The 72,089-nt window shown below is 34.4% G+C and overlaps 1 protein-coding gene across 1 annotated transcript; it reads left to right on the top strand.

Annotated features, from left to right (window-relative positions):
- The first annotated feature begins 19,729 nt into the window (after positions 1 to 19,729).
- On the top strand, positions 19,730 to 60,474 carry ADGRF1 (adhesion G protein-coupled receptor F1). The gene is made up of 13 exons (XM_051996692.1): positions 19,730 to 19,739; positions 20,768 to 20,917; positions 21,995 to 22,168; positions 32,005 to 32,105; positions 36,846 to 36,904; positions 40,204 to 40,355; positions 43,380 to 43,543; positions 45,762 to 45,950; positions 47,495 to 48,868; positions 50,510 to 50,551; positions 51,887 to 51,949; positions 57,728 to 57,791; positions 59,485 to 60,474. Exons 1-13 carry the CDS (start codon positions 19,730 to 19,732, stop codon positions 59,556 to 59,558), a joined length of 2,616 nt encoding a protein of 871 aa, XP_051852652.1. The 3' UTR covers positions 59,559 to 60,474.
- The last annotated feature ends 11,615 nt before the right edge of the window (positions 60,475 to 72,089 follow it).

Below are 72,089 nucleotides of genomic sequence, written 5' to 3'. Positions count from 1 at the left end.
TGTATTTTTGGCACATAGCATGATGCCTTGTACACAGTGGTCACTTAATAAATGCTTGCCAAACTGCTAAACTAATCATATAAGAGGATGATATCATTGACCCTTCACTAACAAGACACATACTTTTACTTCACCACTTGTAATGATGAGTTTGTGCTGATTCATCTACACAATTCTGCCTGGTCCTCTTAATGGTATTGGCAGATGTCCTCAAGACAGTTTGTTGGCTGAGGAGGAGATGGTTCATGCTTGTGATCCTGGTCACCAGGGAGGCTGAGATTGGTGAGTCTCAAGCCAAGGAGTTCTGACCAGCAGTAGGTGACTATATAGATTGAGTGGCCAAACTGTTTGGTATTAATTAAAATCTGGGGTTCTTGGGGGCTATTAGGTTGCCTAAGGAAAAATGAATCTGTCCAGATCAAAAAAGACATAGGCCAAATCTCTAATGACAATAAATAGTGAAAATGGCCTCATGAGTTAGCTTTGCACTCCATCTTGGTTGAGATGAGGAAAATCTGATCTTTAAAAAGGAAAAAAAAAATGGAGTGTCCTGCATGTAGTACCACTCCATAACTGATTACTGAATGAGTCAGGGAGTTTAAGTGACTAAAACAGAGATAGAATTCATTTAAGTCTGATGATAAAACATCTGTTAATATACCTGGTAGCTTAAGAGGAGCCCTGAAAATGGTTTTTTCATTCTCTTTCCAGTTTTAATTTGGTAGGAGTTATGGCAGCATTCTAAGGATTAATTGGTGACAGGGATAGAGTGGAGAAAGGAGGCATATACTGGTTGATTGAAACAAAGAGCTTGAGATAATTGGAAAAAATAAAACAACCCCTTCTTATTATGAAATAGTTGGGAATACTCAATATTGGAACCTTTGTAGATATACAATAATTTAGGGCTACATAGTCTGAAAAGTACATACATCAAAGGGAAATGTGATATGAGAAATTCTGTGTTGTCCCTGGAGAGAGGAACTGGATGGTAGATGTATACTTGTCCCTGTTCTTATGCTTAAAATAAGTCATCTAGGTCAATAAAGTTCTGTTCATCTTTGAAAGATTCCATTCCTATAATATGTCATCTTAACTTTCTATCAGATCTAGTAAAGAAAGGCCATGAGTGGAATATATGATGGAGAGGGTTACAAAGTCAATAGACTCAGGAGTGTATAATCTCTGATTTGAAAGCATGATTTTTCTTTGAGAGGAAGTGCTAATTGGCTTCTGAGGGCTTGGATGGGTGTCAAATCTATGATTGTGCTTATATTAACACTATCTTCTAATCAACTGAAATGATTGTAGGACCTCAAAAGAGACATCAGAAGCCATCTAATTAACTTACTCATTTTACAGATGAGGATAGACCCATGCAGTTCAGTCTAGATACACACACACACACACACACACACACACACACACACTTATTCACTCACTCTTACATTTATAAATTTATATAATTACTATATTTATCTACAATGAGCCATCCCATCTATCTGCCCATCACCTTTTCTAAAGTGCCTTTCACCATTATAACTTGAATACTTTTGTTAGAGAAACAATTCAAAAGGAAGATGAAGTTCTCTGGACTTTGCTCTGACTAAACAAAATCAAATGGGGAAAATGAGAAATAAGCGTGACTTAAAGTTTCTAGGAGTGTCATGTCCTTGTTGCTAAGCTGAAGGCTTGGCTGGGAACAAAAGGCTTGGCATCTTTGCTGAAATGCTATTAATTCTCATTTAAGGGAATCTGCTGTTACTCCAGGCCATACCAAACCACAAGTGAGAAGACAAAAATCTCTGGTAACAGAGGTTTGGAATGAAGCCAGTCTTTAAGTACTAAAGCCAGATTTTTTTTTTTTTTCAAAACTAAATTGGGCTGGGCTTGTCATATGCAGAGGATGAACACCAAGAGGATGCTAGAGCAATTGCTGGGTTGAGAAGGAAAAGGAAATTTTTCTTAAAAGTAGGCAAAAGAAGCCCCTCAAAGGGACCTATAAACAATCAATCAGTAATCATTTATTAAGTACCTACCATAGGTGAAGCATTGTGCTAGATGTTAAGGAAAGGAATTTTAAAATAAAATAAAAACTGTCTCTACCCTGGAAGATTTCTATCCTATTAGGGAAACAACAGGTACCAACATATAGTATAAATATGTTGATTGTGTATATATATACCATAAAATATATAGTATAAAAATATAAGATCATTTTGTGGGGAGGGAACCCAAAGCTGAGAGAATCTGGAAAGACTTCATGTAGACTCTGAATGAGCATCTTATGGCTTGCCTTCCCAATGATTAGGGAAAGGGCTAGAGAGAGAGAGAGAATTTGCAATTCAAAATTAAAAAGTGAATGTTAATAAATAAAAAATATACATAATTTAGACTATGTGACTTGAGCTGAACTTCGAAAGAAACATTGTATAAAGATCTGAAGTCAGTTAGCTAGGAGGTAATAAGACAACAGAGAGAAAGGTTAATGAGATCAGAGTCCTGCTCTTTGTTTTGAGAAACAAGACTAGAAGGCAGGTTCACAAATGGGCCCTTCAAGTCAATATCTTCATTTAAATCAATAGTGGAATAAACCAGAAAGAGAATCAAAACTAAAGGAATGCTTTGCAAATTATTGATTTTGTTTTTATTAATATTTTTTGTGTATCACTTATATTTCCCATTATTTTACTTTTCACACCATCTTTTAGAGTCATTCCTTTAAGAAAATTACTGAAAATGAAGAATTTGAGTATATGTACTTGAATACCTATACACATACACTTAGATATACACACATTGTATGTAAGTATATATACATTTCTCTCTCCAAATGTAACACACACACTCACACACACATATATTTAATATACACTTTTTGTTATTGAATTGTTTCAGTCATGTCTGACTCTTCATGACTCCATTTAGGTTTTTCTTGGCAAAGATACTTGAGTGATTTGACACTTCCTTCTCTGCCTCATTTTGCAGATAAAAAAATACTGAGGAAAACAAGATTAAAAGACTTGCTAAGGATCACACAGTAAATGTCTGAGACTAAATTTGAACTCAAAGAGATGAGTTTTTCTGACTCCAGGTCTGGCATTCTTATCTACTGCTCCACCTAGCTGCCCCCCCCTCACACACATGTATGTATGCATATTTATGTATATATATTATATATATATTTATATATACATATATTATGTATAGTCATATATTATATACATACAAATATGAGCATATATATGAATATGAGCATTTTGCTAATATCTACTAAAGCTTAGTGGAAGGGATTATTTCATTTTTTGTCTTTCAATAATTCATCTTGAGCATTATTAAATATATACTATGCCAAATGCTGTGCTAAATGCAAGGGATATAAAGAAAAATCAAAACTAATCATTTTGTCTTTTTAACATAGTGTCTGATACATAGGAGATACACAATAAATTTGTTTGATTAATTAGTTGATTTACAAATTAATAAATTTGTCCATATTTTAGAGAATATAGTGGATAAAGAGAAGGACTTAGATTCAGGAAGATTTGAATTCAAGATCTGCTTCTGATACATAAGTAATGATAGGCAAACTACTCAACCTCACAATGAAAGAAACTCTAAAACAATGTTAGAAACCTGTTGCTGATTAAATCAGTGGAGGGAGTTTTTATACCTGTAGTCTGCTATATCAAGGGTATCAAACTCAGATATAGAGGAGGCCACTAAACTTCACATAAGCCCTACAGGCTTCATCTTGGCTTAAAAAACCACACAAGTTGACAGATTTCTTTTTATTGTTATTATTAATACATCAGTATGTTAAAATCATATAGGAATTAGATCTTTAATCAGGTTCAAGTCACACTGAGAGGTGTTGTGGGTTGTATGCAGGCAATGGGCCACATGTTTGACAACCTCTGCCCTAATAAAATTATAATAAAATGATCTATTTATACTACTTCCTTACTATCTGCCATTTTTGATGCTTCTATTCAAAGAAGGAATGAAAAATTTATTGGGGTACCTTGGGCAAATTTTGAAAATCTTACCACATTAACAATTGCCTAGTGGAGCCTTCATCATAATAGATCTTTTTAACAAACTAAATGCCTTTGCAATGATGGGGAGAACAATTTTTCAAAATTAAGATATGGACTTTAAAAAGTAATATTAGAAAACAGCCCATCATTGTCCCCTCTGTCATGATGAGCACTTTGTCTAACCTTTACCCCAATTCTACATCTGTTCCTGAACTAGGAGTCTTCTTATTTTTATTTTTCTCAAGTTATAAAGAATTGGGCAACTGACTTGGGTCTGCTTTCTGAGGAAGGCCAGCTTAAATACAAAGAGGTTCATCTCCAGTAGACTGCTTACTTGATGATGAAATCTTTGGCCATAGCAACCCATGAAACAAACAATCAAACCAATACCAAATGGCCCTTGATCCAGTGTAACCCCCATCCACTTCTCTAGTAATGGTTCCAGAGTAACAAAGAGAGAATCAGAGAGTGCTAGGAATCATATATTTTTTAGATTATCTATAAATCATTTAACTTTTGGTATTCTGATGGTACCCAGATCCTTGTCCAGTGACTAATATGTAGAGATATTTACAGAGGAACTGTCTCATGTCAGAATTGACATTCTGGCTACATATGCAACTAGGAGACCAAAGAAAGTTACAATTAAATGTAAGGATGCCTTGTACATTTTCTCTGGAGAAACTAAAATAGTTGGTACTTTCATCATATGTCTAAAACATCATTTCAGAAGACTGGGTTATTCTCTGTCACAATGCTCTTGGTAAACATTTACCAAAAGATCACCAAGTAGATGATTGTTGTTTATGTACCAATTTCTGTTCCAGGAAATAAGGAAATTATTTAAAACCACTTGTCAAAACCTTCCAAATTAAATTAAAATATACTATAATAGTTGCTGAATTCAACATAAAGGGGAACATGGAGGACGAGACAGGAAACTATATAGAAAATTATGTCTCAGGATTAAGAAAGAAAAAGTCCAGAAATATATAGTCTATAAAGAAGTTCCATGCCTCTATTTATCATGTATACTTTGTCCAAGAAGAGGATTAGGAGATTCTGAGGGGTGGAGATCCCTGAGTAATATCACAAAAATGAAACTGATATTATCTTAACAAGCAGGAGGAAGTAACTGGTTACTAATGTCAGAATCGTTTCTAAGTCAGCTGTGAAAGTACAATATAACTGGTTAATATTTTAGAATAAAAATTAAAACTAACCACTGTTTGAGGTAATATAGGATTGGCCACACAATAGAAAGAAAAAAAAATTAGAGAAACTAAGAAATTCATAGAAGACAGAACTCAAGAAAGAATCCAGAAATAAAACCCATGTCTTCGTGTACCAAATATAGTTAAGAAGTGAGGTAAATCAGAAATCCTAATTCAAAGAACAAAATTTAATTTCACAGGTAACACTACTAATTTATGGCATGAGACCTATTATTGTAATATGCTCCTGGAAGAGTCAAGGTTTGGAAGAGAGAGAATTCAGGTGTAGGTTACCATAATCCTAGAACAGTAACAAGACATGATAATAATGATAGTTGTCCAGTCATCTGTCTTCTAAATCTTCCTCTTTGCCAAGAACACAGCAACAATATTTTCTTAATTTGCCTTAGTAACAATTTTATTCCTCAAAAAATTGAATCAACAAGAGGAAATTTTCTTTTGCATCTTATTCTCGCCAAGGAGAAATTCTCAGTAAAAATGACACAAAAGTTATAGGGAAACTATCACTTAATCTAAATCTAAATTTGTGATAGAAATTTTTTTATTACAACTTTAAAAAATTTTTCAGTTCCAAGTTCTTTCTCTTGGAGAGAAGCAAAAAAAAAAAAAATAGCCATTATACATATGAAGTCATGCAAAACACATTTCTGCATTAGTCATGTTAAAAAAAAAAAAAACACACACACACACACAAACAAACCAGGGAAATAAAAGGGAGAAATATACTTTGTTCTACAGTCTCCATTCTGAGACTGTCGGTTTTCTATTTAGATGGGAAAGATTTTGTATCCTGAATCCTTTGGACTTGGGTAAATTACTGTGTTGACCAAAGTTATCAAATCTTTTGTAGTTGATTATCTTTACCATATTGCTTTTACTTGGTAAATTATTCTTTGGGTGCCGCTCACTTCACTTTGCATCGTTTTTTCCAGATTTTCTTAAACCACATCTTCATCTTTTCTTACAACACAATGGTATTCCATGTAAGAGCAATTCCATGACCTGCAGATGGATAGAATCAAAGCAATTCCATGACCTGAAGATGGGTAGAATCAAGAATAGAACCTAATATGCACAATGGATTTTGAAAATTTCTTCAAGTCCCAGTTATGTGGTCTTCGATAGGAAGCCTTTTCCATTACCTTTTAATTCTAGTTCCTACTTCTCTTGATTCCCTTTTTATGCTATATATAGTTTCTCTGTACCAGGAATGTTGTCTCCCACCATTAGATTATGAGCTCCTTGAGGGCAGGGACTATCTTTTGCCTATCTTTGTTATCTCTAGCACTTAGCGCAGTGCCTAGCATATATATAATAAGTACAAGATAGAAGTAGCACTATTTTGGAAAAAAAAATCTGGGAATTTTTTAGCCTGCAAGTACATTAGTACTTGATGATAGCTTCAAAACTCTATTCTATAAATATATTAGGGACAGCAAGGGAGCATATTGCTAGACATGGAGCAGGAAAACTTGAATGCAAAATCTGTCTCAGACATTTAGTTGTGGAACTCTGGTCAAGTCACTGAATTTTACTCAGTCTCTGTTTCTCATCAACAAAATGGAGATAATAATAGTTCCTGCCTGACAAGGTTATTATAAAGATAAAATGAGATAACATATATAAAGCACTGGGCAAAACTTAAATGTCTATATAAATGCTAGGTATATGTAAGTGTGTAAGTCTTCAAAAAATTAAATTTTTGCAATTTTGCAATTTTTTATTGCCTTTAGGCAAGAAAAAAATCTATTGGGGACAAATTTTTCTTATATACCCCCTTCACAATCCAGTTTTCTATCCTTTTAGCTTCCCATCTATTCTTTATTTCTTCTCTGATAAAGGGAGTAAAGCATAGTAAAAAGAACAAAAGAATGGCCCTAAAGGAACTAGGCTCCAATGCCAGCTTTGCTATTTACTACCTGTGTGACCTTGGATAAGTAATATCCTTATGGACCTCAAATTTTTCATCTGCAAAATGAGATAATTGGTCCAGATCATTTCCAAGATCCCTTCCTGCTCCAAGTCTATGATCATATATATATATATATATATATATATATATATATATATATATATATATATATAGAGAGAGAGAGAGAGAGAGAGAGAGAGAGAGAGAGAGAGAGAGAGAGAGAGAGAGAGAGAGAGAGAAGGGAGGAGGGGAAAGAGGGAGAGGGAGGGAGGGAGGGGGAGCAGCTGTCAAAAGCAAATATTTTTGGCACATTTGTTTAAGAAAAAACCCAATAAGTTGATAATTAAGAAATATTGTCTCATAGAAATATAATCATAAATACCCATGAATTTAATCTATAGGATTAAATTCCCATAATTAAATTATGAGAATAATCAAGAATGTAATTTAAATTAAATTATTATTCTTTTAAAAATATTCTGGATAGGGTAAGTGGGAAGTGTGAGCAATCTAAACTGAGGATCATTCTGTGATAAAATGACTGATGTTGACATAAATAAGCAACATTGGCCATAAATACTTTTAGGGAAGGTTATAGAGACAATAGAGAGTCCCTTTCCAAACCCTGAGAAGCAAATCTTAGTGATTGTTCACAGCTAACTGAAGGATAAGAATTATCAGAAAATTAATTTATCCATATGAATTCAAGGAAATGAGACAGTCTCTACTATGGTTAATCCTTTAGACCAAGGTTTCTGCCAGTACAGCTGGAGAACATTCCACAGAGAGCCCACAGCTGGTCCAGAGAATAATACTATGTAAATACTCAGCATCCTGATTACAGGAGCTAATGTAGCCTATCAAGGAGAGGGAAACAGTTGGTGGATTCCGAGAATATGTGATAAACAGGCCCAGGTGTTCTTAACCTTTTGTGTGAATGTGTCATGGATCCCTTTGGCAGATAGGAATCAATTAATAATAATAATAATAATAATCTTATTATTCTCAGAATAATAGCTTTAAATGCATAGAATAAACTATATAGGATTATGAAGGAAACAAATTGTATTGAAATATAGTAAGTTAACAAAGCATTTTTTAAAAACCAAGTTCAGATACCCAGGTTAAGAACTCCCTTGATTAGAATCAGAAAAGATGCCTAAGGGGATTGTGTTTGTTAAGAATATATATGTGTTACAGATAAAAATTTTCCCTACTTCTCCATTTTGCTCTTGAAATTTAGTTCAATGGATGAAATAGTAACTGCCTTCAAGGGTAACAGGAAAGGGGGGCAGCTCCTTTGTATAACTCTCTATTTTTTTTTTCATTCTCCATTCAGTGCTAGTCAAGAAAATCAAAGCCACAGTCAAAGCAATGGCAGAAATGATTTTTTTTATAAAGAAATTTTAGAGAAAAATCTCAATTAAGCAGAGGGGGAAAACTATATGAAGCTTTGATTTCTCACTTTGAACCAGTGAGCCATAGCAAGCAGATTTTTCATTTGGGGCAACAACTTTGGAATTTGATTCAAAAGACAGTGAATGATAAAGTGAATAGTGCAGACACTATGAAACCCTGATCAAGTCACGTCACTTTGTGCCTTAGCTTCCTCAATTACAAGAAATTATTAATAATGCCTTTCTCATAGGGTTGTTGTAGAGATCAAATGACAATAAGAAATTCTCATCTACATAAATTAAGCTCTATATAAATGTCAGCATTGGGAGAAAGAACCAAGATGGGGTAGTAAAGGCAAGAACTCCCAGCACTCTCCTCCAAATCCCTCCAAATACATTTAAATAATGACTCTAAACAAATTCTAGAGTGCAGAAACCACTTTTTCCACCCCAATTTTCCACCCTAAGACAATTTAGAAGGTCATCAGAAAAGGTCTGTTGTACCAAGGTGAGTGTAGAGTGTAAACCTTGAGCAGGTCTTGTAGCAACTGAATTAGTGGCCATAGTTGTGATTTCTAGACCTCTTGGCCCACAAATGGTAAGATAATTAGTAAATGGATTGGAAACATATTTTAGGAGTCTCTTGCTTGCATCAGGGACATGACTCTTGTATTGCCTATACTTGATTCTGGGTCATAATCCTGGGTCTTAATCCAAATGCGAGAAGGAGCACTAAAATATAAAAACTTGTAGCCACAGGATTCATCATAAAAAATGTTTGTGGTTTCTCATAAACAAGTGCACAGTACAGGAGAATAGTAAGCACATATCTTCCTAAATCATACTATCTTGGAAGAAGCAAAATTTTATAGGTCCCTAGAATTACCTTTGAAAACATTTACAGAAAAAAGCCTGAAGCTTGGGACAATGCTATCTTCCCTATAGAGGCAGAGTCACACTTTACCATAGCATTAAAAGTCAAGAAATTGGTTGTCAAATGAGCAAATAACAGAAAAAAAAACCTCTGACCAAAGAAAGTTACTATGGTGACAAGGAATATTGAAACACATTAAGAAGAAGACAACCAAGTCAAAGCTCCTGCATTCAAAGCCTTAAAGAAAAATGTGAATTGTTCTCAAGTCATGGAAGAACTCAAAAAGGATCTTTAAAAATCAAGTGACAGAGGTTGAAGAAAAATTGGGCAAAGAAATGAAAATGATACAAGAAAATCATGATAAGAGTCAACAGCTTGTTAAAAGAGGCATAAAAAACACTGAACAAAATAACAATTTAAGAACAGAATAGTCCAAATATTGAAAGTGGCCACATAAATACAATGAAGAGAAAAGGGCCTTGAAAAGCAGAATTGGTCAAATGAAAAAAGATATATAAAAATTCACTGAAGAGAAGAACTCTTTTTAAAATTTTTTCTTATTTATTTATTAATTATTTTCACCAGTTGCATTTAAAACAATTTTTACATTTTTTTTTTTTACTAAAGCAATTAGAGTTAAATGACTTGCTCAGAGTCATATAGCAAGGAAGTGTTAAGTGTCTAAGGCCAGATTTGAACTCAGATCTTCCTAACTTCAGGGTTGGTGTTTTATCCACTGTACCATTTAGCTGCTCCCAATTTTTACATTTTTCAAACTTCTGAGCTCCAGATTCTCTTCTTTATCCTCACCTCTAGCCCTCATTAAGAAACTACATGTGAAATTATGCAAAAACATTTCCATACAAGTCATTCTGTGACATAAAACAGATCTCTTATCCCAATTTAAAAAACCCTCAAGATAAATAAAATTTAAAAAAGAGAGATTATCGTTCCATCTGTATTCAGACACAACCAGTTTCTTCTCTGGGTATGGATAGGATTTTTCATCATAAGTCCTCAAGAGTAGTCGTGCATCATTGTACCGCTGAGAATAACAAAATAATTTACAACTAGTCATCCTAGAACATTGCTATTACTTTGTATACAACACATTTCATTTTGCTTGAGTTCATGGAGGACTTTCCGGGTTTTTTTCCAAGCCATTTTGCTCATCACTTCCCATAGAACAACAATATTCCATGACAATCATGTGCCACAAGTTATTCAGCCGTTCCTCAATTGATGGGCATCCCCTCAATTTCCAATTCTTTGCCCTGAGAAGAGAGCTGATACAAACATTTTGATACATTTAGATCTTTTTTCCCTATTATTCTCCCTTTTAAAACCACTTAGTAATAGTATTATTTGATAAAAGTATATGTATGAATTTATAGCCCTTGAGAATAGATTATATCTTTTGATCATTTATCAATCGGGACATGGCTCTTATTTTTATGAATCTGACTCAGTTCCCTCTATGTTTGAGAAATAAGACCTTATCAGAGAAACTTTCTTTAAAATTCTTTGAGAAGAACTCTTAAAAAGTAGAATTGACCAAATGGAAAAGATATAAAGGCTCACTTAAGAAAACAATTGCTTTAAAGTTAAAGTTAATGGTTAAAGGATATGAAGAGACAAATTTCATATGAAGAAATTGAAACCATTTCTAGTCATATGAAAAATGCTCTGAATCGCTATTGATCAGAGAAATGCAAATTAAGACAACTCTGAGATACCACTTCACACCCCTCAGATTGGATAAGATGACAGAAAAAGATGTTACATGTTGGAGGGGATATGGAAAACTGGGACACTAATACATTGTTGGTGGAGTTGTGAACTGATTCATTCATTCTGGAGAACTGTGCCCAAAGAGCAATCAAACTGTGCATACTCTTTGATCCAGCAGTGTCTCTACTAGGTCTGTATCCCAAAGAGATAATGAAAAAAGGGAAAAGGGCCTATATGTGCAGAAATGTTTGTAGTAGCCTTTTTGTAGTGGCCAGCAACTGGAAACTGAGTGGATGCTCATCAGTTGTAAAATGACTGAATAAGTTATGGTACATGGATGCTATAGAATATTACTGTTCTATAAGACACAATCAGCAGGATGATTTCAAAAAGGCCTAGAGGGACTTATACAAACTGATGCTAAGTGAAATGAGCAGAACTAGGAGATCATTGTACACAGAAACAATAAGATTATGTGATGATCAAGTCTGATGGAAGTTGCTCTGTTCAACAAACAAAAAGAGTTTAGACATCTTTCAAAAAATTATCAAAAAAATTACCCTGATATTCTAGAACCAGGGAATAAAATAGAAATTGAAATCACCTCCCTAAAGAGATCACAAAATGAACTTTCAAGAACAGTAGCCAAATCCCAGACCTCCCTAGGTTAAGGAGAAATTAATGTAAGTAGCCGACAATAAACAATTAAATGTTGCCAATTCTAATAAACTTGTGATAGAGAAATCCATCTGCATCTAGAAAGAGAGGGACTATGGGGACTGAATGCAGATCACAACATAGTATTTTTACCTTTTTATTGTTATTTGCTTCCTTTTTTTTCTTTTTCTTTTTTCCATTATTAATCTGATTTTTCTTGTGCAGCATGATAAATGTGGAAATACATATCGAAGAATTGCACATGTCTAACATATATTGGATTATTTGAAGTCTAGGTGAGGGAGAAAAATTTGGAATACAAAGTTTTGTAAGGGTAAATGTTGAAAACTATCTTTGCATATATTTTGAAAGTAAAAAGCTATTATTTAAAAAAAAATTTAAATTGAGCAAATGATAGCTAGTAACTTTTTAAGACATCAAGAAATAATCAAACAAAACCAAAAAAAATGAGAAAAAATAGAAGAAAATGTGAGATCTCATTGGAAAAAAAACTGACCTGGAAAATAAAGCCAAAAGAAATAATTTAAGAATTACTGGACTATTTGAAAGTTATGATTTTAAAAAGAGTTTAGACATCTTTCAAAAAATTATCAAAAAAATTACCCTGATATTCTAGAACCAGGGAATAAAATAGAAATTGCATCACCTCCCTAAAGAGATCACAAAATGAACTTTCAAGAACAGTAGCCAAATCCCAGACCTCCCTAGGTTAAGGAGAAATTAATGTAAGTAGCCAACAATAAACAATTAAATGTTGTAGATTGACAGTCAGAACAATATTAGATTTAGCAACTTCTACATTAAAAGATTTGAATGCTTGGGATATTATATTCCAGAGGGCAAAAGAACTACAATTACAATAAAGAATTGCTTACTCAGAAAAAAATGAGCATACTCCTTCAAGGGGAAAAGTGGACATTCAATGAAAATTCTGATGAAAAGACCAGAACTGAATGAAAAATTTAATTTTCATATACAAGATACAAAAGAAGTATAAAAAGATACATAGAAAAGAGAAATCATAATGGATTGGATAAGATTAAACCATTTATATTCCTACCTAGGATAATGATATTTATAATGCCTAAAAAACTTTCTCATTTTCAAGGCAGTTAGAAGTAATACTTATAGATAGAAAACTTGGATCTACAGTGAATGTGATGGTACAATTATGTTTAAAAATTAAGCAATGAGAGGAAAGAATACATTGAGAGAAGTGGAAAGGGAAAAATAGAATGGGATAAATTACCTGACCTAACAGAGACCTGAAAGAGATTTTCCAGGGGAGGGGAAAATGGGAATTTTCATCTCATCATAATTGGATCAAAGAGGGAATAATATACACCCTCATTTGGGGATAAAAATCTATCTTATCATACAGGAAAGTAGGAAGAGAAGAGGATAGGGGAAGAGGCAGAGAAGCTAATAGAAAGGAGGGAAGTTTGAGGAAGGTAAAGTTAGGAGCAAAACACTTTTGAGAATAGACTGGATAAAAAGAGAGAATGTGTAGGATAAATGAGGGGCACTAGATGGAAGGAAACCCTAATTGGTAGTCATTGTAAAAAAAAAAAAGTTTTTATGGTGAGTTTTCTCTAAATGACAATTTCTCAAACAAATAGCCACCAAGTCAAATTTATAGAAAAACCATTCCTCAGTTAACAAATAGTCAATTATCGATAAGAACATGCAGGTTTCAGACAGAATAATCAAAGCTATCTATAGATATATAACTATTGATTAGAGAAACTGAAGTTAAAATAATTCTGGGTTACCATCTCACATCTATCAGTTTGGCTAATATGACAGAAAAGGAAAAAGGCAAGTGTTGGTGGGAAAATTAAAATACTAATGTACTATTTTTGAAATTCAGTCATTTTAGAGAGGAATTTGGAATTATGTCCAAAGGGCTATAAAACCATGCAACTTCTTTGACCAAGCAGTAGCACTATTAGGTCTGTATTCCAAAAAAGGTAAAAAACCTAAAAACACAAAGAAAAAGAACCTATGTGTGCAAAAATATTTACAGTAGCTCGTTTAGTGGTTACAAAAAATTGGGGAATGGCTGAACAGGTTGTTGTATATGATTGTGGTGAATACTATTGTGCTTTAAGAAATAATAAGCATGTATATGAATGTTATTGTTCTGTAAGAAATGACCAGCAGGATGATACAGAGAGGCTTGGAGAGACTTACATGAACTGATGCTAAGTGAAATGAGTAGAACCAGGAGATCATTATATACTTCAACAATGACACTGTATGAGGATGTATTCTGATGGAAGTGGATTTCTTTGACAAAGAGAAGATCTAACTCAGTTTCAATTGATCAATGATGAACAGAAACAGCCACACCCAAAGAAAGAACACTGGGAAATGAATGTAAACTGTTTGCATTTTTGTTTTTCTTCCCAGGTTATTTCTATTTTCTGAATACAATTCTCCCTGTGCAACAAGAGAACTGTTTGGTTTTGCATACATATATTGTATCTATACTGTGACATATTTAACATGTATAAGACTGCTTGCCATCTGGGGGAGGGGGTGGAGGGAGGGAGAGGAAAAATCGGAACAGAAGTGAGTGCAAGGGATAATGCTGTAAAAAATTACCCAGGCATGGGTTCTGTCAATAAAAAGTTACAATTATTAAAAAAAAAAAAAAGAAAAAGAAAGAAAGAAAGAATGAGCAAGATGCTCTTAGAAAGACCTGGAAAGACTTAGCATGAATTGATCCAAAGTGAAATGAGTAGAATCAGGAGAACATTGCACACAGTAATAGTAATATTGTATAATGATCTACTATGAATAACTTAGCTATTCTCAGCAATACACTGATCCAAGACAGTTCTGTAGGATTTATGATAAAAAGTGTTGTCTATCTCCAGAGAAAGAACAAGTAGAACACACCTGTCAGATTGGCTAAGATGACAGGAAAAAATAATGATGAATGTTGGAGGGGATGCGGGAAAACTGGGACACTAATGCATTGTTGGTGGAGTTGTGAACGAATCCAACCATTCTGGAGAGCAATCTGGAATTATGCCCAAAAAATTATCAAAATGTGCATATCCTTTGATCCAGCAGTGTTTCTATTGGGCTTATATCCCAAAGAAATACTAAAGAAGGGAAAGGGACCTGTATGTGCCAAAATGTTTGTAGCAGCCCTGTTTGTAGTGGCTAGAAACTGGAAAATGAATGGATGCCCATCAATTGGAGAATGGCTGGGTAAATTGTGGTATATGAATGTTATGGAATATTATTGTTCTGTAAGAAATGACCAGCAGGATGAATACAGAGAGGCTTGGAGAGACCTACATGAACTGATGCTAAGTGAAATGAGCAGAACCAGGAGATCATTATACACTTCGACAACGATATTGTATGAGGACATATTTTGATGGAAGTGGATTTCTTTGACAAAGAGACCTGAGTTTCAATTGATAAATGACGGACAAAAGCAGCTACACCCAAAGAAAGAACACTGGGAAACGAATGTGAACTATCTGCATTTTTGTTTCTCTTCCCGGATTATTTATACCTTCTGAATCCAATTCTCCCTACGCAACAAGAGAACTGTTCGGTTCTGCAAACATATATTGTATCTAGGATATACTGCAACATATCCAACATATAAAGGACTGCTTGCCATCTAGGGGAGGGGGTGGAGGGAGGGAGGGGAAAAAAAAATCGGAACAGAAATGAGTGTAAATATAATGTAATTATTAAATAAAAAAAAAAAAAGAAAAATGAAGAAAAAAAAAAAAAAAAGAAAAAAAAGAAAGAACAAGTAGAGACAATTCAGAGCCAACATACTTTTTCCCCTTTTAAAAATTTTTTTTCTTGTTTTTTTTTTTTTTTTTGTTGTTGTTGTTGTTTATGTTTTCTTTCACAGAATAACTTACATGGAAATGTGTTTTGTATGACTACAAATGCATAACATATGTTGAGTTGCTTTCCTTTTTCAACAAGAGAGGAAGGGAACAGGGAGATAAATTGGAACTCAGAATTTGGGTGAAAAAAGAATGTTAAAATGGTTTCCACGTGTAATTAAGAAAATAAAATATTAAATAGGAAAATGTCAACTATCATCATTATTATTGCTATTGTTATTATTATTTCCTAGGAATAGTCATACTACATGTGTCACTGTCTAGCAAAGCATGGAGTTACTATGACAGGAAGGAACTTCTTCCTTCTAATTTCTAGGAATAATCTTGCCCTGATAAGAGGCATTATTTGCTTTAAACTAATTAATTTTATAGTTAGGTAGTCCTGGGTTAGAGGGGAGACCATTAATGATCATTGGTTTTTAGAATCTATAGGGATATAAAATATCATTTAATCTAACTTTTTAATTTATAATTTTTATCTTTTTCTTTTACTCTTACCTCCATCAAGATGAGGATGGGAGGAGATATCTATTCTTTCACACTTGACCTTATCCTTATAAAAGAAATTTTACATTTGACTTTGCTCTAGGTTTTCTTTTAAATTTAATTCCAAACAAATCTACTGTCCCTGTCTATAAGATTATATGATTCAAAAACTATGGAGATCTTTTATTTGATGAAGAAATTGATATCAAGAGAATTCTTCCCAAGATACACAGTTGTCAAAATTTGAACTCAGGTTATCCAGTAATATTTGCACTGTGTCAGACTTTTTTTGAGGAGGTTAGAGAAGCTAAGAATGGAATTTTGCTATTAATCTCATGAATTATGGATAATTTGTTGTAGTTAGTAAAGCCTCAAAGAAATAGATTTTTAAGGTTGGTTGACTCTTATTTCTTTGTATTATTTACATAATGAAATTCATGAAGCTAAATGATCCAGTGCTTTGGTATTTTAACTTTATCTTCCCTGGGATAATTAAAAAAAACCTTTCTGTATAATAAAAAGAGCAGGATGATCAATGTTCCTAATCATAAAGAAAAGAGAATCATTTTTTAAAGCCAAGAGCCGGTACATGTACAATTCTAAGAAGGGTGAAGAGTGGTCTTTTTTTAAGACCACAAAACCACTAAAATCCATTTCTTTCTGCAAAGAAGATTTTAAAGCAGTGCTCTTTTTGGTTAGTATAGAATATAAGTAGATAAGTAGATATGGGAAATTTGATCAGTGTAGGAATCTCACTTTACATTGGTCTCAGTAGTGCCCAAGTTTTTTACATAACCCAATAAAAATTATCTTTTGGGCTCAAGCCACATAGAGAGTTGCCTTATCCCTGTAATCTAACTCCAAGCTGCATGCCTTGCTATAATTTAATTCTAATTTACATGCTCTGCTATTTATATTCAGTCTAGGGTACAAAAGAAAAAAGTGAAGATGAAATTTGGGGAGCTCTGTTTGGTTTCCCTTCTGACTTTGGCTATGGGATCTGAGGACCTGCTGGAGGTGAGTCTATTTACTCAGTCTACTTTCCTTGATCATTTCTAATATCTCTCATCTTGACTCTTCCTGGGATTCTTTTAAAGTCAAGAAACTTAAGTTTGGAGCAAAGAACATTGAACTGGAAGCCACAATACCTCGGTAATAGTCCTGGTTCTGATACCAATTAACAGTGTGACTTTAAAAAAAGTGACTGGATTTCTTGGACTTCAATTTCTTGGTGGTTGAACAGTGGTAATAGTGAGTCAAAGCTCTTACATCTGTGGGGAAGGGAAGAGGATCTCCATGAAACAACAAAAAGAACTAAAAAAGCTCAGGATCAGCTCCGGATCCTGGAAGAGGTCTTTTACTTTCTTTGAGATGACATAGTTTCAGTTGTATTGCCAGGGAACCACCATTTTCATCTGGACCTGAGCTTGTTGCTTTAAAGCTGGAAAGGACCTTGGAAATCATTTCCCCATTTCATAAATTTAAAAATGTGGTCTTTAAATTTAAAGTAATTTCCCCCAAATCTCACAAGCAGTAAACAGGAGCTAGCATTTAAACCCTGGTCCCATGTCTTCAAATCCCATGTTCCTAGAGGCAACTAGGTGATACAGTAAATAGATCACTGAAGTTGGAGTTAGAAAGACCTGAGTTCAAAACCTGCCTCATATATCTACTATACCTGTGCAAGTCCTCTGACCATTCTGATGCCCTTATCTGCAAAATGGAGGTAATAATATTATAGTTAATTATAAGTAATATTAAAGACTTGTGATTAATATTAATTAGATGATATTAAGTAATGAGAATACTTTGCATTGTTAGTAATTATTGTAATGATTAATTAATAACATTGCATAGTTTAGTTGTTATGAGAAAGAAATGAAATAGAGAACAAACCTTGTTTCTAAAGCTTAAAGCTTTTTTAAATTTTCCATGACATGATATGCTTCTATATAAGACCCAAATCAAGATGTTTTTTGTACCATCTAGAGACCAAGTATATACTCCATTCTGCTGAGAAATTGCTGCAAAGGCATGTCTCTGAAGTACAAAATCTTATTAGAGTTTGCATTTAGTTCTGTTTTCTCCCATAATTCTGGTGTCTGGAGGGCCTTGTTCCTTCTTTGTTAATCAATGTCATTTATTTGGAGCCAGCATCTGAACTCCCGGGCAGCTCAAGACTATATTCCTACAAACCTATGTATGATCTTGGACTGTAAATCAGGAAAGATATGATATTATTTTGTCCACAAAAGAACAGAGTTCTTCAGTAGGTCTCTGCTTTTGTGGAGAGATTCAGAAGCAGGTACTGAGTTGGTTAGCCAAGGTTGTTGCGACTGCTGCTGCTGCTGTTATTTTTGTATGTCCTTTGTTCTCCAAGAGGACTAAGACATTAGGAAAATGATGCTATGACATGCAAGTGAATTGGATTAGGGAAAGAGGTCAGCAGCTACTATTGAGTTGTGGCATTTCTTTTCATACTGCTTTTGTTGAGGATTTGAATCCATAATTTCATTTGAGCTCTAGCTCAGAAAATGTAGCAAATTAATTTAAAACACAACTTTTAAAAACTTCTTTTGCTTCCCTTTCAGAGAAACAAGAGTCTCAAAACAAAAAAAGACCTTGCTGTGAGCAAGGAAACACAAACAGGTGAGAGTTTTCAGGTCCCACAGTCAGAATCATAGAACCATTTTCTCATTTGGGGACAAAAACTCTGTGTTTATGTACTTGTGTGTATGTGTGTGTGTGTGTGTGTGTGTGTGTGTGTGTGTGTGTGTCTGTGTATTGCATTTTTAATCAGCCAGTTTGGAGAGGAGGTAAATGGATGATCCCTAGGACATTTCCTTGGATATCCACAGAAATGTGATGAGAAATTCTTATGCAATATGTATAGGGCTATGGACTATCACTAATGGAAGTCTGGTATAAAGGTGAGATTCTTAACATAGTTAAGAATTAGCATTTAAAAATATAGTTTGATAACTAGATTTCAATATAATTGGATTCTTTTATAATCATGTGTATTATATTTTATGAATTTAACATTTTGAAAAGGGGACCATAGTCTTCATCAGACTGTCAAAGTGACACAAGTAAACGTAAAAATATCACTGTTATAGGGTTCAAAAAATATATAGGGTGAAGGTATATATATATATATGTATATATATATATACACACATATACCTATATATAGGGTGAAGGTATATAGGGTATATAGGGTGAAGAAACTCCCTCGTTCAATACACATACCCTCTTCTCTATGATTTAGTCTAGGATTGACTAAAGCACTGAGAGAGTGATTTACCCAGTATTCCTTAGCTAATATATAAGAGACAAAACTTGAACCCAGGACTTTCCAACTCTAAGGCTATGTCTTACACGATATCTTATGGCATTAGGAATTCTTTGCCCAGAGTAAAATTAGTTGGATGGTGATTTACACACCCAACAACAGGTGGGCTCACTTTCATTTGGGAGTGTTACGACATGACTGCAAGTAACATGATTTTAACTAATCAATGTACATTTATTAAATAACTACTATGTACAAACAGCTGGATGGCATAGTAGATAAAGTACTAAACCTAAAGTCAGGAAGATTCCTCTTCCTGAGTTCAAATTCAGCCTCAGACATTTCTTAGCTATGTGACTCTGGCAAGTCACTTAACCATCTTTGCTTCAGTTCTTCGTCTGTAAAATGAACTGGAGAAGGAAATGGCGAACCACTTTAATATGTTTTCCAAGAAAATCTCAAATGGGATCATGAAGTCAGACTTAACTGTAAAATAACATAATATGTGCAAAGCACTCTGTTTGACATTAAAGATATGAAGATAAAAATGCCATTAACTCTTATGTTGTACAGGAGCTTCTATAGCAGTGGGAAAAAAAATACTATCTGTACTATTAATACACAGTTTCCAGCTAGGAAAGAGCCTATCTCTCATCCTTTCAAGCAGATAAAATAGGCAACTCATCAGAATTACTGTACTTCATATTTCCCTTCATATCTCCCAAATACATTTTCTCCAGATTCAAGAAAGGAGGAACACTGGGAAAATGGAAATCCTAAGAAAGAGTTCCTATGGTGATAGTGCCCTGTGGATGGCATATGTGGTAGCTCAAGAGTTATAGGAATGGTGATCTGGGGCTAGTGAAGGACTTTGAGAGATAGGAATGGCAATAAAAGACAATCCAGGATAGAAATGCAAGTGTTGCTCCATCCTAGCCAAACTGGGCCAGCTGTACAACTCATTAATTAATGGGTTAAGTTATCTATCTAGAGAGAATTTTTAATGCCAGGGACCCCTTATAACTTGAGACTCCTTAATGGTGAACCATGGAGGTTGGATGGGTGGGACATAGAGGCCCCTTCCAATGATCAGATTCTGTGGTTCTGAGATCACTGTATCATACTAGAACATCCCTTTGTATTTATGAAATGCTCCAATCTGTTCATTAGCAATTTTTCCCATCTTGACTGAAATAAGAGTAAATTTTTATCTTACCTATTTTTTTCTTTAGGCATGAAACAGAGATATGAGCTGTTGTTTCAGGTAACCTATCAACATTCAGCTGAAAAATGGAAATTTCAGAATTTTCTAAAGTCTCTGAAGCCTCAATATTCCTGGCCAAATGGGACATTGGAAATTATCAGAAAGAAAGCTACTACATGTGAGCCAACACTCTTTTGTTCAGGATTGGTCTGGGGAATAAGTCAATATGGATGTACCTTAACTATTTAGAGTGGGACAAAATTACCTGCTATTATGTGGCACAGTAGAAGTTGGAGCTATGAAGACCTGAGTTAAAATACTGCCTTAGAAACTTAATAAATGTGGGACACTAGATAAGCCATTTATCCTCTCAGATCTGTTTTCTCATTTGTAAAATGAGATTAGCCTTAATGGTTTCTAAGATCACTCACAGCTCCATTATCATACTCTGCCTTGTCACATTCTAAGATTTACTTCTTACTTTTAGAACCTATTTTATTGTATTTGACCTCTCTGATACAGGATCTTCATATTTTATTTCAACTTCCCCAGTAATTTCCAAATTTCCTAAGGTCCTGAACCCTTAAAAACTCTTACTTTCCCAGGTAGTAGCCTTTGTGATTTTTTGATCACCTGGGGCTCCTGCCTCCAAGCTCTGGTTTCTCTTCCATTCTCTTCCCAATTGAAACTTTATGTAATTAATGACTGGTATTCAGTCAACAAATATTAGGATCTTATTATGTGCCAATTTTAGAGGGCACCGATTCCAATCAAATGTGGAAAATGAGCACTTAGAAGAATTAAAGAGGCATCCAAAATCACACAGATATTAAAATAGAGCCAGGATTTGGATTTGAATCCTCTGACTTCAAATCTAGTTTTCTTTCCCTTTGACTGAATGATTAAATCCATATAAAGCATTTTTTCTCTTAATGATTGAACATATACATATTAGACCCAATAAAAATTCCAACCTTTCTTCTAATGTAATATTATTTGTGAGAACCATTTATAGTAGGTACTTAATGAACATTTATTCTGGGCTATTATGGGAAGATATTTTGCATGACTTTACATATATAATTGATATATTGCTTGCCTTTTTAAGGGATGGGGGAGAGAGAATTGGCAACTCAAATTTTTTAAGAATGAATATTAAATTATTTTCACATGTAACTGGGAATTATTTAACTAACAATAAAATTTTACTTAAAAACAAGCACTTATTTTTTTATCTCTTCCTTCTTCTATGCAGATTGTAGCATCCTGAATGGAACCTTAAGATGTGCTTGTGAGGATGGTTACCACTGGTTTCCTTACACTTGCCTGGATCCCAGGAGATGCCATCTTAAAAAGACTGAGACACATCAAAGCTGTGACTGTCAGTTGTACAATCTTCATGACAGCATCAACTTCTGTGAGAAGACAAGTAAGAGCATTGAATACTATAGAATGCTTGGAGAGGGAAGAATGGGAAAAGCTTTCCTCTAAGCTTGACACACTTTATTTCTCACCCTAACAGTGATCCCTAAGAGAAAGCTTCTAATATTTGAGGAGTGCAATAGATTTTCAGAGTTAAGAGAGTCACAGATGGGCATCATAGGTTCTATAAAGTATATTGGATTTACAGTCAAAGAACATAGGTTCATATCTTAATTATACCTATTTACTGCCTGAAGGATGCTGGACAAGTCATTCTGCCTTTCTGAACGTCAGTTTCCTCATTTGTAAGATGAGAGGGTTGGACCCCATGATCTCTAAGGGACCTTTCAATTCTAAATCTATGACTCTATATAGATAGAGCTATACTAGCCAAGCACCTGAACCTTGTTGCTGTATCTCCTGGCATCATCACCCCCATCTCTTCCTACAGACTCTTAAAGGATGGGAGAAAGCAGTGAGGAACATGGAATGAGTGGGTTAAAAGAAAGTTTTAAAATATCAGACCAAAGCAGAGATTAAGACTCTGGTGCTAAAAGCCAGAGTTGGCTGAATTCCCTGCTTTCAACTCAGTTCTAATTTTTGGTAGGGGATAAACTAGGGGGACTATCTTGGACTTTATGTTTTGGGTGACATTATGGAGCTGCTCCATGACCAATCCAGTGAGCTCAAGCTACTTTTAACTGCTACTTGCCAGAGTGGGTCAGAGAAAAAGGGAGACTCAGCTCAAGCACCAGTTTCTATATGAAGTCTTTATTAGTCTTCCTAGCTGTTAGTACAATCCTTCCCCATATTTTGTAATGATTGTACACACATAACCTTTATTAGATTGCTTGCCATTTTGGGGAGGATGAAAGAAAAGGAAGGAGGGAAAAATATGGAACTCAAAATCTTATAAAAGTGAGTGTTGAAAACTATCTTTAATGTAATTGGAAAAAAATAAAACACTATTTAAAAAGAAATATAAATAATTCTATATGGGCATGCTATCTTCCTTATTAGAATATAATTCTTGAGAACAGTAATTGACTCACTTGTTACTGTCAATGTGATGCCTAGCAAATAGCAAATGCCTAATAAATGCTTGTTAATTGATTGAGCAAGCAATTAATTAACTCTGAGCAATTCATAGCCTCTCTGAGCTTGAGTTTTCTCAACCATATAATGAAAGGGTTAGACCAGGATCCTCAATTTGGTGCTAGAAGAATGCTGAGGGGCCATCTAGTCCAATCTCCTTGTTTTATTAAATGAAGAAAATAATATCTAAAGGAATTAAATAATGAATTTTTAATGTCCCTTCTAGCTCCTAAGATTCTAAGTTCTATGATCTATGTGTAGGGCACTTATAAGACTGTCCAGACTAGAATGAAAGGAACATATGGAAAAGACTGAAAGATGAGGTTAGAAGGGGGACAGTTAAATGAGACCTTGAATGCTAAGTATTTTGCAATTGTTCCAAGAGACCATAGGAAAGAAGTCATTATAGTTATTTTTTAAAACTTAAAGAAGTGACATAATGAAACTAGTATTTTATAAAAAGTAATCTTGCAAAAATATGTAGATGTATTAGAATGAGCTAGAGACTTGGAGGTGAGAGTTGGAACAGAGAACAAGAGCAATTAAAGATCTATTTCAATAATTCACATACTAATTTGGGATGAATAGGAGGCTTCTTTAAAAGCTCCAATATAAGCAATATGGTAAAAAAAAAAAAAAAGACTACTATAGTGACAAGAGAAATAGAAATGAAAGTGAGATACCACTCCCTTTCCCCACTCCCTGGCCCCAACTAAATTGCAGGAATGTCTAAATAAAGCATAGGAGAGAATTTCAATTGATCTTAAATCTATCCCATTTCCCAAAATTTCCCCTAGTGTGGATAAACCTTTGATTGCTTCTCTACTCCTTTGAATCCAACTTTGCTCTAAACGCCATAAAATCTAAAAGCAATCCTTTATGAATACAGAAGAGGTGTTGAGTTAAATGTACCTCTTATGTCAAGATGCCTGTGCAATGGAAAGTCCAGAAAATCTTAGGTCTTTCACATTTTTCTTGGCTCAAATTCCCAACCAGAAACTTTGGGAAAGCCCATTAGGCTGTTATAAGTTCCCTAATTACCATGTAAACTCCCCATAATGCATTGAAAGGACTTATTAAAAGAAAAATCAACAAACCATTTCTGCTCATATAACCAGGTTCAAATACAAAAACCTTAGTGACCACTGACTCCAATACCTATTTGAATAAGAATTAATGCCAGTACAAAAGACCTGATAAATAGTCATATAACCTTTGGCCAAAGAGCTCTAATGAAGAAGAATCTACTATCCTACTGGACAAGGCTTTATATTGGATGAATAACTTATAGATAATTCTGTTAGGACGTCTTTCTTTGTATCAAATTTAAATTTGTCTCAATGTAAATTCTGTGTTGCTCCCAGTTTTGGTATTTCAAGGCAAGAAAACTAAGCTATTTTCTCTCAGATTCCATAGCCCTTCATTCGAATACTTGAAGTCAGTCATTAGGCTTCCCTGTCTTTAAGGTTTTTTTTTTTTCTTTTCTGTCTCTATTTCCTTAAAAAAAAAAAAATTATATAGTACCACCTCAAAGTCCCTTATCACCATGGTTGTCATTTTCTAGACATTTTCCAGCTTATTGATGTTTTTTTCCTAAAATGTGGCATCTTAAAAAGAATACAATATTGCAAAGGGCAAAAGAGAGGAAGATTATCCTCTTCTTTATTCTGGACCCATTGCTTTTCTTAATACAACTTAAGAGGACATTATTTAATTTAGTAACATCACATTCTTGAGTCACATTGAGCTTATAGGCCACAAAAATCCTTAGATCTTTTTCAAATGATCTAGCTAAGTCTTTCCCATCTTAAACTTGAAAAGTTTATTTTTTTTAACTAAAGTGTACATTTTATCACTATTAAACTTTATCTTTTAGATTTAATGCAACATTCAAGGCTATTGAGATATTTTGTTGAATTTTGATATGTTTTTTGTTTATAAATGTGATTGTCTTTATCCTCTTTACTGATATAAATGACAAAAAGCATGAGACCAAATACATCCTCATAAAATCCTACTAGAAATTCTCTTCTGTAGTGACATTGAACCATTAATACTATTCTTTGGATCTTGCCATTGAATCAGCTCCATATATACCTATTCTCATGTAGCCCACATCTTTTCATCTTGTCCTCAAGAATAGCATGCTAGTCAAATGCTTTCCTAAATGTTAGGTAAATTTTATCTACAGAATTTCCCTGACCTACCAAGCTGGTAACCCTTTGAAAATAGGAAATGAAATGGGTGGGACAAGATATGATTTTAATAAAACTTTTTTTTTGTGATCATTACTTCCTCTTCTAAGTATTTGCTAATTATCCTGTTCACCAATACATTTTGGAATTTTTCTTAGATCAGAGCCAATTTCACTAACCTATAATTTTCATAGACCCCATTCTTTACTTCTTCATCCTTGTTTACTTATTTTAAAATCAGATCATTATCAGTTATTCAATCCTACAATGCCTCTCTTGTTCTTTAGGATCTTTTAAAGATATTAAATATCTAAAAATAATAAAATAAGATTTGAACCTCAAATCTAAAGTCAGCTCTTCCCATTGTATCCCTACTATCCTCCTAACAGAGCAAACAGAAGCAAAATCATAATTCAACACCTTTTTTTTTGTTATTGTCAAACCATATATCTCAAAAATTTTTTTTATCATTTCTTTAATCCTCCTATTTTCCCCAGTATAATTTAAAAACCTAAATCAAAATACTATTTCCCTCCCCCACAAAAAATCTATCCCTTTGTGTTGTGTTTAGTGTCCTTCACCAACTTAATTTAAAATTCTAGAATTGAATCTGTGTTGTTATTGTTGAGATGTTTTCATTTGTGTTCAACTTTTCACAATCCCATTTGGAATTTTCTTCTTGACAAAGACTGGAATAGTTTACCATTTCCTTCTCCAGCTCATTTTACAGACAAGGAAACAAAGATAAAGAGGGTTAAGTGACTTGTCCAGAATCACACAGCTAGTAAGTGTCTGAGGACAGATTTAAACTCAGGAAAATGAAGGCCAGGCTCTGCCATAGAGCTACTTACCGCTATATTCATCAACATCTATAAAATCTCACGTTTACCATGTTTGCTGTATTATCCTTCATCAGTATGCTCTCCTCTCACAATGATGGAGTAGATTCTAGAAATATGGCTGTGATTCTTCATTATGAAGTTGCAAATTATGGCATTTTATAAATGAGAGAGTCTTATAATTTTGACTTTCCGGTCAGTTAGTATTGACTGTCTACTTTAATAAAGAAGAAAGTACAGCAAGAGAGAAATAAATGGTCCAGTAAGATATTCATTGAGACAGACAAATCTTGGCAAAAAATTTTGCAAAAAACAGACTTTCCAATATAAATCCCTATTTTTTTTGGATTTTTCATTTATTACTGTCAGAAAAGTAAAGATGTTCATAGTGTCAGAATCAGAAGGGATTTGTCATGTCTCTCACACAATTCCCAACACTCATCTCAGTTTATTGTTGTTTGTCTTTCATTCTTTGTGTGTGTTGTGTTTTATTTTTTGTAGTATATTTATTTTTAAAACACTTGCTTTATGAATCATGTTGGGAGAAAAAAATAAAGCAAAAGGGAAAAATCATGAGAGATTTAAAAACATGAAAAAAATGAACATAGAATTTGTTGATTTACATTCAATCTCCTTAGGTCTTTTTCTGAATGCAGATGGCATTTTCTGTCCAAAGTCTATTGGGATTGCTTTGGATCACTGAACCACTGAGAAGAACCAAGCCTTTCATAGTTGATCATCACACATTCTTGCTGTTACCATATACAATGTATTCCTGGTTCTGCTTGTTTTGCTCAGCATCAGTTCTTGTAAATCTTTCCAGACCTTTCTAGAATCAGCTTATTTATCATTTTTATAGGAGAATAATATTCCATTACCTTCATGTATCACAGCTTGTTCAGACACTCCCCAATTGGTGGGCAAATACTCCTTTTCCAATTCTTTGCTACCACAAAAAAGAGCTGCTACAAACATTTTTGCACATCGTCCTTCATTCTTGATTTTTTTCCCCAGTAGGAAAATGAATAAGCTATCAAATCTATCCAAGATTGTTATTGTTGTTCAGTTGCTTTCAGTCATGTCCAATTCTTCATATCCTCATTTGGAGTTTCCTCAACAAAGATACATATTGAGTGGTTTTCCATTTCCTTCTCCAGTTTATTTTACAGATGAGGAAACTGAGGCAAACAGGGTTATATGACTTGCCCAGAATCACATAGCAGCTAAGTGTTTGAGGCCAGTTTTGAATTCATGAAGATGAGTCTTCCTGACTTCAAGTCCAGTATCTAATGCACATATCCAGCTGCCCTATCAAAGATTAGCCTTCTATAAATTTCTTCAAGAGAGGCATGACAAATAAGGAGGGAAGACTAAAATCCAAAAGTTGAGTTTATAATCAGGAGACACATCCTTAACATTCTCTTGGTTCTCCTTAACCTCCAGCTATGGTTTGGTTTTCTAATTTTCCTAGATCACATTGATTCAAAACCTTACAATTCTTTTTAACTATTTCCAGGACATCTGAGAAGCTGTCAACAACCATAGTTCATAGTAACATAACACTTAAAGATTTGTAGTGATTTTTTCACAATGACTTTGCGATGGAGGCTGTGTAAATAGTGTTATTCCTATTTTGGAGTTGGATGGAAGGAGTAAGCATTTATTAGATGTCTATTATTGCATCTATGTGCCAGGTGCCTTACAAACATTATCTTATTTGATCTCCTCAACAATTCTTAGAGGTAAGTGCTATAATTATTATCTCCGTTTGTAGTTGAGGAAGCTGAGATTATTTGTCCAGAGTCTCAAAACGAGGAAGTGTCTGATATCAAATTTGAATTCAGGTCTAACTAACTTTAGACTCGGGATTCTATCTGCTGCATCACCTACCTGCCTCTATTCTCTCCCTCAGATGAGGAAACTGAGACTAAGTAATTTGGTCAGGACCAAAAATGCCTGAAGAGAGATATGAAGTCAGAACACTTTCCCATCTGCCAAATCCTACTGAGGCTATCTCCAGAATATCTATCAAATCCACTTCCTTTTGTCTACTCATACATTCACCATCCTTGTTCAGGTCATCATCATTAGCATCATTACTATCACCACTATCACCATTCTCTTCCACCTCCACTACTACCATTACCATCATCACCACTATCATCATCATCATCATAATCATCATCATCATCACCATTGTTCTCTTCATCATCACCACCACCACTACTACCTCTACTACCATCATCATTATCACCATCATTACTTTTTTCTTCAAAATAACCACCACCACCATTATTATTACCCTCATCATCATTCTTTTCATCATTACTACCACCACTAACAATATCATTACCACCATCATCATTATTCTCTTCTTCACCACTTCTACCACTTGTACTATCATCATCATCATCATCATCATCATCATCATCTCATCGTTTTCTTCATCATCACTACCCAAACTATCAATATCATCACCACCATCATCATCATTTTCTTTCTCACCACCTCTACTGCTAGCATTACTGTCATCATCATCATCACCACTGTTCTCTTCATCAGCACCACCACCACTACCACCTCTATCACCATCATCATTATCACCATCATTGTTGTTCTTTTCAAAATAACCACTACCACCATCATTATTATTGCCCTCAAAATCATTCTCTTCATCATCACCATCACCACTATCAACATCATCACTACCACCATCATAATCATTCTCTTCATCACCACCTCCATTACTACCATCATCATCATCATCATCATCATCATCATCATCACCATTGTTCTCTTCATTATCACCATCACCATCACCACTATCAACATTATCACCACCACCATCATAGTTCTCTTCATTATCACCACACCACATTATCACCACTAACATTTTTATCGTGCTTTAAGGTTTACAAAACATTTTACACAGGGTTTCTCATCATTTCTCTCAAAGACAGTTGGCTCTTTACACAGATATCCATCTCTTTGTTACCTAGTAACTAGGAGTTTTAGTGGAGAGAGCACTGGGCTTGCAATCAGGAAGACCTGAATTCAAATACAATCTCAGACATTTACAAGCTGTTTGACTTTAGATAAGTCACTTAATTTCAGTTTCTTCAACTGTCAAATGGAGACAATAGTAGCACCTGCCTCCTAAGGTTGTTGTGAGGAACAAATAAGATAGTATTTGTAAAAAGTACTTAGCCCAATTCCTAACACATAGTGGATAGCATACAAATATTTATTCCCTTTTCTCTCATCTCCATTTGTTTCCCTCTCTAATTTATGCTCCATACAGCTGCCAATATTATCTCCCTAATATTTGTGCCTAGCCATATCACTCATGCATAGAAATTTTCAGTGGTTCTCAATTATTTCTAAGATTAAATATAAACTTAGCTAATTGTTCCACAGTTAAAAGTCTTCCACAATCTAAATCCTACTTATATTTCCAACCTTATTTCACATTACTGTTAATAAGATATTTTATACCTCCACCAAACTAGACTGTTAGCTACTCTCTATATTGTTTCATTCCCTATGACCATATACTTAGCTTATCATCCTCCAAACTTGAAACATACTCTCTCTTCATTTATCTTCACTTATTGAAGTGAAATTTTTCAAAGCCTTCTTGTTACATTTGCCCTCTCTGTGCTTTCTCAAATAAATCCTTTTTTTGGCTATAGTTCCATAATTTTTGTTATCCCCTAATATTAGAATGTAAACTCTGAGGAAAAGGACTATCTCACTTTTATATAAGTATCCCCAGTACCTCAAGAACTCAAGAAGACTTGAGTTCAACTTTCATCTCTTACATGTATTGCTTGGATGATCCTGTATATTAAAGTCATTTAATTTCTCAGTGCCCCCTGATGTCTTTCTAAAAATAAAAACTGCAAGAAAAGAGTTACCCACCATTGGTATGGGGAGTTTCTCATCTAGGAGTTCCTTATATAAATAAAATCACAGATCTTTTCTCTAGTTTCCTTATTTTCTCTACTCCACTTCATGCTTCAAATTGAATTTAATTGCCTTGTAGGCAAGTTTGGAAGTTTTCCTGCCTTTGCTTCTTTTATACTTAACAATAATAACATGCTGTGTTTTACATAGCAGAAATGATAAATGCTCATTGAATTAGATTGAATAGCACCAAATAAACTTGAATAAATTAATGAAGTTATAATGGTAAAATCTCAAATACATGGAAATCCTGATGTGGGAGTTATTTAGAGTCTGCTTCATCAACTATGCTAAAGCCTTTGACTTTGTGGATCATAACAGTATGTGGCAAGTCTCAAAGAGATGGGAGTACTAGATCATTTTACTCATCTCCTGAAGAAACTGTATGCAGTCTAAGGAGCAACCATTAGAACTAAACATGGAACAACTGATTGGTTTAAGTTTAGAAAAAGAGTATTACAAGGCTGTATATTGTCACCTTATTTATTTAACTTGTATAGAGTGTTCATCATATAAAATGGCGAGCTAGTTGAATCAAAAGCCAGAAGTAAAGTTTCCAGGAGAAATTAACCTCTTTTTGCAGACTATACCATTCTGATGGCAGAAAATGAAGAAGAATTAAGAACTTTCTTGATGAAGGTGAAAGGGAAGAGTATAAAATCTGACCTGAAGCTTAACATAAACAAAACAAAACAAAATCCTAAGACCATGGCAAGTGGTCCCATCACCTGCTGGCAAATAGAAGGAGAAGAATGGAGAAGTGTCAGATTTTATATTCTTGGGTTCAAAGACCCTTGTAGATGGTAACTAAAGCCATGAAATTAAAAGATGTTTGCTCCTTGAAAGAAAAGCAATAACAGATGTGGGCAATATGCTAAAAAGCAGAGATGTCATCTTGTCATCAAAGATCCATATAGTCAAACCTATGGCTTTTCCAATAGCAATGTACGGCTGTGGGAGTTGAACTATAAGTAAAGCTAAGTAATAAAGAATTAATACTTTCCAATTATGGGACTAGAAAAGAATTTTGAGAATTCCTTGGATAGCAAAGAGATCAACTCAGACAGTATTTGAAGAAATTAATTCAGCCTCTTTGTGGGAAGTTCACATACTGAAGCTGGAACTTAAATATTTTTAACTGTATAATTAGTAGATGGGACTTATTGAAAAAGACCTTAATGTTCAGAAAGATTGAATGAAAAAGTGAAAGGAGACATCGGGAGATGAGATGCATAAATCGTGTCATGGAAGGAATAAACATGGACAGACTTCAGAAAATAGTAGAGGATAGAAAGACCTGTTGTAATATGGTCCACGGAGTCACAAAGAGTCAGACATTTCTGAATGACTGAACAACATTATTTCATAACATTTTCTATTTTTTAAGACTATCCCTAACTCTGTGATTGAAAATTCTAGATAAAAAAACTGCCATCCGAATCAGATTATTGAGTTAGATAATAGATATGAAAGCATTTTTTTTTAACTATAAAGGAACCTAAAAATCATGGTCATTATGATTAGAATTAATTTGATTTTAGTACTGTCATCCAAATAATCTGAAATATGGCTTTCAAAGGTCAGTAGGCAATGAACAAATGTTTTTAGGAAGCCTACTGCTTCATTTTTGTGTTAACTCTATAAACTCCAGTTAGTGACTTGTACATAAATTTTTATTAAAATTCTCTCTCTCTCTCTCTCTCTCTCTCTCTCTCTCTCTCTCTCTCTCTCTCTCTCAAATTTCACAGAAATTTTTGGCACTTTTAAAATTCTTGAGAAATTTGGAACAGATCTCCTGAATTCATCATCTGCACTATACTCCAACTACACGACGGGCATTGAAATCCAAGTAAACATTTTTCTCATTTGCCAGCAAGATTATTGGAAGGATTCCTGTTTATGCATTGTTTGGATTGAAGTCCCCTTACAACTTTGAGATTTTGTGATTGTCTATCATTATATAATGAAGTGACAATAGATAGACAGATATACATGTTCATAGAGTTCTGCCTGTACATGTTGTTATTTATTTGTATCTCTCTTATCTTTAGATTTATGATTATATTTTATATCTATACCTAGAAGTCAGCTCTTTCATAATCATTTTTATAGGTGGCTGTTGCTGTAATTTGTTCCCCAAGAGGACCAAAATGACAATCACTATGCTAGAGTCAACTTACATTATGTCTGTGGCTGATCAGATCAATGCAAATTCAGAGTGCTGTGCCACAAGTCAGATACAAATAGTCCCTATGAATATTTGGGGTGACTTCTCTAACTTTGTGCATCTCATATTTCTTCTGAGCTAATTCACTTTTACTTTGTTCATAGAGCACAGCATTGGTAAGACCAACAGGGTTCTAAATATCTTTTTGAGTACTAGGGGCAGGCCTAACTTAGTAGCCTGTTAATTCAGATTTATTGTTGATAGGAAATAAAATCACAAAGTCATTGAAAAGTTAACAAAAGAAGGCTGATCTTGCTCTAATTCAGTAAGGATATACACAATATACATTCAATGGTAGCTTCTCTGGATGCAGCTCCCCTCATTTGAAAATATTAATGGCTCTCCTCAGCAGGGCTGAGTGACTGACAGCACTTGAGAATTCATTCAAGTTGTATGTATTCTGACTCCATGTGGGTGGAATTTTTTATGTCCTTAGGTAAAGGCAAGGACCAATGAAATTACAGGAATAGCTTTTCTGCTTTTTTTTTTTTTTTGAGACATTTCAGTTATATTTAACTTTGTGACTGAGGTTTTCTTAGCAAAAATACTGGAATGGTTCACCATTTTCATCTCCAGCTCATTTTGCAGATGAGGAACTGAGGCAAACAGAGTTTAGTGACTTGCTCAAGTAAGTCCCATAGTTAGTAAGAATCTGAGGCCAGATTTGAATTCAGATCTTCCTGATTCCAGAATCAATATTCGATCCAATACACTACCCAGCTAACCCTTGTTGCTTTTTAGGGAAAACTAATCCTTATTATAAAGAATGGGGAAATCACGGCCAATCATAGTATTATGGATTCCTTTGGCAGTCTGGTGAAACTATTGTGCCCATTCTCAGGATAATGTTTTTAAATGATTGAGAAAAATGCTAAATTTCAAGTAGAGGTTAGTGAAAATAAAGGTCTAAGTTGATAGATCCCCTGAAATTTATCCTTGGACTCATTAAAAATCTATATTCTAGGGGCAGCTAGTTGGTACAGTGGAGAGAATACCAGCATTGAAGTCAGGAGGACCTGAGTTCAAATCTGAACTTAGACACTTAACACTTCCTAGCAGTGTGACCCTGGGCAAATCACTTAACCCCAATTGCTTCAGCAAATAAATAAAATAAATTTTTTTAAAAAAATCTATATTCTAGAGACATTTTCTCTGCCCATAAATGTGGCATTCTTCAACTAATGTGCTTATATTTCTGGGGCCTCAATTGAGTTCTTCCTTTTTTATGGGAATTTTTAACCTTCAGAATTTTTTTTTCCTTCAGAATTTTTAATCAAAAATTATTTGAGAGAAAATAACTCATTATTTATAGGTTAAAGGTGCACAAGGATAAACTAATTTAAATTATACTTCCCCTCCATTCCTATAATATTTTAGAATCTTGGTACTTATTGTTGAAAATTAATGATTAGGAAAATACAGATAAGAAAACAAATTAAAATGCATTAGCTTTTATTTAGTTTAATAGAACAGCTATGAAAGCTCTGGTGTTTTATCCATGACATGGAGGTGACCTTGAGTTCTCCAGATATAAAGTGATGGAGTGTAAGTTCCAATAGGTCCCACAAATTGGAAAGATTTCAAGTAAAATCCATGTATTCAAAGTGTCAAATATTTACAAACCATCGCAGCTAAGTTTTGAAAGAAACTTATTATAAGATTGGTCAGAGGGTAATTACTTATTTAGCAGGCAAGTCATGGAGACTATTAATTAAGACATAGAAAGATTTAGGTATATGTTGATGTAGTATTCACATTGATGGCAACTTTACCGAACTGCAGTTGAATGAAATTAATCTCTGTATACAAGACTGTATTAAGGAGAGCAAAATGTGGTATTAGAATAGCATCTGGTCCAAGAGTCAGGAGACTAGTGTTCTAGTTCTTCTTTCCTTCTGTAAGATCTCAAAACTGTTATTTAAACTTCCTGAACCTCAGTTTCCCCATTTGTAAAACGAGAGAACCAGATAAAATCATTCCTAAGGTTCCTCCTATCTCTGAAAGTCTATGCTTTTATACAACATAATACTGTCAGGAAACTATTTATGAAGTTTTATAAGTTTTAATTAATTATTGTTTTTATAATAATAGTAATAAGTTATTTTATTACTGAAAGAGGAAAGTAAACAAAGGTTTCAAATATCCCTTATATGGAAGCAAATATGCTACAGGGAAAAAAAGTTTTCTCACTGCCTGTTTCTTACTATCTAGGCTATAACCTCAGTAAAAGCTTTTTTGGCCAATAGCCATGCTTTTATATTCTCTGTAATCTCTTTTGGAGAGTAAACATAGTCATTTAATTTGTGTATCTATTTCTAAAGAAAACATACCCACATGATATCTTTTAAATGTATGACAATGGTTTTCTTTTTCAAAAAAATCTAGTGTCCATCCCTGATATTTTATTAGCCTTTAACACAGTAAGTGCTAGATAAATATTTGTTGATTGTTCCCTTTTTACCACCCAGGTATTTGTATTTTTAAAAATGGTTGATTTTTGTCTATTTTTCATTCATTCATTTATTCATTCATTCAAAAAGCTTAATTGAATACTTACTGGAAGAACTACATAAAGTAGTATTTATCTTTCAAAAAATGTACTGGATGCCAGGAGATCAGGATTCTTGCCCTGACTTTTCTTACTGTGTAACCTTTTACAGCATAGCTTCTCTTTCTGGGACTTAGTTTGCTTACCTATAAATTGAGGTGATTACACTGAACATTCCTGCAAGTTGCCCCAGTTCTAAATTTTGTGGTATTCTAGGCACAAGGGGAGATACAATGATAAATACATTTGAGTGCCACTAAAGACATCTTCACATTTTGGGGTATGTTTATGGTATTGTTAAATTTTAACTTACTGTAAGATACGATTTTCATACTGCAAGGAATTGAAGCAGACTCCAACAAAGATAAGACCTATACATGAAATTGTAAGTGAGACTCCATACAATATATAGCCCAAACTTGGGGTTTACTATTGCACCAAAACATATACTTCGAAAACCACTGATTTATAGAAAAGAACTTTTTGTGAGCTTGCTAATAGCTAGTATTAATACAGTACCTACTATGTGCTCGACATTTAATCAAAATTATTTCATTTGATCCTCACAACACCCTGGGAGGTAGTTGCTACTACCAGATGCTATTATTTTTATAGTTAAGGGAACTGAGGTAAACAGAATGATCTGAAGATCACATAGCTAGTAAGTATCTGAGGAAAGATTTGAATTCATATTTTCCTGACTCAAGGATTCTATTCACTGTACCTTGTGGGTACCTCAACCTATCAAATGGTGAAATTGGAATAAATTTGCAAGAATTCCAGTTCATGAATAGGATAGAGATCATGACATATGAGAGTTGTTTGAAGGAAATGAGAATGTTTAAGCTAGAGAAGACTTATGGTAACTGCCTTCATATATTTGAAAGACAATTACATAGAAGGGGATTGTACTTACCCTGTTTCTCTTCAGTGGACAGTACTAGAAACAATGGAAGGAAGTGGCCTATAGGCAAATTTCTTCTCAATATGAGGAAAAGCTTCCTTACAATTTGTTCTATCTAAAAATTACAACAGGACACTTCAGGAAGTGGTGAGTTCCTCATAAGTCAGAGAGGTTGAATGACCAAAGTACTTGTCAGGAATGTTGTACAAGGTCTTCTTTTCTCAGGTATGAGTCAGCCCACATGGTCTCTGGGTATTTTCTAACTTTCAGATAATGTGATTTTATACAAAAGACTAGTCCTCATAGAAAAATTCTGGACCTTGAACTTAAGTACTGAGAAAAATTAAGAGATCCCTCATGGAGTTCCAGAAATCATTGGTTGGATTTTCTTCAGATTAGGATAATTCAGGTATAAGTGATGGCAGTCAGGTTCATGCAAGCTATCTGCCACAGTCTTTTTCTAGAATTTAGTTTAATGTTAAATAACTACTACCTCCTTATATTGGGAAAAGACATTTGGCCTGAATATGTAAGAGTACTTACCATCTAAACTAAATGCATCTCCCATCCTATATTGTTATTGGCTCATTCCTTCTACAATCCTAAAATAAATAAATAAATAGATTTATATACATACATACACATATTTATTCATACATATGAACACACACATGTATACACACATATACACATATCCATATCCATATATATACATACATATGTATGTATGTATATATAAAAGGGCAACTGTTATTTGGCTTGCTTGTTTAATTTTTAGGTCGTACCCACTGTCTTTTCAGGTCTTTCTTGTTCATCTAGTTAATTTCCTGTTTGTCTCCACTGGTTGCTCATATGTCTTTCCAAGGCAAAGGAGATGAGATCAAAGTGTTCCCTCTGTTCTTTTTCCCAGCTTAAGGAAGCCTACAAATGGGTTCCGGGTTTTGATTTTCTTCGTGTCACCCAGTTTCGGTAAGTAGGCCAATTATTCCAGAAGGGTAGACCCCTCGATTGTATAATGCAAAAATGTCTATTGCCATTCTCCAGTGACTTTACAAAACTTGGTAAGACGTCATTCTTTCAAAAAAATTTTTGTCATTGTACATTCACCCATGTATCCATTCATCTATCCATCATGCATTTATTCAGTGTCTACTGTTTGTAAAAGCCTGTATAAAGTGTTCAAAGATATATAAGAACTGAATTCTGCTATTGTGGAACTCATAGTCTTATAGAGAAGAAAAGATATATACATAGCAATTATGACATGTAGAATGAAGAGTCCCATAGGAAAGGGATAGGGAAGATAAAGCATAAATTATTCATAAGATCACAATATCACAGATTTAAAGCTTCAATAAATCTTGCACCATATTGTCACAGGAATTCAAAGCTAATCTCTGACCTGGAAATTGGAGAGCTAACTGCTCTAAATATTTAAGTTTACAGTCTTCCAGGGGATTTACATTTCATGCTGTTTAAAGCATTATCTATTTACTAATTAGTGACCTTGCATAAGCAACTTAACTTTTCTATGCTTTGGTTTTCTCATCTATAAAATGAAAGGAGCTGAATTATAAGGCTATTTAGTTCACAGTAGATAGATATTTCATCAATTTGCTATTCATCCTACTTTACTATAGACATTGGTCTTTGGACATATTCACCAATCCCTTTCCATTTCATTCTTATCATAAAGGATTGTATTCTTTGCATTTAACACTCTTTCCAATCTGACTCCAAGCATACATTGTAAGACCTATAATACATTACTTCACTTGACTTACTCTGTTTTCCAAGTAAACCATATACCATTACCCACTTCTATGATTTGTACCAGTTGTTCCCTGTTTCTGGAATTTACCATCTCTTCATATATGCTTGCTCATAGAATTTCTAACTTTGTTTAAAGCTCAAAATGTTACTTCCTATAGGAAGTTGTCTTCCTTTTTTAATAACCATCCCTGGGGAAATGATTTTACATCTATTTTAAACATGTCTTATATTGACTCATTTGTGTACATGTTTCTCAGCAACAGAGTGGAAGCTGTTTGTTATTGAGGAAATTTTGTTTGTGTATCTCCAGTACACATATCTATACTATATCTCCATATAGTAGGTGCCTTAAATGCTTATTGATTGAATTGCACCTCAAGCTAAAATACCTTTAAGATTGAAGCACAGTTGAACAACCTTTGGTAAATTATTAAAATAACTTTGAGAACAGTAAACAGATAAAGATATCATGGACAGAAGGAGCCTCTCCATTGGAAGTTAAGAAACTGGGGGCCTAGAGGAACTAAGTGATTTGCTATTCAATTATAAGTTTTTTGAAAGCAGCAACTGTGTCAGATTTTTTTTGTTGTTGTTTAAAGCTCCTACTATAACAAGGTAAAACAATGGATAGGATACTGGACCTAGAGTCAGGATGACCTAAGTTCAAATATAACCTCAGACATTTACTAGTGGTGTGACTCTGGGCAAGTCACTTAGCCCTGTTTTCCTCAGTTTCCTCATCTGAAAATGAACTAGAGAAGGGAATGGCAAACCATTCCAATATATTTGGGCCCAAAAAGTCAAACATGGCTGAAATGACTGAATAACAGAAACAATGACATCATTTATATTAGTAATTTAACAAATAGTTGTTTAGATTAGTTGAATTGAATTGCCCAATATCACACAGTTTATTAATGGCAAAACTGGGACAATAAGCCACATGTTCTGATGTCCAACATTTTAACAACTCTACCAGGTTGCCTTCAAAGATATATTAATCTGGAAGAAAGATTTCTCAGATTATAGAGTTCTTTCCTCAGGACAATACAGATACCAAGATAGTGTCAATAAGTCACTGAGTAGGAAATAAAACTGAGATAACATTATTCATCTCAGTTGGGCAATCCCAGTGATTATAGCTATTGACAGCTCATTCCTTAGGAATCTTGGCAAATGGGGCAAGTTTACTGGGTCAGACAGAGATCTAATGAGATATCCTATCCTTTTGAGGTAGACTGAAGAAAGAGGGGAGCCAGAAAGGTGAAAAAACTGAGAAATCAGGGTATTCAAAGAAGGTAAGGACTAGAATCAAGTGTCAAACACAGAATCCAAAGGTGCATAACCAGGTTAAAATGTAATTAGGAAATATTTAATAAAATACAACAAAACAGATAACATATGCTGTAAAACAGTCAATATGTGGTTTGCAGGTTCCTTATGGATGAATTTGCTGCTATTCAGTGATGTCTGCCATTTTGTAATTCATTTGGAGTTTCTTTGCAGAGTTGACTAGAATGAGTTGCCATTTCCTTCTCCAGCTCATTTTCCTGATAAGGAAAAGCTAGAAAAGAGTCTGAGCCCAAATTTGAATTCAGGTAGATAGATGACTCTTCCTGACTCCATAGCCGGCATTCTATCCATTGCAGCATCACTTAGCAATCATGTATGGATTTGTGCTTCTTTTTATATTTGAATTTGATGCCACTGTAAAAGATTGTGAGTAAGGTACTGAAGCTATTGCTCGTGAGCTGTAAATATTTTAAAGATAGCAGCACTGGATAGGACCAGACAGAGTGACTTTTGAGGAAGAAAAAGACTTGTCAGTGATGATAGAAAAGGGAAGGTCTGAAAGTAGCACTGGGGAGCAAGAGATATATCAATTGCATCTTCTGATTCTAAGCATCAGGCTATGTGAGGGAAGCAGCAGCCAGCCATAGAGAGAGTCCCTAGAGATGGAACTTGGGATTCCAGGGAAGACAGTAGGGCAATAGATTTCACCGAGCACCAGAAGATGCAAAGCTGAAGGAAACTTTGTTTGTCATTGAGGAGGGTTCCAAGGGATGCAATGGAAATGAAGAATAAGGTAAATGGGAATTGGGAAAGATTAGGATTGAATTTGGTATGGGCTTTGGAGTGGGAAGGACTCTTTGGAAGCAGCTAGCATATGCTGCCTTTGAAGCCAATCTCACCTGATGATCCCAATACTTTGTTCACAAGGTGGAACTTACTGAGACATCCTTAAGATCCAGGAGAGGACTAAAATGACCCTTCAATCTTGGAGAGTGACAGCTCAGGTGGAAGGAGAAGATGGCTGATAAGGCCGCCAATATTCTGCTAGAAGGAATGAAACATCTCCCCTTGGAGAGGAACTCCTTCCCTCTAAATAGCAACACTTGCCACAAATATCTAGCTGCCTTATACTTGTTCCATCTTGGCTTAATGTTGTTCCATTTTTCTATTTCACATTGGTCTTTTCCGTGTGATTCTTCTAGGGAAGGAAGTATTATTGTTGGATATGAAATCATCGGTTCTAGCAGCACATCTGAGCTTTTGGCTGCTGTTAAGCAAGTCTCTGGGAAGGTGAAATCAAACCTTAAAAAGAGTTATATAATAGAAGAAAGCTCTTTCAGAGTGTTTGGAAAAGGTAACTATTTCTCAGTACTCTGTTCTGTAATTTGTTTTTATTGTTCATGGGAATCAAAGAGCTGGAAGGGACCTTAAAGGCTACACAGTCTCACTCATTCCTGTTATGGATATGGAAATGAAGACCTCATACAAGTTAAATGACTTGTCAAAGATCACACATCATACCTTTGACATGAAACATATGAGCTCAATGAAACATTGGAAAATAAAAGTTTATGTGTATAATATTTCTCATTCATTCATTCAACAAATATATATTAAAGGACTTCGCTAGAAATGTCTAATCTGATATTCAACATTTCCCCAGTATGGCCAGGAGCCAGATTAAAATGTATTTGGGAAATATTTACCAAAATAAATAAAAATACAATAAAACATAGGCAATATTAAATTTTAAAATTAAGTCAACATGTGACCCACAGGTATCCTATCATCCCTCCCCCCTCCCTTTCTATTTGGCATTTGTATTTGATAACCCTGGTCTATAGCAAGTGTGCAATGAGGTCTTTGAGCCAGGTGCTACTCTTGATTGGATTAGGATGACTGATACTTTCTATGCTCCACTGACTCATTCAGATGCTTGCTGCTTACTGATGCAATGTTTTTCTCTCATGCAGAAGTATGGTATCTTTGGAAGCTGTGGTTGGAATGATTGCATAAGAATGACAGTGATATGGTCCCTAAGGAAACCATGTTGAGAATACTTAATTTTCCTTCTTTCTTAGGCAATGATTGAACTAAATTTGAACCCAAACAACTTACTCTTTTTCCCAGGAACCTTTTCTTCTCAGTCTTTGTCACTTGAACTTAGACCTCTCCAACCTAGATTTGCTTTGTCTTTTCTGTCTCCACTAAAGAAAACATAGTTAGACTTGAATGAGATCTGGGGAAGTGATATGGTACAGTGAAAAGAGACCTGGGTTTGGAGACAGAAGCTGACAAATCCCAGCTCTGCCACTCACTATTTGATGTTGAACACATTGCTTAATTTTACTTACTAACCTCAGATTTCTCATCTATAAAATAAAGGGGTTGGACTAATTGACCTTGGAAATCTGTTCTACCTCTAAATCTGTGGGCAGCTAAGTGGTGAAGTAGATAGAGCACCAGGCTTGGAGTTAGGAAGTTCTGAATTCTTATCTGGTCTCAAAAACTTATTAGCTATGGGATTCTAAGCAAGTCAATTAATTATATTTACCTCAATTTCCTCATCTGTAAAATGAGCAGGAGAAGAAAATGTCAAGCCAATATTTTTGTTTGATCTACATTCCGACTCCATAGTTCTTTCTCTGGATGTGAACGGTATTGTGCATCACAAATCTTTTAGAATTGCCTTGGATCATTGTATGGCTGAAAAGAACTAAGTTTATCATAGTTCATCATTTAATTAGGAAAAATACTATAAAGTACAAAAAAGGAAAAAAAAAACCCATGCCAAAAACATATAGCCAGTGCTGGCTTTGTGGTAAGTCTAGATAATATAGTGGATAAAACGTGAATCTGGAGTCAGGAAGACTAATCTTTGTGAATTCAAATCAGGCCTCAAACATTTACTAGCTGTATAGCCCTGAACAAGTCACTTAACCTCATTTGCCTCAGGTTCCTTATCTGTAAAATGAGAGTTAAATGAGAAAGATAATTTTTAACATTCTTTTTTTGTAAGATTATGAGTTCCAAATTTTTCTTTCTTCTTCCTTCTGTTTTCTTCCCTGTCTTCAAGACAGCAAGCAATCTAATATAGGCTATACATCTACAATCATGCTAAACATATTTCTATATTATTCAAGTAGTGAACAAAGAATCAGGACAAAAGAGAAAAATATGAGAAAGAAAAAAAAAGTTTTTTAAAAAGGTAAAAATACCATGCTTTGATTTACATTCAGACTCCATAGTTCTTTCTCTGGATGGAAATGGTATTGTGTATCAAAAATCTTTTAGAATTGTCTTGGATCATTGTATGCCTGAAAAGGGCTAAGTTTATCATAGATCATCATCATATAATCTTTGGTTCTGCTTATTTCACTCAGCATCAGATCATATAAGTCTTTCCAGGTTTTTCTGAAATCTACCTGCTCATCATTTCTTATAGAACAATAGTATTTCATCATATACCACAACTTTTTAGCCATTCCCCTATTGATGGGCATTCCCTCAATTGCCAATTTTTTGCCACCATATGTATATTTTTGTACATGAAATTTTTAATGATTTCTTTTGGAAACAGATCTAGTAGTGATAAAGTTAGATCAAAGGTAATGCTGTTTTGTAGCCCTTTAAGCATATTTCCAAATTGGATCAATTCACAATCCACCAACAACGCAATAGCGACCCAGTTTTTCCAAATCCTTTCCAATATTTGTCATTTTCTTTTTCTGTCATCTTAGTCAATTTTACAGATGTGAGATGGTACCTCAGATTTTTTCTCTAATTTCTCTAATCAATAGTGATTTAGAGCATTTTTTCATATGCTTATAGAAAACTTTAGTTTCATCATCTGAAAACTGCTTATACATATCCATTGAACATTTATCAACTGGAGAATGACATAAATTTGACTCACTTCTCTATATATTTTAGAAATGAAGTCTTTATCAGAAACACTTGCTGTAAAAAAATGTTTTCCAGCTTTCTGCTTTTTTTCTAATTTTGGTTGCATTGTCTTTGTGCAAAATCTTTTAAATTTAATGCAGTTGAAATTATCCATTTTGTATTTCATAATCTTCTATTTCTTGTTTGGTCATGCATTCCTTCCTTCTCCAAAGATCTGAGAGGTAAACTATTCCTCACTCTTCTAATTTGTTTATAGTATCTCCCTATATGTTTAAATCATGTAAATTTTTCAATCTTAGCTTGGTATAGGGTGTGAGATGTTGATCTATGCCTAGTTTCTGCCATGACTATATGGTTTTGAAAGCATGAGTAAGCTCATAGGGGTCTTGCATGAATTTAGGGACCAGACATTTTAGCACCAATTATCCTCCCACCCTCCCCACCCCTGTTTGTTTCTGTTTTTTTTTTCCAGCTGAGTGTGACAGCATCATCTTTGGATTCGGTTCTGAGAATGATGAGTACACCCTGCCCTGCAGCGCCGGCTATGTGGGAAACATCACTGCCAGATGTCACTCTTCAGGATGGAAAGTGGTCAAGGAAACGTGTGTGCCCCCTCAGCTGGAGGAACTGAGGAAGGTCAAGTATTTCCACACAATGGGGCTCATCCCGGCTTTAGGTTTCAGTGAATGCGACAACTCCAGCTGTCCTTGTCAGGGGTCAAAATAATTCAGTTAATTCAAGGAACAATTTTGTACACTGCCTACTAGGTTCCTAGCACAGTATGCAATGGCAATTGTGAACATGGTCCTGGTCCTCAAGGAACTTGCATTCTAAGAGACAAGTAAATACATTTCAGAGTCCTACTTGGAATGGGTTTGGGATTAAGTAACAATTTATTGAGGCAGCTGATGATATAGTGTAACAGAGAGCATAAGGTCTAGAGTTAGGAATATATGAATTCAAATTCAACCTAAGATACTTTCTAACTATATGACTCAGGCAAAAATATTTGATCTCTGCCTGTCTCAGTTTATTCAACTATAAAATGGGCATAATAATAACACATAGGATTGTACAATGAGGATTAAAAGAAACAATATTTGTTAAAAAAAAAACACTTAGTATAATGACTAGCACATAGTAGGTGCTGTGTAAATATATTCCCTTTCCTTTCCCTTCCCCTTATCCATGCTTATGGGTGGCGGCCTTAAAGTCATAGTTGGAAGATGGGACTTGGAGTTCCTGAGGTGAGGAAATCTCAGCTAGGTAGGAAATCACCAGCAAAGCAGATAATCAAAAATGCAGAATCATATACCAGCTAAAGGTCAGGATGAAGTCTTATTGTGGTATTCAAGGCTCATGGTACCGTGACAGAGTGGAACTAGCACTATGCTTGGAGCCAGAACGATCTGACTACAAATCCAGCCTCAGAAATTCATTGGCAGTATGACCCTAAGTAAATCACTTAGCTGCTGTCTGCCTCAGTTTCATCATTTGTACAAAGGGAAAAGGTACCTAGCCCAGTAGATGGTACATAGTAGGTGCTTCTTTCCTTCCTCTTCTCCTTCATATTGTTGCCACTCTGCTATGTTGGTGTTGATCATAGTCAGGGACAGAGGGTTTCAGATAACTGCCTTTACTATAGTTGTATCTCTCTCCACGCCCAACAGAAGGTTTTGTACAAAATAAGTGTTCGATAAATGGCTGAACAAATGAATGCCTGGGTTGAGGAAATACCCAAGAACCCAAGAACCAGGAGACCAACAAAGAATTAAAAGGACAATCAAGGTTTTCTTTTTTCTTCCCTTCTACTTTAGCCCCCTTTACTACTCCCACCCCCCACTGGAAATGAGGGAATCAGAAAAGGAAAAAAATCCTTGATTCTTGAGGGAGGAAAATAATTAAAGTAAACTAAAGGGACAGAGAAAATCCAACATTTAAGGCCCAAGGGTTACAGAGACCTTGATAATGAGGCAAACCTTTATTTATGTGAGATTTCTTTTATAAATTGACTGAAGTCATTCTTGGGTGAGACCTATAGATACACTCAGAAAAAGGAGTTTACTTCCTGGACTGGAGAAGGTAGAAGGCAGGCATAAGAAATGATCTTGACACAGTTTAATGTTCAATACTCAATGGGGAATAATGGTTACTGAAAGGGAAGAGGAAACTGAAGAGTGCAGGTTCCTTTGAGTGGTTCTAAGGGAGCACCTTCTCATACCAGCTAACCAAGAAAGTGTGACTCAATAGCCATAGAAATGGACCTTCGGGTAGGAAGCAAATTTGAGAAACCAATGAAACAAAAATAACCTGTCTCAGACCTAACACAGGACTGGAGAAATAAACAGACCCAGATAACAATTTGTTTTGCACCAATTTTCATTTATGTGTTCCTACTAGACTACGAGCTTTCTGAGAAAAGAGACTATATATTACCTTTTGTCTCTACTTCCATAATCTAGTTCAATCTTCTGCACATAGTAAGAGCTGAATAAGTATTTAACAAATTGTTATATTGAACTCAGTTGAATTGAATTAGGTTATTTAGTTTTCAACAAGAAAATCTAAGAGTGGAATGATAATAGAAATGAAGTCATATTTGTATGGTGCTTGAAAGCATAGAAAACACTGTCTTTTCAATGAAAATAATAGTGTCAGCCACTTAAGGGAAGAAACTACTCCTTAAATATGTTTGTGTGTTTCCATCTCCTGTGACTTGTTCTTAGTAGATGCTTATTAAATATTTGTTTAATGGAATTTAATTTAATTTATCGACAGCAATCAACAAATCTCTTGGGCCTTGGATGTTGAGGTAAGCATTACCTTATTTTCTAAAACTTTGATTCTTTTCTAGAATCTCAGTGCAACTCAAGGTAATATCACTGAAGCAGCTGTATCTACTGTGATGCAAAAACTTTCTACCATCATTCAAAACAGTCCATCCACCACAGCTGGGAGCTTAGGATCCATGGTTTCAATTCTGAAACATGTTTCATCTCTATCATTCTCCAGCCACATCCAACTCTCAGCCCCGACAACAAAGGTATCTGGCCCTGAGTGCTTGGCAATGCTCATCTCAAATATTCATTTAAATGGGGACAGTTGGGAGCTATTTAACAAAGTTGTAGTAACTTCCTAATGGAACCATAGCAAGGCTAACCACTTTCTTCAATATAGGGAAAGAATCACGATCTAAACTCTGAGACTTGGAAATAGTTTGAACTAGCTTTAAATTGGCTGTGTATATGACACATAACAAAACTGGAGTCACTATTTCATGTTCAAGGCAAGCTTGGTTAAGTTAGAAGAATACTGGGTTCAAATACTGCCTCTAACATTTACTATCTTTGCAACTTTGGACAAATTATTTACTCTCTCTGTGTTTCATTGTCCTAATCCAGATGGATGTCTGAAAAACGGGAAAACAATAAAGAAATAAAAATTCATGCCTGTCCCCCCAAAATTTACCTAAACTCTAAATTTGTACAACTTAGGTTCACTTCCCAGGATGATATCAAGGGGACTGTGGAAGGATTAGGCCTCCAGAACACTAGATTCAAAGAAAAAGCCAGATTAGCAATCTAACAGGCTTGAAAGGATGGGGCAATAGAAGGGCAGGAAGGAGAAGCACATGGGGATTAAAAGAGAGGACACAGAGTTTGTTGAAATCAGATGTTTCAACCCAATCCTTTAAGCCCCAGGAAAACCCAAAATGTGCACAGCATGAATTCCCAGTTAGCATGGATTTTTGCTATCTTAACAGCAGTAAACATGGAAACATAAATAAACACAAAATGAAACATTAATAAAGAGATCATGAAATCAATCTGTCTATTGTTAGTAGAATGAGTGCAATATGGGAAAAAGATTTCAAGACCCACCTTATTCAGCTATGGTCTGAATTATATGGCAGGCAGAGTTATACTGTAACCTCAATTTGATGGGTGCACATGTGTGTCTCTCCCTGTACACATGTTTCTTCTGTATATATGGCCTTTCTTTCATGTCTGCTGAATCTCTAATCTCCCCCTAAGAGATCTAGAGTCATCAGCCATGGATGCAGTCCTATGAATCTGCTAATGTCAGTCACTTCAAAGTTCTTATTGCGCATATTAGGCAAACTAATTTGAGTTGGTGAAGTTGAGTTTCTTCTGACTGAGCATTATTGTAAGAAACAAAACTAACACAGGGCAACCGAGATTTTTCCCCAGGGTCCCAAATACAGAAGATTGTAACAGCACTTAGTTTTTCAGTAGTCATAGAAAGAACAAAGTTTAGTACTCAGTTAATAAGCATGCTTAATAAAAATAGGAAGCTACTAGAGAGCAAGTTTAGAGTGAATTCCTTCCCTACTCTGACCTGCTCTCTCTCTCTACAGAGATGATTCCCCAAAATGACATCAAATTGGACTCGGTTGGGAAGATGCTTTGTGCATCTTGCCCCAGGCATTATTACCACGTGGTACTTGCCATGAACACAAAAATTCCTAGTCATAACTCTGGCGATTCTTGGTTCATTTTTCATGTTCTTGCAATGGTTCTCCTTGTTCCTTCAAAATACTAATTAATTTCCCACTTTGTATTTCAGAATTTCCTAAATGTAGCTGACCACCTCCTTAATTCTACAGCCATAAGTAATTGGACCGTGTTGTTGCAGGAAGAACAGAATGCCAGCTCACAGCTGCTAAAGACATTGGAAGACATTAGCATTCTAGCTCCTTCCAAAATTATGCCTTTGATGTTTTCAGGAACATTCCTTAATTGGAATGGAACTCTAGCAACAGCAAGCCAGAAGCAGGAGGGTTACAACTATCAGATAGATTTCTTTCAGGAAAACAGTTCTGTGCCTATCAGAGGGAAATTGTCAATAGACAAAGACCAATTCCAGAAATCTCTTCCCCAAACTATCATCACTATGGCCTCACTAACTCTGGGAAGAATATTACCCAGCACCTCAAAGAGTAATTCTATAGTCAATGGACCAGTGATATCAGCCATTATCCCAAACTATTCATTAAGTGAACTTGTCCTGCTTTTTACCAAGATAGACTCCAACTTGAGTAAGCCATCCTGTGTGTTTTGGGATTTCAGACACTTGGAATGGAATGAAGCTGGCTGCCAACTGTGGAACGAGACTCATGACACCGTGATGTGTAGATGTACCCACCTGACCTCCTTCTCCATGCTGATGTCTCCTTCTGTCCCTCCTACCATTGTCCCTGTGGTGGAATGGATCACTTATGTTGGTCTCGGTGTCTCCATTGTCAGCTTGGTCCTATGCTTGGTGATTGAGGCTATGTTCTGGAAGCAGGTCAAGAAAAACCAGACTTCCCACACCCGTCACATATGCATGGTGAATGTCGCCCTGTCCCTTTTGATAGCTGACATTTGGTTTATCATTGCAGCCATTTCTAATACTCAGAAAAATGCCTCACGACTTTGTGTCGCTGCTGTTTTTTTCACTCACTTTTTCTACCTTTCCTTATTCTTTTGGATGCTGGCGTTGGGCATCTTGATGGTCTATCGAATAGTTCTGGTGTTCCATCACATGACTATGCCCACCATGATGGCCATTGGCTACTCCCTTGGTTATGGTTGTCCTCTCCTTATAACCATTGTCACCATTGCTGTCACACAACCAAGCAACAATTACCAAAGCAGAGATGTCTGCTGGCTCAACTGGTCAGAGAATGCCAAGCCACTCTTAGCTTTTGTAGTTCCAGCCCTCACCATTGTGTTTGTGAATCTGATGGTTGTGCTGGTGGTCTTACTTAAATTACAGAGACCTATCATCGGAGAAAGGCTGAGCCGGGAAGACAAGGTCACCGCCATCCGAATTGGAAAAACAATAATTATTCTAACACCTTTGCTAGGTCTCACTTGGGGATTTGGCATAGGAACCATGGTTGACAACCAATCTCTGGCTTGGCATATTATATTTTCCCTGCTCAATGCATTTCAGGTGAGAATAATATGAGTATAGTTAATATGTAAGAATCTTATTATAATCATGGGTTAATAGAAACCTTAACGTATAAAGACATGGAGGTAAGAAATACAACTTTAACTGATCACACAGTTTATGTTCCTGTATCTTAAACTATCCAGGAAAGTATTTTTTTGATTGTTTGGTTTTTTTATTTTGCTGAGGCATTTGGGGTTGTGATTTGTCCAGGAAGTGTTAAGTGTCTGAGGCTAGATTTGAACTCAGACCTTCCTGAATTTAGGGCTGGTGCTCTATCCACTGCACCATCCAGCTGCCCCTGTTGTTGTTTTTGATGGTAAAACAAACAAACAAAAACATATAAGGCTACCTTTTGACTTTATTCCAAAATAAAACATTCCATCACTTTCCTCACAAATCTATTTTAAAAACCCTAACATTTTCAAGAAGTTTTATATATTTAGTCTAACTTCTGCCTCCTGATGATTAAGGACACTTCCCTTGATTTGTTTGGGTTTTTTCCTTGTTGAAATAAGACTTTTTCTTATACGACTTTTCTCTGAGCTTTGTCCTTGGTAAGAATAAGGCACACAATTTGACAATTGAGGGCTAAAGTTAAGAGAGCTCCCTCATAAAACTTTGGCCCTGGAAACAAGGCAACAGAAAGAAAATCAAGAATGAATTATGGAATTTAGGGGATGGGAAGACCTTTGAAACTTCTGAAGTATTATATAAGATTCTTAGGCTGCCAACTAGATGGATTCCCATGGGTGTGGTATGGATGGAGTCTTGCTTAAGTTAAAGCAATTACTGAGGGAGGGCCCTAACAATTCAATTCAATAATTCAACATTCCTGTAGTGCCTATTATCTGTAAAGTATTATTTCCATCTCCAACAGTCTTCTGTCACTGAAGCTGGACCATAATTAAAAGCAGTGGTTCCTCCCTGTCTTCCTCCCTTTTCTAATATATCAGCATAAATTTGGGTGATGATTGTTGTTGATCTTTAAAACTGTGGCTAGGACAAATGTGGTCAACAAGAAACCCAAAGGGGTGGGAATGGGCCAAGGTGTATCAGTGGGGGACAGGCTTGCAGAACATGTAGAAAGTAGTTGCAAGAGAGTATTTCTACATGCATTGCTTCCTGGGATGATAATATCAGGATTCTAAGACTATATAATTATAAATTACTGAGTAGGTGACCACCTGAATTGATTGAAAGAACTCCTTCATCCTGGTGTTTTCTATATCAATGAAATCACACTCCCACTCAGCCCCATTTAATCCTGCACTATGTTCATAGCACTATGCTAGGGCTAAAAGAGATTATAAAGATAATACAAAGTTAAACAAGATAGACTTGGGAAGCTTACAATCTAGCAGGGAAAAATAATGCACACATAAATGATTATAATGTAAGACTAATCATTACATATTCATAAAAAGGAAAGCTAATGGTAAATATATGTAATGAATACAGAGTACTATGTGAGGCTCACACCTCTAACCAAAAATAATATCTGTCCAAAAGAAGCAATTTAAGATAGACTCAAGAAAACAGAGGGAAATAAAATCTTGCAGGTCTTTAAAAGTCTGTTTGGGAAAACATAAATAAAGGAATTGTGGTTTATTATGGTTTTTTGTTGTTGTTGTTTTCTAGGGATTTTTCATCTTATGTTTTGGAATGCTTTTTGATAATAAGGTACGTATAACCTTTTTTTTTTTTTTTTCCATTTTTATTGTTTTGCCCCACATGGCCATTCTATTATCATCCAAAGTCACCGGCCTTTTCTAGGTCTCAAGTTCCTCATCTGGGAAGTGATAGGAATCAATAGAGAAGCTCTGGATCCTTCCCAGATCCAATGGCTCTAACATGAGACAATAAATGGTTTCTCTGAGATACAGAAGAGCCCAACAGTAACCATTGATTTCAATTTTTGTGATTGTCAATCAGTCGTTTTTAGTCATGTCCAAAGCTTTGTGACCTGATATGAGGTTTTCTTGGTAGAGATACTGGAGTGGTTTGTCAATTCCTTCCCTAGCTTATTTTACAGATGAGGAAATTGAAGCAAATGGGGTTAAATGACTGGCCCAGGATCACACAGTTATTAAGTATTTGAGGTCAGATTTGAGCTCATGAAAATTAGTCTTCCTGACTCCAGATACAGGACTCTGTCCACTGTGCCACCTAATCATACAGAACTATTCATTTTTTGAAAATGACCAAATCCAGAGACATTATACAAAATGACTACAATAATGTAAATTGAATAGACATAAAAAAATCAAAACTAATTATAATGATTAGGTCTGGTTTCCTCAGAACAGATAAGAATCACAGAAGCATAAATTTACAACAAGAAGAGCCTTATCTAATTCCCTCATATTACAGATGAGGAAACTGAGATTCAGAAATAGTGACTTTCTCAAAGTCATATAGTAAGTAAATGCACAAAACAGGATTTGAAACTAGGTCTTTCTGATTCTCAATTCATTATTCCTTATCAAAACTACATCTCCCTTCTTTGCATAGATGGGGAACTATAGGTGTACAATTATGCATAAAATGTGACACTTGGTTAATTTGTTAAATTGTTTAGTTTCCTGAATGGCTTTTTCCCTTCCCCTTCATTTTTGTATTCTTTATATTAAGGAACACCTCCTTGGAAGGGGAAAGGAAGGATATTTTGAAAAGAAGTGGATAATGAAATAAAAATAAAAGATATCTATAAACATTTACAAAAGATAAGAAAATGACTATCTATAAAGATCAATCTATCTTTACGCAGATAAATTTTCCATAACTCCTTAATCCCAACTCTAATATTTATTATGTAACAAATCACAGCTTCTATGGGCCTCATCTGTAAAATGTGGAAGTTGGACTAGATAGCATCCAAGATTCTTTCCATCTTCAGATCTACAACCCTACATTTCTGTTTAAAAAAAAAAAACTATTAAAGTAAAGCACCTCCTAAGAAGTACAGACAAAGATAGATGTGTATTATATCTTAAATATTCTTTGTTGCCTTCCTAGGTTCGTCAACTTCTATTTAAGAAGCTGTTTCCAATAAGCTCATCTTCAATGCAGCCAATGAAGGTAACTTGTGATAATGATGTCCAATTGCGGTACTTCATGGAGTATAAGAAGGACCTTTCTTATCCAATACAGAAATTTCTTACTTAGTATGAAGTCATGCAAAGTCATAAATTTATCAATTATAACAACTCACATGTATATCTTGAATGAGATAACATATGTAAAGTGTTTTGCAAACCCTAAAACACTATAAAATATTATATATTGTTATTTTTATATTAGTTTATAGTATTTATATTTATTATATTTAATTACATTATAAAAGTAAATAATTACTTTTGTTTCGATGTTCCAACTCCTCAAGATTTCCTTTGGTTTTTTCTTGGCAAAGATACTAGAATGGTTTGCTATTTCTTTCTCCAGCTCATTTTATAGATATGGAAACTGAGGCAAACAGAGTTCAGTGACTTGCTCAGAGTCACACAGTTGCTAAGTGTTTGAGGCCAGATTTGAACTCAGAAAGACGAGTCTTCCTGACTCAAGTCTGGCATATAGCTACCCCATTATTAAATATTAGTTGTATTTAATTAGTTGTATTACTATAACTAAATATTTTTATTACATAAAACTGAAGCCTAGAGAGGTTAAGAACCTTACTGAAGGTCACTAAAATAGTAAAAAGAAGATGCAGGATTTGAATTTATGTCTTTTGAGTCTAAATCCAGTGTTCCTTCGTCTATATTTTACTGTCTCTATGGAGGTCAAGGACTATATCCATTCATCTAAAATTCAACTCAAAAGTATTTTCTCAACACTATCAAAGAATTTATAGTGAGAAGGGAACTTAGTCCACTCCTCTCATTTTATAGGAAACAGAAGTCTAACTAAAGTAATTAATTGACTTGAATAGGGTCACTTAGATAGTAAAATAAGAGGCAAAATTGGATGAACCCAAGTGCATGTCCTTTCCTTAAACCATACTATTCCTTAAGATTTAGTAAGAATTTAGGAACTCCTATCATAACTTCCCTCATCACAACCACTTTCTCTTATACTGAAAGGCTATGTCCCTGCATTTCCACCGTTGCAGTCAGAAACTTTTTTTCCCTCTTCTAGGTATAAGCCTGAATCAGGTAGTTGTATCCTCTCCAGAGATGATGTGCTTGAGAAGCCTCTCATTGCCATTTCTTGGCAATTTGGGTAAAAAACATGCAATTACAGCATGCCTTTTTTGTCCCAAGGATGGAATTGGAGACTCCTGAGGCATGGGATGTGGAAAGCCCCTCTCTCCCCAATCTGTCTATGCTTAGTTTTCAGTATCTCCTCAGATTATCTCTTATGGAGTTGCTTTCTTTTTTTTATAGGTCCGGTTTAAAAAAAAAAAAGTCCAATTCAGAGCAGTCTGAGCCAGTTAAATCACATCCCAGAGCCTGGGATTCACTTACTTAATCTTAATGAAACATAAATAGTTAAGTATGTAGATGGAGATGTCTTTAATTCCCCCAACAAGTGGTTTATAGGTATGTCTATACCTTTCTTTTGGGGTGTGTCTCTATCAAAGCCACAAACAATTGTTCCTTATCCTATAGTGTTATTTAGCTGTTTAGGCTCCCCTGATTGAGGGCTATCAAACTTTAAAGTCAATTTATTTTATTTTTTGGTCAGGACCTATAATTTTGTTGGTAGAAGGAAATCTCTCCTATTAATGTGGATTAGAAACCATTGTGTAACTTTTAGTCTTAAAACTGGGTTTCTGAACTTTGAGTTCATAAAACTCTGAGAGCCTGTGGATAGATATCAAGGAATCTATGAACTTGAATAAAAAATTCCATTTTTATTTTTGTGATTTAATTGAAATTTGCTGTTTTTCATTTCTGAAAGCAGAAAATAAACATTTTTCTAAAGAATCTTTAGGCTTTATCAGGCTACCAAAGGGGCTGTGGCACCAAAATGGTTAAGAATCCCTGCTTCAGAGAAAGGCCATGGAGTCTAGAGAGTTTAGATGACTTGTCTCATATTGCAAAGCCAATATGTCTCAGTTGTATAATCTGGGCAAGTTACTAACTTTCTTGGACTCAATTTCCTCATCTGAAATATGGGAATAATAATAATACTTATTACTCATTGTTACTATGAGGTTGAAATTATATACATACATATATATATACACACACACACGTGTGTGTATGTATGTGTACATACAAACATGTGTATATGTATGTGTGTATGTACATGTGATCACAACTATGTGATCTTGGCTAAGTTCCTAAGTCTATCTGATCTCCAATTACATCATCTTTTAAATGAAGTGGTTATTAGAGATGATCTACAAGATTCCTTTTAGCTCTAACAAGTTCTTTGTTGGGGTAAATTGTCTTCAATCATAAATACATGTGTGCGTACATGTATACATGCATGTATGTATACACATATAAAATATATGGCATACATAAAACATATATATATATATATCATTGTGCATACACATGATTAGGAAAATTTTTGCATCTTTCACTTTTTAAAGTTATTTGTTTTTTTTTTTTTTTTGAATGTTTAAATGATAGAGCATTTGAATAAAATCAGTGTCATTCATGTTACCAAATAACTTAATACCTTCTTGTCCAGGATTAGGTGTAGATCCTTTTTGTTCTTACCTTGTATCTTCCTTTCTGAATTAATTAATTCTCATTCCCCAGGAAAGTAAGGAGATGGTCTTCACAATCCACTGTCTCCAAAGAAATAGTTGCCTAGGTTTTCTGATGGGTGCTGGTCCCACTTAACTTCATTTCCAACAGATTTTTTTATTTCTGAAGACCAAAAATTTCTTTATAGAAACACAAGGTTCCAATTTCACTCTTTGCCAAAAGAGTGTCAGCTGAACACAATGGTTAGAAACAAACATATTTGTTTTTGGTTTGGGTTTTTTTACTCTGGCTTTGAAATTTGGCCTTGGGGAAGTTAATTAGGACCCATCTCTCCTGTCCTTGAGCCTGATTGCTAAAGTGAAAAATTTCCAGTGTTTCATATAAATCAATCAATTCAACTGTATGGAAATCTACATAAGTCTTTGCTTTTAGAAAAAGTTTTTAAAATTTTTATTCTGCACTTATTAAATGACAAAAACAAAAAATTTACCTCTGACATTAGGCATCATTCTCAAATCTCTTATGCTATAGTAGGAAGGAGCGTGTATAGTAGAAATGGCATAGGAATAAAAGATAGGGATAATAGAGCCATAAATTGAGAGCTAGAACCTACTTTAGAAGCCATCTAGTCCAACTGGAGTCCAAGCAAGGTAAGTGATTTAGTAAAATCAGACATGTTACAAGTGGGATAGCAGAGATTTGAACCCACGTCTTCAACAGCCCACTATGCTTTCCATTATACCATTCTGTCTCAGATCCTAGAATTGTCACCAACTATGTGATCTTGGATTAAGTCCCTTTCTCTGTCTGAGCCCTAAATACCTTAGCTTTAAATTGAGATGAGTAGAACAGATGATCTATAAAATTCCATTTAGCTTTAACAAGTTATTTGTTTGGGTAAGCTACTATTGTGATGGTTCTATTATGATTCTAAAAAGCTAACATTATTTATATTGTTATCTATAAAAAAATCTATAAAAACCAATTAAGATGCTTTAGTTTTTTATGAATTCATTTTAAAAAAATTAAATTCAACATTGTCTACCTTTTTTTCTCACCCTCCCATTAATAAAACAAGAAAAACAAAATCCTATTAAGAAATATGTGTAGTCAAGTAAAACAACTTCATGTCAAAATATATTTACATGATATCTACATGCACATATCTAGATATACATATCTATCTCTTTCTCCATCAGAATACTGAGCCTATTACTTCTCTACCAGGAAGTAGGTTTCAACAGATTATAGGGGAAGGGCAGAAAAAAAAAAAAGTTGGATAATTGAAAAAAGAAACAAACAAAAAAAACTAAGTTGGGTATATGGATCCTAAAAGCATTTGTATTTCCAACTTTCAGATAAGAATCTGAACACATACATATATATAAACATACAAACACACATACAAACAAAAATATTATTTTCTACTATTGTTTACCATATTCCTAATGTAGGGAATGATATTTTTTCTTTTTTTTTTAAATTTTCCCCCCAATTATATATAAGAACAACTTTTTGGTTATACATGTACATATATCCCATATCAGTCATGGTAAGAGAGAAAAATCGGAACAAAAGGGAAAAACGATGAGAAAACCTAGAAGAAATTTTTTAAAATGTGAACAAAGCATGTGTTGATTTACATTCAGTCTCCATAGTTCTCTTTTTTAATATGGATGGCATTTTCCATCCAAAGTTTATTGGGATGCTTTGGATAACCGAACTTCTGAGAAGAACAAAGTGATCATCGCACAATCTTATGTTGCTATGTACAATGTTTTCTTGGTTCTGCTTGCTTCACTCAGCATCAGTTCATGTAAATCTTTTCAGAACTTCCTAAAATTAGCCTCTTCTTTATTTTTTATAGAACAATAATATTTCATTACTTTCATAAACCATAAATTATTTAACCATTCCCATTTTCCTACTAAATTTTCAATTTTTGATATTATAAAAAAAGACTGCTACAAACTTTTCTGTGCATGTGAATCCTTTCCCCTCTTTTATGATTTCTTTAGGATAAAAAACCAGAGTGGCACTAATGGATCAAAGGATGTGTACAGTTTTATAGCTTTTGGGGAATAATGCTGAACTGCTCTCCAAAATGGTTATATCATTTCACAACTCTACTAGCAATGTATTAGTAGTCTGGTTTTCCCACAGGGGATGAGAGTTTTCAAAGTAGAGTACCATTCGTAAATCAATTTGTGGGGCTTCCTTATAGAATTGAAATATGGTATAGTAGAAAGAGTACAGATTTTAAAATCAAAAGACTGGTTTGAATATTATGTATGGAATACTACTGGGGAACTTGGAAGGATTACAGGAGTTTTGTTTTTAAATCTTTAGTCACAATAAGGTGGATGTGCTAATATACTTAATAATACTTAAAACTCATATAGTGTTTGACAATTAGAGAAAAAATTACAGCATATAAGATCAAGATGTTTTTATGGTTTCTCTTAATTTGTTTTCATGACAATGTATTTGAAGAGGATGCTTTTATCATTTAATGACAAGTGCACAGTCAGTTGACTAGTCTCAGAATTCAAAATGTTAGCTTTAAAAACTTATCTCTAGAAAATAAAAATAAAATGTCAAAAGTACTGACAAAAGTGCTGTTAAAAAGTACAAAAGTGTCTGAAAACTGTCTTTATCTTGTCAAAGTATTCTTAGGATGTAATAAAACAAGGCTTTGGTGCATCATTAAGGATATCCTCTAAGGTTTTATAAAACTAAGTAATATAGGAGATACTTTAAAAATAGTCTTACTTATATGAAAACAAACGATAGGAAAGGATAGTAACTTCCCCTAAAAATTTGGTTTTTATCCTTTTTTTTGAAGCCTCTTTCTAATGAGTATAAAAAGGACACACTTGGGAAATTGAGAAATTATCTTTAGGCATCTAGTATCTTGAAAAGAAAAAAAAATTAATGTGCAAAAGAAATATGGTAGAGTCATTAATTGTTACAAATATTTGACAAATGTAGAATACCACAAATTAGTATCATTAATAAGTCCTATTTCTCCTTCCCTTCCTTTTCTTTTTTCTCCTCATCTCCCTTCAAAGAAAAAGGAAGGGGAAAAAAGGAAGATAAGAAGGAAGATGAGGAGGAGAGAAAAACATGAAAGAGAAGGAAGATAAAAAGAAGGAAATAGTTTTTTAAATGCTGTTTTCTTTTTCTTTTGCAGAGTACATCAGATCTAGCAATGGGACCCAAATTCCTACAGACATTTAACCCATTAAACCAAAAAGGTGAGTTCAAATAATCCCAGGGTTTTTCAAGTGATAGTCTGCTAAAGGAAGGAAATTTTACATGAACTGTCCCAGAATCTCCGGAAACATAGCATTTATGTTGCAAGGACCTCAAAGATCATCTTGTCTGACTTATAGCCAAAAATCTGTCCATAATAAAACTGACAAATGTCCAGAATAACAGGTGTCTAATCCTTATAAAATCGAGAATACCACAGTTGAAGCTGAATTACTGCCTTCAACATATCATTCAGATGAATGGAGAAACAGAGAGAGAGAGAGAGAGAGAGAGAGAGAGAGAGAGAGAGAGAGAGAGAGAGAGAAATAGAGAATATATATACACATGTACACCACATATAAGCACGAATACATATACACATAGGTGATTATATGTATACACATACATATGTGTGCATGTTGTTGCTCAGTCATTTTCAAGTCTTTGTGACCCCTTTTGGGGTTTTCTTGGAAAAGATACAAATGGTTTGCCATTTCCTTCTCCAATTCATTTTATAAATGAGGGAGCCAAGGCAAACAGAATTAAGTGACTTGCCCAGGATCACACAGGAAGTTTCTGAGGATGTATTTGAACTCTAAATCTTGACTTTATCCATTGTGCCACATAGATGCTTCATATGTGTGTATGTGTATATGTATTATATATATAATTATACATATTACATAGATAAATGATAGAAATAGATACAGAAATGATGCTTTTTTTTTTTTTTTTGCTGAGACAATTGGGGTTAAGTGAATTACCCAGGGTCACACAGCTAGGAGGTGTTAAGTGTCTAAGACCAGATTTGAACTCAGGTCCTCCTGCAGGACTTCAGGGCTGGTGCTTTAACTACTGTGCTGCCTAGCTGCCCCAAAATGATACTTTTTTTTTTTAAACGCCTTTTGGTACTTCTATATTGTGATAACTTTAATATATGTTGGATTTCCCTAAGAAATTAGAATAATATTGATATTTTGCTTTCAAAAATAAATTTATTGATATATTTTATTTTTAGAGTGCCTATATTTTCCAATATATCCTTTCTTATACTTCCTCCCAGATAATTACCCTTTATAATAAATAAATATTATTAGAAGCACAGTTTTATAAAACTAGCTAACGCATTAAAATTTTTGACACTATATGTAATATTCTACATCCTTATTTCCCTATCTTTATTTTTTTTAAAAAGAGTGGAGATGCCTTCTCATGATTCTTTTAGCTTGCTTATTATAATTTCTCATTATAATTAGATTTAATGACCAAGCTAGAAGACTTATCTGAAGTGAATGATTAGCTCCATGACCTACCTGGATATTGAAGATTCTCTTGAAATTCAAGGTTAAGATACTGATCACAAGAATGAACTCTGGGCAAAGTCTCTTCAGTTAGTATTATAGGGAAAAATTAGAATTGTGAAAAGTATAAAATCCTTTTTTATCTAATCTGCTTGACCTTACCTTAGCTTTAAATTGATGATAGATAACTATAAATAAAGACAAGTCTTTATACCCAAAAGGTAAGTGCCAAGTACATCAGTATTTACTGATGCCTACTGGCCAAACATTTTATTCATCCCTAGCCTTATTATTGCCCAGAGTTCATCTCTACAACAATGAAAAAAAATATTGTTGGCTTATCCTGCACATTTTGGTTCATTGGTTACTCATGTTTGTTTGTCCTTTCTTTCAGGTACATATACATTTTCTGGTGTAGAAGAGTCGACAAGTGACATTACGCTTACTCAGTTTTTATCATCTGAATGATCCCACTACACAAAGTCAAATAAGAATCATTCTGCACAACTTAACATTTGCTGCTAAATGTCAGGAGAGAAATTGTTCTTGGCATTAGGTGACATTTATGGGATCACTGTTAGTCTTATTAGATTGTGAGGTTGGAGCCAAGACAAGGGAACCACAGATGCTCTGCCAATGCCCCATTTTATCTTCAATCAGGTGGATATTGTTCCTCTCTTGGAATGATGGCTAATTGAAAATCATAGCCTAAAAAAAAGTAGATGCCATTGTGGTGATATGAAGAGGCAGAGGCTCATATAATTTAGTACTTTCTTTGCCTTGTCAATGTCTTTAAAAATAGAGATCCTGACTTTAAAATTAATCTCATATCCCTGGGACTGGCATTAATGAATGAGAAATGGACAAACAGATGAGTCTGTACTTATTTCCTCTTAGAAAACAATTAAGCTAAATGGCACTCCCCATCACCCACACCCACACACCTTGAATATGTTAGCCCCTATTTGAACCAATCTCTATAATTAGGGGTTCATGTAGACAGACAACCTTTTCTGTAATTACCATATTTTCTTTAGAACAAGGGTAACTTGGATAGAGCAAAGATTCAAGTGGTACATTTTATTTTTATTTTATTTTTTTTGCTGAGGCAATTGGGGTAAAGTGACTTTCCCAGGGTCACACAGCTAGGAAGTATTAAGTGTCTGAGGCCACATTTGAACTCAGGTCCTCCTGACTTCAGGGCTGGTGCATATTCACTGCACCACTTAGCTGCCCCCAAGTGACACATTCTAGAGCAGGAGTTCTTAACTTTTTATTTTGTGTGATGGTCTCCTTGACAATCTGGTGAAATCTATGGACTCTTTCTTAGAAAAATGTTCTTAAATGTATAAAACAAAAGATATAAAATCACAAAGGAAATCAATTCTATTGATTATTTTAAAAAATCTTTTAAGTTTATAAAATTCAGGTTCATAAAACACCTGGACTAGAGACATAATTTGTCTTTATCAGAATGGTGATACTTCCTTGAGATAGCAATTCATTAAGAATCTAAGTCTCTACTGATACCATAACATGAAAGTAGTATTTTTGCTATAGGACACTAGCTGTAGGACATCAGCCCCTTAAACACACACTCTCTTTCTATCTCTCTATCTTGCCTCTCTCTTCCTCCTTCCTTTCTCTGTCTTTGTCTCTGTCTCTTTCTGTCTCTCTCCATCTTCCTCTATCTCTCTTTCTCTCTTTCTCTATCTCTCTCTGTCTCTCTCATTCTCTCTCTCTGTCTCTCTCTCTCTTCTCTCTCTCTCTCTCTCTCTCTCTTTCTCTCTCTCTCTCTCTCTCTCTCTCTCTCTCTCTTTCTCTCTCTCTCACCACTATAGAGTCTTTTCATACACTGGCACTTGTCATGAGCATATGTGTGTGGAGTTATCACAAACTCAAATAGCTCTCCTCTCTATTGAAGGACTATGTTCTCAGTTCCCTAGATGTCTACCCAAAAGGCTATGGGCCTGAGCCTGCAGGACCTCCTATTGATGTGATAGCCCTATAATTTATTCCTAGAAGAAATATAGCTAAACACCAAGGTTTATGGGATCATAGACATGCCACTGAAAGGGAACTAGATCACTGAATCTAATACCCTCATGAGAGATTAAGTTGGACAAGTACCCAAGGTCACACAGATAATAATTAGAACAACTAAGTTTTGAATTGCCACCTCTGTACGCTTTAAAACTGTCTGTCCCCTGTTCTCAAAATGTTTCCTTTTCCTTATTTTCCCTATGAAACTTTTCAAACTATAGCTCAAGTGCCACCTTTTAAAGGACTTTTACCTGATCTTCTCAATTGATAGTACTCTCCCACATTCCCATACCAAAATTACTTAGAATTTATTTTATATATACTTTTATTTACTTTTCCATGTGTTTTATTCCCAGCTGAATGTAAATTACTTAAGGGTAGAAGCTGTCTCATTTTTGTCTTTGTCATACAATACCATATGTACAGTAGATAATAAACATTGAAATCATTATATGAAAAAAAATGAAAGTGAAAACTATCCATACTACCCATGTAGCTTCTCCCTACTTGCACCATTCCCTTCTCCCTGCTTCTTCAAATCCACAGAGTTGTGGCCAATCTTACATCTCATGTCAGTAGAAATCTTCCTTTCTCTCTCTATGTCATGTACCATAGCTAAATACTAGCCCTAGCCCTAAAATAGTGGCGCATTTAGTCTTTGAACATCTTGAGTATTCCTCACCTCTGTGGTTCCAGCCACAGTAATCCTTGGATTCTATTACTAGCTCTGTCAGTGATTTAGCTGAGTGACCTTAGTCAAGTTATTTTACCTTTATGGCCTGTGTCTCCTTTGAGAAAAAGGAAAAGGACCCATTTGTGCAAAAATGTTTTTAGCAGCTCTTTTTGTAGGGGCAAGGAACTGGAAATTGAGTGGATGCTCCTCAGCTGGGAATGGCTGAATAAGTTCTGTTAGATGAATATAATGGAATATTATTCTATAAGAAACAAACAACAGGCTGATTTCCAAAAAGCCTGGAATGACTTATATAAACTGATGCTAAGTGAAGTGAATGGAGGCATAAGAGCATTTTATACAATAACAACAGGAATATGTGATGATAACTGTGATGGACTTGGCTGTTTTCAGCAATAAGGTAAGATCCAAAGCAATTACAAAAGACTTGGGAGGGAAAATGATATCTACATCCAGAAAGAAAACTATGGAGACTGAATGTGATCAAAATATAATATTTCCATCTGTTTTTCTTTTTCATAGTTTTTTCCCCTTTGTCTGATTTTTCTTGCACAACATGACAAATACAGAAATATGTTCAAAAGGATTGCATATATTTAACCTATATCAGATTGCTTGCTGTCTTGAGGGGGAAAATAAAAAACTATTGGGAAAAAAGACCACAGGTGCAGAGCTAAAAGATATCTTAATACCCAACTAACTTTTAGCATCCCATCTAACTTTTCAGATGAAGAAACTAAGTCACTTGCCCAAAGCTACACAAATAGAAGCAAATGGAAGGGCTGGGCATTGGGCTCTGAATTAAATCAAGGTTCTTTGTTCCTAATCTGGCATTCTTTTCACTGTACCATAATGCCTCTTCTGTTTCTACTTTACTATATGTGAAAGACTATGTAGTGATTAGTTTCTACTCTACCATATGTAAAAGGATATGCAGTGATTACTAAGGCCCTTCGACCTCCTAAATTATAATTTTCGATTCTATGATTTGTCAAATTGTGTACACTCCCTGTTCAGGCTATTGGGATTTGGTGAATAAAATCATATACTTTTTATTCATTCTTCCTATGATGTTGGAGGACAGGTGTTCTTAACTTGGGTCTCATGAACTTTTTGAAAAATATTTTGATAATGTGTTTCAAGACATTTGTTTCCTTTGTAATTCTCTGTATTTTACACATTAAAAATTATTCTAATAAAAAGTGGGTTGTAATGTCCCAAAAAAGCTCAAAATCCGTGAATCAAGTCCATCAATAATGGTTCAAAGTCCTTCTGGGGGTGGATGGAGCCAATTCATAAGGAGTCTTGCTTTTCCCTATCAGCATAAATTAGCACCAGTCCTTAGGAACTAGTGGACTTATTCCTTTCTCCTAATGTCTGATTCTGATATGTGATGACCTGTATTTAAAATCAGCTGGAGTCAGGAATTCAGGTTAGAGGAAAATCTTTGATCTTTATTCTTCATTATTGCAATGTGAGCAGCTGCAACAAGAAGCCAGCCAGCAGTTTCTCCCCGCCTCTCTTCCTGCCCCTCTGCCTCCACCCACCAAAATCATCATTTCCTATACAATACATCAGGACTTGCATAAAGAGTGGGCGGGGCCATTCTTTCTCCAAGCATATATATAATAGAGTATGGTCTAATTACTATTTAGCCTCGAGCTTGGGACCTCAGTGCATCAGCTTGAGCCTCAGCCCATTACACTGGTAGATCCAGATAAGAACCCTATAACATCTCCCAGGTTTTACTGTTCTAGAGTGTTCCGTGCTGTGGGACTGGCAGTGTCATGCACATAACTCCTGCCCAGGCTTCTATAGGGGAGCTGTCCTGTTCTGAAATGCCTTCTTTTAATTGCATATGAAAATCCACTAAACTTGAAAGCATTGTGAAAAAAATAAAAAACTGGGGAACCAAACTCCAGTTGAGTCCTCCCATCCTTTTGTGTCTCCCCTTAATAAAACATTCTTGCTTTATTTTCTTTTTTGTGTTTAATGTTTTTATTGTAGAGAATTTTGGTGTTCTAAATCTGTTTCTATTAAAAGAGTCCATAGGCTTCACCAGATTGCCCAAGGGGTCCATAACACAAAAAGGTTAAGAAACACTGTGGGATATGTGTGTATTATATATGTGTGTGTATATGTATGTGTGTATGTATACACATTTGTGTATATATTATATGAGAATGTATATTTATATATACACACATATCTATATAGATGGAAAATTTTTTAGTGTCCTCGCTCAGTCTTTCCTAAGTTTTGACTGTTTAAGACTATTCTTATGAAGCAACCCTTCCATGTCCATTATTTTAGCTAGCCTTCTTGAGTCTTGAGATCATAGATTTAGAGTTGGAAAGTCCCTCCGAGGTTACCTTACTCAGGTCCATCATTTTGCAGATAAGGAAACTAAGGCTATCAGAAATTAAGGGATTTGCCTAAAGTCATACTAGATTGTTTACACCTTTCCTGATGGACCAGACACTTGGTATTCTTGGAATAAAGCTATTACCAAATCTTAGAGAGTATCAAATATTGCTGTTTTAACTATGTAAGAACTAAAAAACTTTATATCTATGAATTTCTCATAAACTGACTTAGCAATGTCCTATCCATAACCACAGTGCTACTTTCCAGGACCTTCATACCAAAGCTGGATATTAAAGAAACTTTAGGGAGTTTGGAAAGACAGCTTTCTAAAACTATCCACCTGATACTGTTTGGGAAAGACTCATGACAGAATTCCATGTGACTTCATTTTTTTTTTTAACACTGGCTTTCATTCTTTTTGTTTATTTTAATCCTCATCCCAGTAGGACAGTCATGGAAAGGGTTTGGGGGCATGTGGTTTTTACCCAAATAGAACTACATCAAAGAATAGACGGGTGGAATAAGAAGTTGTGAATATAGCCAAAATTATGATAATACAAAAATTAATTTATAGATTTTATTGTTATAATCAATAATACCACTGAGATAATTACTTTATAGAACTAGTCAAATAAAAATTGATTTGAAATAAGAAAAAAACTAGAAACTCAGGAAAAAATAAAGGAAAAAATACATACTTGCAGATCTCAGATCATTATAAACACTATCAAAACTATGTGGTGCTAATTAAAAAAAATAGAAAATAAATTATTATCAAAAGACTCCATGGAATTCAACAGGGTTGGGGAGTAAGCCCAGGGTGAGCTGCTGCTGCTCACTGCTTTCCCAGTTGCAAGCTAATCCAGACGTAGTGTTACAAGCAATGCTCTTTTAGAATGAAAGAAGAATCCTTTATTCAGCAATTCTCATGAGAAGCTTGTGTGCTCCCAGGTGAGGCACACACAAGATACAGAATTGAGAACAAGCTTTGTACTGTTAGTTTGCCCCTCCCATTCAAAGTTCAGATTGGTCAAATTTACAATCCCAGTTACAATTGATCTGATTTACAATTTGAATTATAATTCTTCTTAGTGCCCTATCATTGACACTAGCTAGATTGGACCAATTTAGATCTGGGACCCTTTTACAGGAATTTAGTTGCTTAGCAGTTTCTTCATTCACAAGGTAATTGGTTGGAGATATCTTTTTTTTTTTTTGTATGTGTGAAAATAATTTTATTACAAGTACTTTGAATATTTCTTCTTTTCCTCAAATGTTACCATAAATGTAGTAGAAAAATTTGAAATAACAACAACAAAAAAAGAAACAATTAAAAGAGTTTGAATCAACAGGAGGAAAAAGAAATCACCTATGTTGCTGTATACAGTGTTCTCTTGGTTCTACTCACTTCAGTCAACATCAGTTCATGTATTTCCAGACCTCTCTGAAATCATCTTGCTGATCATTTCTTATAGAAAAATAATATTTCATCACATTTGTGTATTATAATTTATTCAGCCGTTCTCCAACTGACAGACATTTCCTCAGTTTCCAGTTTTTTGCCACTACAAAAAGGGCTGCTACAAACATGCAAGTGTGGATCCTCTTCCCTTTTTATGATCTCTTTAGCATATAGACCTAGTAGAGAGACCGCTGGATCAAAGGATATGAACAGTTTGATAGTCCTTTGAGTTCCTTATTGCTCTCAAGAATGGTTGCATCTGTTCAAAACTCCACCAACAATGTATTAATATCTCAATTTTTCTACCTCCCCTCCAACATTTATCATTATTTTTTTCCTGTATTTTAGTCAACTTGAGAGGTGTGAAGTGATACCTCAAAGTTGTCTTAATAGTATTTCTCTAATCAATAGTGATTTAGAGAATTTTTTCATATGACTAGAAACAGTTTTAATTTCTTCATTTGAAAATTGGCTGTTCATATCCTTTGACAATTTATCAACTGCAGGATGACTTATATTGTTATACATTTGAGTCATTTCTCTATATTTATTTAATTGTTTGTTTGCTGAGGCAATTGGGGTTAAGTGACTTGCCTAGGATTACACAATTAGGAAGTGTTAAGTATCTGAGATCAGATTTGAACTCAGGTCCTAGTAGGACCTCAGGGTTGGTGCTCTACCCACTGCATCACCTAGCTACTCCTAATTCTCTATATATTTTTTAAATGAGGCATTTATGAGAACCCTTGGATGTAAAATGTTTTTCCCAGTTTAGTGTTTTGTTTTAACCTTTTTAACTTAATATAATAAAAACTATCCATTTTTTATTCCATAATATATTCTAATTCTTTGGACACAAATTCTTTCTTTCTCCACAGATCTGAAAGATAGACTATGCTTTGTTATTCTAATTTGCTTATATCATAATTATGTTTAAATATGGACCCATTTCAACCTTATCTTGGTATAGGTTATTAGATGTGGGTGAATGCCTAATTTCTGCCATATTAATTTCCAATTTCCCCAGCAATTTTTGTGAAATAGTGAGTTCTTATCCTAGAAGCTGGGGTCATTGGATTTATCAACCACTAGATTACTATAGTTATTGACTATTGTGTCTTGTGAATCTAACCTATTCCACTGATCTCTTAGCCAGTACCAAATGGTTTTGATGACTGCTGCTTTATAACAAAAAAGACCTAAAACTATGTTGTATTGTATTGTCATTTTTATTATATTAGCTCAACATACCCAAAAGCACTTGATATTTTTCCAACTGCTTAGATCCGACTTTCTTTGTGTGGAAAGTGTTTTGTTGTTGTGTTTATATGGTTCCTGACTTTATCTTGGCAGATAGACTCCTGAATATTTTTTATTATCTATAATTATTCTAAATGGAATTTCTCTTTGTATCTCTTACTACTGGACTTTGTTGGTAACACATAAAGATGCTGGTGATTTATGTGAATTTGCCTTGTATCCTGCAACTTTGCTAAAGTTGTGAATTGTTTCTAGTAATTTTTTAGTTGGTTCTCTAGGGTTCTCTTAGAATACCATTATATTATACCTACTCTAATTCCTTTAATCTCTTCTTCTTTTCTTATTGTCAAAGCTAACATTTCTATTACAATATTGAATAGTAATGGTGATAGTGGGTAAACTTGTATTACCTCTGATCTTATTGGTATTGGTTCTACTTGTTCCCCTTGCATATAATGCTTGCTGATGATTTTAAATAGATGCTACAGATCATTTTAAGGAAAAGTCCATTTATCCCTATACTCCCTGGTGTTTTTAATAGGAATGAGTGTTGGATTTTATCAAATGCTTTTTCTGCATCTATTGAGATAATCAAAAATTTTTTTTGTAGTTTGGTTATTGATATAGTCAATTATACTAATAGTTTTCCTAATATTGAACCAGCCCTGCATTCCTGGTATAAATCCTATTTGGTCATAGTGTATTATCCTGAGGATGACTTTCTATAATCTCTTTGCTAATATTTTATTTAAGATTTTTGCATCCATATTCATTAGGGAAATTGGTCTATAATTTTCTTTCTCTGTTTTCACTCCTGCTAATTTAGGTATCAGCATTATGTATGTGTCATAAAAGGAATTTGGTAGGAGTCCTTCTTTCCCTATTTTTCCAAATAGTTTTCATAGTATTGAAATTGATTTTTCTTTAAATGTTTGGTAGAATTCACTTGTAAATCCATCTGGCCCTGGAATTTTTCTTAGGGAGTTGATGAATAGCTTGTTCAATTTCTTTTTCAAAAATGGAAATATTTAAAAAATGTATTCTCTCCTCTGTTAATCTGAGCAATCTATATTTTTGTAAGTATTTATCCACTTCAGTTAGATTATCAGATTTATTGGCATACAGTTGGGCAAAACAGCTTCTAATTATTTTTCTACTCTCCTCTTCCTTGGTGGAAAGTTCACTATTTTCATTTTTGATACTAACAATTTCATTTTCTTCTTTCCCTTTTCTAATCAAATTAACTAAAAGTTCATCTATTTTGTTCTTTTCGTAAAACCAACTTTTAGTTTTGTTTATTAGTTCAATATTTTTCTTACTTTCAAGTTTATTAATCTCTTATTTTCAGAGTTTTAAATTTGCTATTTAATTGGGAGTTTTAAATTTATTCTTTTTTCCCTAACTTTTTTAGTTGCATGCCCAATTCACTAATCTTCTCTTTCTCTATTTTATGCAAGTAAGCATCTAGAAATATAAAATTTCCCCTAAGAACTGCTTGGCTGCACCCCATAAATTTTGGTATGTTTTCTTATTATTGTCATTCTCTTGGATGAAATTATCAACTGTGTCTGTGATTTGTTTTACCTACTCATTCTTTAGGATTAGATTATTTAGTTTCCAATTAATTTTTGCTCTGTTTTCTCCTGGTTCTTTATTACATGTAGTTTTTAATTGCATCGTGATCTGAAAAAGATGAATTTACCATTTCTGTCTTTCTACATTTGATTTTGAGTTTTTATGCCCTAATATATGGTCATTTTTTGTGTAGATTCCATGTACCATCAAGAAAAAAGTATATTCATTTCCATCTCCAATTTTTTTCAAAGGTCCATCATACTTAACTTTTCTAAAATTTATTTTGTGATTCAATTTATCTAGTTCTGATAGAGCAAAATTAAGATCCTCCCATTTGTATTGTTCTTGCAGTTCTCTTAACATTTCCTCTAGGAATTTGGATGCTATACCATTTGATGTGTATATGTTTAAATTGATATTACTTCATTATCTATGATACTCTTTAGCAAGATGTAGTTTCCTTTTTTATCACTTTTAATTAGATTTATTTTTTTGCTTTTGCTTGATCTGAGATCAGGATTGCTACCTCTGATTTTTTTTTTTTTTACTTCAGCTAAAGCATAATAGATTCTGCTCCAGCCTTTTACCTTTACTCTATATGTATCACTCTGCTTTAAATGTGCTTTTTGGGAATAACATATTGTAGGATTCTGGCTTTTAATCCAGTCTGCTATCTGTTTCCATTTCATGGGAGAATTCATTCCAGTCACATTTATAACTAAAATTAATAACTATGTTCCCTGCCATTTTATTTCCCCCAAGTTATATTTTTCTTTTTTTTTTTCCCTCTTTCCCTCCTCACTAATGTTTTACTTCTGACCACCATCTTCCTCAATCTAATCTCCTTTTTTATGGCTCCTCCCCCATTTCTTATCCCTTTCCCCTTCTACTTCTGTTCTTTCTTCCATTCCATCCCCCTTTTCTTCCTTTTCTTTCCTTTTTCTCCTCCTACTTCCTTATTAGGTGAGATAAGTTTCTATATTAAACTAAATATGTCTGATCTCTGAGTCAAATCTGATGAGATTAATGTTGCTACAATGCTTACCCTCCTTCCTTCTTTCCCTCAGCTGTAATAGGTCTTTTTTTGCTTCTTCATGTGATATAATTTACCCCATTTTATCTCCCCTTCCCTTTTCTTCCAGTACAATTTCTTTTCTACCCATAGTTTCTTTTTTTAATTATCACAGTAAAGTCAAATTACCCTCTAAGTGTAACCCTGACAAAAATACAGTTCTTTAAAGTTAAACATATCATCTCTTCATATAGGGTTGTAAACATTTTAACCTTTAAAAGACATAGTTTTTTTTTTCCCTTCCCTTTTTATCTTTTTATGCTTCTCTTGAGTTCTGTATTTTAAGATCAAATTTTCTGGTCAGCTCTGATCTTTTCATCAAAATAAATGAAAATCACCTATTTCGTTGAATGTCTATCTTTCCCCCTAAAAGATAATGCTTCATTTTGTTGGATAGTTGATTCTTGGCTGCATTCCAAGTTCCTTGGCTCTTCAGAATATTACATTCCATGCCCTTCAGTCCTTAAAGTAGAAGTTTCCAGATCCTAATTAATGCTGATTGTGGTTCTTTGATATTTTAATTATTTCTTTCTGGCTGTAGTATTTTCTCCTTGATCTGATAATTCAGAAATTTAGCTACAACATTCCTTGGATTTTTCATGTTCAGGTCTCTTTCAGGAGGTGATTGGTGTATTCTTTCAATATCTATTTTGCCCTCTGATTCTAGGATACCAGGGCAGTTTTCCTTGATGATTTCTTGAGTGAGGTTGTCTAGGTTCTTTATTTCATCATGGTTTTCAGGTAGTCCAACAATTCTTAGATTTTTCTCTCCTTGATCTATTTTTCAGGTCAGTTGTTTTTCCTGTGAGGTAATTTACATTTTTTTCTATTTTTTTGGTTTTGTTAAACTGATTATTGATATCTCATTGAGTCATTTGCTTCCATTTGTTCAATTCTAATTTTCAGTGAATTATTTTCTTTTTTATCTCCTTTTGCATTTGGCCATTTGAACTTTTAAATGAATTGTTTTGTTCATTGGATTTTATTTTTCATTTCAGAAATTCTGTTTTTCAAGGAGTTGTTTTCTTTTTCTGTTCACCAAAACTATTCTTTAAGGAGTGATTTTCTTCAGGCCACTTCTGTATTTCCTTTTCCAGAGCTCTCATTTCCTTTTCCCATTTTTCTTCTAACTCTTTTAACATCCTTTTTGAATTCTTCCAAGAAAGCCTTGTTGAGATGGAGACCAACTTATATCACTCTTTGAGGCTTCATTTGGAAATGTTTTTGCCTTTAGTTTCCTCAGAGTTTAAAGTCTGTTCTTCCCTTTCTTCATAAAAGCTTTGCATGGTCAGAGTTCTTTAAGGTGGTTCCCAACATAACATTCTTACTTTTTGTTGTTCTCTTGCATTATGTTTTCTTACTCATTTACTTTTTTAAAGTAAATTTTTTTTAAAAAATTTTTAAATTTTTTTTAAATCTAATTTCTCTTGTGCACCAAGAGAATTGTATAAATTTGCTTATACATATTGAATTTAACATATATTGTAGCATGTTAAAATATATTGAATTGCTTGCCATTTAAGGAAGTGAGTAGGGGAAGAAGGAGAAAATCTGAAACACAAGGCTATGCAAGGGTCAATGTTGTCAAATTATCCATGCATATGTTTTAAAAATAAAAGGCTTTATAAGAAAAAATATTTGTGGGTTCTGTCACTCCAAAGCCCATTCAGAGACATGAGCTGGTGTTGATTTGAGGGAAGCCACAGAGAGCTTGGACAAAGACCTATCTACTCTCCACCATTTGTCTCCACTCCCTCAAGATATCTTAACAAAGTATTTCACTCTTCCCTTCATCTCATTTTAACAATATCTGTGGAAACTTTTCTTTTCATACTCCTCACAATTATAAATGTAATAAATTATATTAACAAGCACCAAAAGTGATTTAACTAAGTAATCCAATATCTGATTAACCCAAGAATACAAATTACTTAAGAAAGGACTCTGTACAACAAGGATTACTAGAAAAACTGAAAAGTAATTTTGAAGAAAATGGATTAAGACTAATAACTTACACTATATACCACAATAAATTCTAAACTGATATACAATCTAAATTTATTATGTAACCTTGAGGTGACATCATTTCATTCATATATGATAGATAAGTAGGTAGATAGAGATATAGATACATGTATCTACGTATGTATCTAGATGTATCTATATCTATTTATCTAGATGTATCTAGTTCTATTTTTTTCTTACTATCTATCCACCTATGGCAAGAGGAGGTACAAGACTTAGAAAACTAAATAAAATCAACCCATCTCCTTTTACATGCCAATGAATACCTCAGTAGAATGGTCACTCCTAGAGAGTAAGAACTGTTTTCTTCATGTGTCCTCAAGAGCTCGATATATTGAATTGAACTGAATTGAATTGAACAGGGAGTGATTATGGTATAACAGGAGAGTCCTAGAACACTAAGCACTCATTCCTATCTAGGATATTAGGAGGGAAAGGGAAGAGCAAAAGCAGTAATATAATGCTTAATATGTGCCAGACCCTGTGCTGAGCTTACACCTC

Source organism: Antechinus flavipes, chromosome 4, assembly GCF_016432865.1.
Source record: "Antechinus flavipes isolate AdamAnt ecotype Samford, QLD, Australia chromosome 4, AdamAnt_v2, whole genome shotgun sequence".
NCBI classification, from domain to species: Eukaryota; Metazoa; Chordata; class Mammalia; order Dasyuromorphia; family Dasyuridae; genus Antechinus; species Antechinus flavipes.
This window is presented reverse-complemented; position numbering and strand designations above follow the sequence as displayed.

What these genes read in the sequence shown, in the direction of transcription:
- ADGRF1 (XM_051996692.1), top strand. An exon ending in CGACGGGCATTGAAATCCAA is followed by an intron (nt 32,106 to 36,845) that starts GTAAACATTTTT and finishes TCTTTTTCCCAG; the next exon opens with CTTAAGGAAGCCTACAAATG. An exon ending in CTTCAATGCAGCCAATGAAG is followed by an intron (nt 51,950 to 57,727) that starts GTAACTTGTGAT and finishes TTTCTTTTGCAG; the next exon opens with AGTACATCAGATCTAGCAAT.